This window comes from Arachis hypogaea, chromosome 14 (assembly GCF_003086295.3).
Source record: "Arachis hypogaea cultivar Tifrunner chromosome 14, arahy.Tifrunner.gnm2.J5K5, whole genome shotgun sequence".
NCBI lineage: Eukaryota > Viridiplantae > Streptophyta > Magnoliopsida > Fabales > Fabaceae > Arachis > Arachis hypogaea.
The window spans coordinates 101,407,519-101,479,607 of record NC_092049.1 but is presented as its reverse complement, the minus strand read 5'-3'; the positions used below and the strand labels follow the sequence as shown (position 1 = coordinate 101,479,607).

The 72,089-nt window shown below is 36.9% G+C and overlaps 2 protein-coding genes and 1 non-coding gene across 3 annotated transcripts; all 3 read right to left on the bottom strand.

Moving 5' to 3' along the window:
• Positions 1–28,178: 28,178 nt before the first annotated feature.
• Positions 28,179–29,887, bottom strand: LOC112743584 (uncharacterized). Its single transcript, XM_025792857.2, has 3 exons — positions 29,507–29,887; positions 29,221–29,409; positions 28,179–28,580 (listed from the first exon to the last, which is right to left on the bottom strand). Exons 1-3 carry the CDS (start codon positions 29,735–29,737, stop codon positions 28,497–28,499), a joined length of 504 nt encoding a protein of 167 aa, XP_025648642.1. The 5' UTR covers positions 29,738–29,887; the 3' UTR covers positions 28,179–28,496.
• A 1,126-nt stretch (positions 29,888–31,013) lies between these two features.
• LOC112743583 (mitochondrial uncoupling protein 1) lies at positions 31,014–34,994 on the bottom strand. The gene is made up of 9 exons (XM_025792856.3): positions 34,555–34,994; positions 33,301–33,519; positions 33,117–33,195; positions 32,738–32,871; positions 32,542–32,640; positions 32,331–32,435; positions 31,917–31,991; positions 31,747–31,833; positions 31,014–31,376 (listed from the first exon to the last, which is right to left on the bottom strand). The coding sequence occupies exons 1-9, from the start codon at positions 34,636–34,638 to the stop codon at positions 31,341–31,343; spliced, it is 918 nt and encodes a 305-aa protein (XP_025648641.1). The 5' UTR covers positions 34,639–34,994; the 3' UTR covers positions 31,014–31,340.
• Positions 34,995–44,309: 9,315 nt separating this feature from the next.
• Positions 44,310–44,413, bottom strand: LOC112746310 (small nucleolar RNA R71). The gene has a single exon (XR_003174201.1). It is a non-coding gene; the product is annotated as a small nucleolar RNA R71 (small nucleolar RNA).
• Positions 44,414–72,089: the final 27,676 nt, after the last annotated feature.

Sequence of the window (72,089 nt, the reverse complement as noted above, 5' to 3'; positions counted from 1 at the left end):
GAACAGAGGGCCGTGGAGGGGAAGAGAAAGAGGATTGCGCCGGCGTGCTGGGCTTACTGCCGTCGCAGTCACCGTCGCGCCTTGCTGCGGTCAGCTTCACCGTCGCGTCCTGCCATCCTTGCCACTATGGAGCTGTTCCGATCTGGACTGAGGGAGAGAGATTGAAGGGAGGCCACTGCCCAATCCGCGCTACCGTTTCCCTCACCACCGCCGCAGGAGGAGCTTCCATGGCCACTGTTGTCAAGCTCGCAGATGGAAGAAGCAGGGATGATGCGAGGAAGAAAGGGAGTCATCGCGCTCTGCCACCGTGAGCCATGTCACACCCTGCGCTACCGAGGGTTCCGTCCTTGTCAGATCCGTCACCGTCCAGCCATCGCCGTCCTTCTCGCGCTGCCGCTTCTGTCCTCACCGTCATCGTCACCATCGGTGGAAGAGAGAGAGCTCACGTCGAAGACTGGAGGGACGTGGTCTGAGTTGCTGCTGCCTCCGTCGTGACTGGTCCGCCGGTGCCACTACTAGGGGTTGTCGCCGGCCTACGCGTCGCCGCTGTGCTCCTTGTTGCAATGCCGCCGCTGTGTGCGGGGAGAGGGAAGCCGCCGGGTCGTACAGAAGAGAGGAGGCATAACCACGCCCAGCCACCGCCGTTTCTGCCGCCAAGAAACCCCGCTGTGCCTCTGGTTGCTGGGAAACGGTGTGGTTGCTGCGGGAGGTCGCCGCCGGAGCTGCTGCTCCACTCTGCCGGTAAGAGTTTTATTTGAAGTTTCTGCCCTTTTGCATTTCGAGAAGGTTTTAACGCTGCGCAGTCTTTATAGTTGATCTACCAAAGCTTTTGGCCGCCGCCGGAGCTGTTGCCGGGCCGGTTCGAAATTGCAGCTGCTTCGTGTTGTTATTCCGGTAAGAAATTATGTTTCGAAAGCCTTACGTTAGTGCTCCGTACGTGTATTAAAGCCTTTACGGTATCAATGTCCTTAGAGTTTAGTAACTGAGGTTGCTTGTGGTAATTTAGAGCTGTTTACGCTGCTACAAAGCGTGTGGGGCTGTGCTTTGAAGCTGCCTTTGATTTCGGGTTGAGACGGAAAGGACTCTGTGAGACGTTTGGATTATGGAATTACGTTTTGAGGTAGGGGCGCTTTCCGAAAACTATAGTTTATTATTGGAATTATTACATATGGGTACTGATGTGAGATATTGTGTATTCGGTGATTGTATCTGCCTTATGTATCAATTGATTGACTCGAATGACTATGGATGTTGGTTTGGCTGAATTGTTGTGTGGCTTGTGAAATGTAATGTTTGAAGTTGATTCTTTAAATATTTGAAATGAGTTTAATCCGTTGAGGATTGGTTTGAATTGAGTCAATTATTTTGATGATGTGAAAGATAGAATGCTCTTGAAATTCAGCCTGGGTTGCTTTAATTGCTCTGGTTTTGATAAATGATTTATTGCTGAACCGATTCTTTAAAGCTTTATAAATGAGTTAAATCGGTTGATATTGAGTTGATTTTTTGAAATCGTTTCCTTGGGGTATGCCATTGAGGCGACTGTTGGATTTAGCTTGCTTTTGAATTGATTTCTGGTTTTGAGCTGTTGAAAAGGAATGAGAAATAGTTTAGTTGGGACCCGAACCGGGTGGCAAAAGTCCAAGTTTTAGGGGAGGTGCTGCCAAAATTTTCTATAAAATCCGAGTCTTTATTGAATGTTGTCTGGAAAAATGATGAGTTAAAGACTTCTACTATTTTATTTGGATTATCAAGAAAAGGATGATTCATACTTTTGAAATGAATTATTAAAGAGGAAATTGTGATTTAGTCTTGCTTCTTAAGAAAGGCATTGTATCTCTTTCAGGAGAAAGCTATTTAGATGAAACTTGTGTTTTAAAGCTATTTGAATGTGAAATGGGTTTATGCCTTTGAATTTGGCTTGGGAGTTTCAATTAAAGAGTTTTAATGATTTTGAAAAGACCTGACTGTCTATTGACAAGTTTCATTTTGAAATGTTTTGAGAAAGGTTTTAAGTACTCCTTGAATTCTGAATTCTTGCAAGACTAAAACAAACCTTGACAGTTGAAACGTTCTAGAATTTATCATGGGGATTGAAGTTGGTTTTGCTTAAGTAAAGGAAACGGCTTTGAAAGAAGTAAATGATTACGTGACTCGGTTTGGCTTAGATCCTATTTTCTTACTCAAATCAGAAAGTCAATGTTTTAATGATTTAAATGAATTTGGCGAAATGAGTTATGTTATTCTCCCCTAAAGACTTGGAACTCTGCCGAGAAACTTTGTTATAAAATCCCATTGTGGAATGGGTGATTTTGATTGTTCCCAAAAAGAATCTTTAACTTTCCATGGTTTTGGAAGTTTTGGAAAGAGAATGCCGAGAGTGGCTTTGTTTTAAAAAGGGAACTCACTTTGAGTAAATTTGGCTTATGAGCCTGAGATGATTTGAGAAATGAGATCTTTAAAGCCAAGGCTAAAAAGAGTTAAAATTTGATTTCAAAGCAAAATGGCTTGAGAAAAGTGATTTATGGCTTAAATGCCGGTTTTATGAATTTGATGATGTTGAATGGTGGAAGTGTTGTTTTGTTGTGAGCCGGAATGGCTGTGTATGCTATTGAACTATGGCTGATTGCCGAATGAGTTGTGAGCCGTATGGCTGATTATGAATTATGAACTTAAGCCGAAGGGCTGTATTTATTGATAAATTGGCTGGTTCTGGATTGAACCGTGAGCCGGATGGCTGAGATGGACGGTGATCCATGGTTGAGTATAAATGCATGTATGCAATCGAATGAATTGTGAATTTAAGCCGGATGGCTGAGATGAATGTTGTATGCGAGTATGCTTGTATTTTCTCTCTGGTTGTAAGGGTGACAGGGCACCGATACCCTCTAATGGCGACAGGGCGCAGATACCCTCTAATTGCGACAGGGCGCAGATACCCTCTAATGATAATAAAGCGCAACAGAGAGACTGTGTCCGGGTTAGCTACCGGACATGTCGGGTTGGCTTGGTAACCGACAGATGATATCATCAGCCACTAGGGACAGGCATGCATCATATGCATTTGTGTGACATTGGTTGGGTGTGCATATTATACTTGGTTTGCCTATGTGATTAATTGCTAACTGTTCTACTTGTAATAAATGTTTGTTTGTGCTTGAACTTTCTATCCGTGTTTGCATCTGGGACTCTGTTGGATTGTGGTGATTGGTTGTTGGTTGGATTGTTCGGGCCTAGGGCCGTGGTTGGAAAGAGATGGACTGATGGTTGATTTCGGTTTTGTGTTTCTGGTTTGGAATAAAATTATGAAAGGCTATTTTGGTTCCGCATAGATAAACCGTTTTGAAAGGCTTTTGAGTTTTTGAGAATTGAACGGTTCTTCTTTCCGAAAAGATTTCCTACTTAACTTTCATTGTAAACCGTTATTTTTGAAAAGAGGCATAAGACGGTTATGAATCACTGGTACGGTTTATCTTCACGTATCCTATTACAGTAATTCCCAAAAACCCTCTACTGAGAACCCTTTCGAGGATGATGTTCTCACCCCCTACATTTTTCCCCTTTCAGGATATGGGCGCAGAAGTTACGAAGAGCTTATTTAATTGTTGTTGTGATGCTCTGTATTGTTTTAGTTATGGTTTATTGTACCCTCGCCTTTATCTTGATATAATCTGTAAGAGGGATAGGAATTGTATTGGTTAATTCTTGTAAAGTTATATATATATATATATATATATATATATATATATATATATATATATATATATAAGTATATATATGGATGTACTCTTTATGAGTCTATGTGAGTTGTATGGTATTTATGGATGTACGTTATCGAACGAAAGAATTTTTGGGAGCGGTATTGCAGTTTTAAAGTTTCAAACAGGCTCATATTTTAGTATTAAATATTATAAAAGTCGTCGTAATGTCCGAGCTATCAGAGTCGCGCAGCCGGAAGTGTGAGCTTTGGTAGTTAGGGTGTTACATTATGGTATCAGAGCAGTCCTTCCTGTAGAGCCTGAGGAATGGACCGACTATGCTTCAATTGCATACTTTGAGCATTTGTCATGTATTGGGTCTTGTCGAATGACGAGAATCAGAGTTTTATGCACATGACGATCTATTGATTAATGCCGTTAGTCTTGCGTTGCATAATTTCTGATATTAAGTTTGGCCGGCTTAATACTAGTGAATTATGTATATGAAAGCACTGATGGGTTATCATAGATGTTATACGAGTTTTGAGTAAAGCAAATCACGGGTTTTGGGAACGTTGAAAACTATTTCTCGAGACTATTCAGTTGTGTGTCTTGAATTCTGTTCGAGTCGACCTGTTCCTTCATGTCCTAATTTGAAGTTCTTGTTTGCTAATCCTTTTGAAAAGTAGTTTGATTTTTCAACTCTATTCCTCCATTCATATGCATTCTTGTTTGATCTTAATTGCATATGCTTGTTTGGAATCCTTGTTGCGTCTATCTTCCTCTGTTTGAGTTCTTCTTGATTCAAGTATTCTTTGATATAGTCTTGAACTTGTCTTAATGTGCTGTGACTTTTAACTCTGGGTTCCGTGTTCATTCTTAGAGAACTTGTTGATTCAGTTTTCCTCTTATTTGACAGTGATTACAGTTAATTTTGAGATTTTTATAAAAAAAAAATTGCTGTTGACTAGATATACACTTATCTATATGTGGAACTTTGAAGATTTCTTATATAGTTTAACAACTATTTACTCCTAATACCTCGACTGTATTTTTACTGATGTGCGGAATTGCACCTTACTTCAAAGGTAAATTGACTTTCTAGTAATTTAGTTATAGTTCCAATGCACATCTTCATTTGATTATGTATCTGGATATTTTTCAAAATTTTGAAAAGAAAGTATTTACCACTTTTATCCCGATTGAGTTTCGTTTAATAAGCTTTACTTGACTTATTTTGAATTGAGTTGATTTAGCATGCTATATGGTTTATGCCATTGTTGCTCTTTTGAAAGTGTTGGACTCATAGCTTTATTCTTATGAATGGACTCGTTCCTTCTTAAGCTTTGCACCTCTATGAATGTCATGCGTGATTCTGTTTTTAACTAATCTTTTACATCTTGTGAACATTACCATTAATCTTGGTTTGTCCTCTCCTGTGAATCTCATCCTTATGAGGGTCAGTTTAATTCGTTTCAAGTTAGTGCATTGTCTATTCTCCTATTATCTCTACAAGAGTTTTTAGTCAAAGATTTATCATTGAGAAATTACAAATGATTGAGTTGTCTTTTTCTATGACTTTTGTATTCTTTTGGATCAATTTAAAACTTGTTTGATATTTTATGTCTAGTGGCTCTTGTTTGAACTACTTTGATTTAAGATCCTTTCTTGCAAGGCTTGACTCCTTTTAGTGCATCTTAAACTTCTTGAATGTTCTTCTGAGATGGTGATTTCAAGAACACTTTTGGAGTCTTGTTTTGAATCTTTTAAAGAAGTTTTGAATTCTCTTGTAAGAAGTTTTAAACGGAATTTATTTTCTGTTGCTTGATTGAGATTGAAACCATTGTTCAATTTTGACGAAGTTAATTCAAAGTTGGCAAGCGCTATTTTAAATAAGGTTTTGAAAAGTTTCCTTGTTTAATGGAAATCGGTTCGTTTGTAACGCACCACTTGTTTCCTTTACCAATTTACACGCAAACTTTTACCTTGGATTTTCTCTTCCAAGTAGAGTTTAACTTTCTCTTTCGTCCTTGCTAAGACTTCCATACACGCTTGTTTGAATATGGACTTTGGGAGTTTCTGAACAAGCATTTGATTTCTCTCCTGAGTTTTGTGAATTACTTTTGGTTAAGATTGTGCACTTAACTAATTTTCTAAAATATTTGATGAAAATATTTTAGCTCTTAGCCAAGCCGGTGTGCATCTTGTTTTTAAAACTCTACATGATCTATTTCGACATGAAATTGTATTGAAGTGAAGCCACGTTTATGCTTTTGCTACTCTCTTGAAGAATGTTTGTTGCTCAACTTTTCTTCTAGACTGCAAAGTGGTTTTTTCGCAAGTTTTCGACTCTTTCATGAACAATGTATTCGAAAGTATTTTTAATCATGCTCTTGAGTTCTGTGAGCTTTGTCTTGGGTTTGAAATATTCTTTTCTGTAAACCTCATGCTTCCTCGACTCAGCTTGAGTTTGTTTCAAACTGATGCGTTGGTTTTCTTCTTATTGATCCTATTGAACTTCTTTGATCTAAGGGTTATCTTTGAAGTTGTCAATTGAATTGTGTCTAGCAAAATTCATTGCTTGAACATCCTTGTTTATCTGGAATTGGATACATTCTCTCCAATCTATGAGTACTACCCTTGACAATTGACTCTCCTTTCTAAATCTTGTATCCTTCTGAGTAGACTCGAGAACTGTTTTGATATCACGTGCGACTTGTAGACGTATACGTAACGCGATGCATTAGTTCTTTAAGACGTGATATGTATATATGGAAGATAAAGTGGTAGGTGTGTAACGTTATGATGAGTTGTGGGTGTTTTATCCCTTGCAAACGAGCTTGCGGGTGTTAGGCTTATGATTGGCTGAGGTTGAAAAGTGTTTGATGGGGTTGGAAAGTTGAAGCTTGGAGGTTGAGATGAGATTAGTGTGCGGAGGTTAAGCACGTCGTTTTAACCCCATCATATTTTATAACCTTCAATGCCTTGCCTTACTATCACATGTTTGAACCATGTCATCATTGCTTTGTGAACGCCCATCTTGATTTGCATCCTATTTGGTACCTCAAGTTTTTGTAAAGCTTTGAGATCATATGACCTTGTGCGTTGAGCCTACCTTGTAACGTTTGCTTTGCAATCACACTCCTACCTTTACATCATTATGCTTATGACAATCAAAGTATTTGAAAATCGTATATATGATTATATTGAGATATTTTTGCTTCTTCCTTAAATGTGTTCAAGGGTGAACTGTTATGGAATTTCTTTCATTTTGTATCAATTTTCGAGGGCAAAAATTTTTATAAGGTGGGTAGAATGTAAGACCCAGAATCTTTGAAAAGTCTTATTATGATCAAGTCTCAAATCCTACAGTTATTTATAGCCTTAATTTCAGAGATTATTTTATTAAAGATAATTAAGGCAAGTTTTGATTTATTGGATTTGAGATAAGTTATGATTATTATCCAATTTTATAATTATTGAATTATTTTCTATATTTAAAGTATAAGGTTGATAGTTATGAAATAATAAGGATTTTATATGATTTGGATTAGATAAGTAATATTTTAAATATTATTACTGCTATTTTGGAAAATGAAGAAATTAAGTATATTATTTCTAATTTTTAGATTTAGACATTTTATTGAAAATAATTTGTAGAATTGATGAGTAAATAGTATTTTTCTATATACAAATAGTATTGGATTTAAATTGGGTTTCAATTACTACATTATTCCCAATTTCATTTGAAATTACCAATTTGCCCCTAACCCTAACTTTCAAAATAATGAAACCCTAAAGCCTTCATCCCAGCAGCCGAAACCATGCCTTGTCCCCCTTTCACCCACGGTTTCCCCTTCCTCCATGAACAAAGAAACAGAAAACAAAAGAAAGAACGGAGGGCCGCAGAGGGGAAGAGAAAGAGGATTGCGCCGGCGTGCTGGGCTCACTGCCGTCGCAGTCGCCGTCGCGCCTTGCTGCGGTCAGCTTCACCGTCGCGTCCTGCCATCCTTGTCACTATGGAGCTGTTCCGATCTGGACTGAGGGAGAGAGATTGAAGGGAGGCCGCTGCCCAATCCGCGCTACCGTTGCCCTCACCACCGCCGCAGGAGGAGCTTCCATGGCCACTGCTGTCAAGCTCGCAGATGGAAGAAGCAGGGATGATGCGAGGAAGAAAGGGAGTCATCGCGCTCTGCCACCGTGAGCCCTGTCGCACCCTGCGCCGCCGAGGGTTCCGTCCTTGTCAAATCCGTCACCGTCCAGCCATCGCCGTCCTTCTCGCGCTGCCGCTTCTGTCCTCACCGTCATCGTCACCATCGGTGGAAGAGAGAGAGCTCACGTCGAAGACTGGAGGGACGTGGTCTGAGTTGCTGCTGCCTCCGTCGTGACTGGTCCGCCGGTGCCACTGCTAGGGGTTGTCGCCGGCCTACGCGCCGCCGCTGTGCTCCTTGTTGCAATGCCGCCGCTGTGTGCCGGGAGAGGGAAGCCACCGGGTCGTACAGAAGAGAGGAGGCATAACCACGCCCAGCCACCGCCGTTTCTGCCGCCAAGAAACCCCGCTGTGCCTCTGGTTGCTGGGAAACGGTGTGGTTGCTGCGGGAGGTCGCCGCCGGAGCTGCTGCTCCACTCTGCCGGTAAGAGTTTTATTTGAAGTTTCTGCCCTTTTGCATTTCGAGAAGGTTTTAACGATGTGCAGTCTTTATAGTTGATCTACCAAAGCTTCTGGCCGCCGCCGGAGCTGTTGCCGGGCCGGTTCTAAATTGCAGCTGCTTCGTGTTGTTATTCCGGTAAGAAATTATGTTTCGAAAGCCTTACATTAGTGCCCCGTACGTGTATTAAAGCCTTTACGGTATCAATGTCCTTAGAGTTTAGTAACTGAGGTTGCTTGTGGTAATTTAGAGCTGTTTACGCTGCTACGAAGCGTGTGGGGCTGTGCTTTGAAGCTGCCTTTGATTTCGGGTTGAGACGGAAAGGACTCTGTGAGACGTTTGGATTATGGAATTGCGTTTTGAGGTAGGGACGCTTTCCGAAAACTATAGTTTATTATTGGAATTATTACATATGGGTACTGATGTGAGATATTGTGTATTCGGTGATTGTATCTGCCTTATGTATCAATTGATTGACTCGAATGACTATGGATGTTGGTTTGGCTGAATTGTTGTGTGGCTTGTGAAATGTAATGTTTGAAGTTGATTCTTTAAATATTTGAAATGAGTTTAATCCGTTGAGGATTGGTTTGAATTGAGTCAATTATTTTGATGATGTGAAAGATAGAATGCTCTTGAAATTCAGCCTGGGTTGCTTTAATTGCTCTGGTTTTGATAAATGATTTATTGCTGAACCGATTATTTAAAGCTTTATAAATGAGTTAAATCGGTTGATATTGAGTTGATTTTTTGAAATGGTTTCCTTGGGGTATGCCATTGAGGTGACTGTTGGATTTAGCTTGCTTTTGAATTGATTTTTGGTTTTGAGCTGTTGAAAAGGAATGAGAAATGGTTTTGTTGGGATCCGAACCGGGTGGCAAAAGTCCAAGTTTTAGGGGAGGTGCTGCCAAAATTTTCTATAAAATCCGAGTCTTTATTGAATGTTGTCTGGAAAAATGATGAGTTAAAGACTTCTACTATTTTATTTGGATTATCAAGAAAAGGATGATTCATACTTTTGAAATGAATTATTAAAGAGGAAATTGTGATTTAGTCTTGCTTCTTAAGAAAGGCATTGTATCTCTTTCAGGAGAAAGCTATTTAGATGAAACTTGTGTTTTAAAGCTATTTGAATGTGAAATGGGTTTATGCCTTTGAATTTGGCTTGGGGGTTTCAATTAAAGAGTTTTAATGATTTTGAAAAGACCTGACTGTCTATTGACAAGTTTCATTTTGAAATGTTTTGAGAAAGGTTTTAAGTACTCCTTGAATTCTGAATTCTTGCAAGACTAAAACAAACCTTGACAGTTGAAACGTTCTAGAATTTATCATGAGGATTGAAGTTGGTTTTGCTTAAGTAAAAGAAACGGCTTTGAAAGAAGTAAATGATTACGTGACTCGGTTTGGCTTAGATCCTATTTTCTTACTCAAATCAGAAAGCCAATGTTTTAATGATTTTAAATGAATTTGGCGAAATGAGTTATGTTATTCTCCCCTAAAGACTTGGGACTCTGCCGAGAAACTTTGTTATAAAATCCCATTGTGGAATGGGTGATTTTGATTGTTCCCAAAAAGAATCTTTAACTTTCCATGGTTTTGGAAGTTTTGGAAAGAGAATGCCGAGAGTGGCTTTGTTTTAAAAAGGGAACTCACTTTGAGTAAATTTAGCTTATGAGCCTGAGATGATTTGAGAAATGAGATCTTTAAAGCCAAGGCTAAAAAGAGTTGAAATTTGATTTCAAAGCGAAATGGCTTGAGAAAAGTGATTTATGGCTTAAATGCCAGTTTTATGAATTTGATGATGTTGAATGGTGGAAGTGTTGTTTTGTTGTGAGCCGGAATGGCTGTGTATGCTATTGAACTATGGCTGATTGCCGAATGAGTTGTGAGCCGTATGGCTGATTATGAATTATGAACTTAAGCCGAAGGGCTGTATTTATTGATAAATTGGCTGGTTCTGGATTGAACCGTGAGCCGGATGGCTGAGATGGATGGTGATCCATGGTTGAGTATAAATGCATGTATGCAATCGAATGAATTGTGAATTTAAGCCGGATGGCTGAGATGAATGTTGTATGCGAGTATGCTTGTGTTTTCTCTCTGGTTGTAAGGGTGACAGGGCACCGATACCCTCTAATGGCGACAGGGTGCAGATACCCTCTAATGGCGACAGGGCGCAGATACCCTCTAATGATAATAAAGCGCAACAGAGAGACTGTGTCCGGGTTAGCTACTGGACACGTCGGGTTGGCTTGGTAACCGACAGATGATATCATCAGCCACTAGGGACAGGCATGCATCATATGCATTTGTGTGACATTGGTTGGGTGTGCATATTATACTTGGTTTGCCTATGTGATTAATTGCTAACTGTTCTACTTGTAATAACTGTTTGTTTGTGCTTGAACTTCCTATCCGTGTTTGCATCTGGGACTCTGTTGGATTGTGGTGATTGGTTGTTGGTTGGATTGTTCGGGCCTAGGGCCGTGGTTGGAAAGAGATGGACTGATGGTTGATTTCGGTTTTGTGTTTCTGGTTTAGAATAAAATTATGAAAGGCTATTTTGGTTCCGCATAGATAAACCGTTTTGAAAGGCTTTTGAGTTTTTGAGAATTGAACGGTTCTTCTTTCCGAAAAGATTTCCTACTTAACTTTAATTGTAAACCGTTGTTTTTGAAAAGAGGCATAAGACGGTTATGAATCACTGGTACGGTTTATCTTCACGTATCCTATTACAGTAATTCCCAAAAATCCTCTACTGAGAACCCTTTCGAGGATGATGTTCTCACCCCCCTACATTTTTCCCCTTTCAGGATATGGGCGCAGAAGTTACGAAGAGCTTATTTAATTGTTGTTGTGATGCTCTGTATTGTTTTAGTTATAGTTTATTGTACCCTCGCCTTTATCTTGATATAATCTGTAAGAGGGATAGGAATTGTATTGGTTAATTCTTGTAAAGTTATTTATATATATATAAGTATATATATGGATGTACTCTTTATGAGTCTATGTGAGTTGTATGGTATTTATGGATGTACGTTATCGAACGAAAGAATTTTTGGGAGCGGTATTGCGGTTTTAAAGTTTCAAACAGGCTCATATTTTAGTATTAAATATTATAAAAGTCGTCGTAATGTCCGAGCTATCAGAGTCGCGCAGCCGGAAGTGTGAGCTTTGGTAGTTAGGGTGTTACACTTTTTCTTACAAACCTCACGATATTTTCCTTTTGCAATGAGACTCAGACAGATCAAAATTAAGAAAAAGAAAATACTTAATGAACTACATGAAGGAGAAGAACTCTAACAGCTTGGGTAGCTATGAGAGTGAACTCTGTGCTTTTTACTTACTCTCTTTGCTTTCAACCCTTGGTCGTTCATCCTTAATATAGAAGAGTAAAGCTTCCAAGGTTGAAACAAGTTCAACCCTCATACTGTCTTATTCTCCAACATCAGAGACTAGTAGCGGCTTCATCAGAGAGGAGAGAGAGAACCGAGTCTGTTGCATGCAACTCACCTCTTCTCTCTCATCCTTTTTCTTCAAGCTTCTTCAATCTTGATCGTTGAGTTTGAATTTAGCCCCAAGTTTTGATTCTGATCATTGATGAGCTTCTGATCCAAGATAGCTTCATGTTTTCCGTTGTTGCTTCTTCCATGCTTGAGACCTTGTGGCTTTCTTCTTGGTTCCTTGTCATAGCACAAACGAGGAAATAAACTTTAGTTGTGTTTTGACCGAGAGAGACTAACTACTCAGTTGTAGTCCCTTTTCTTTGCTTTGATTTAGTAACTATCTTTTTGCCTTTCAAAGCTCCATAGCCTCTGTGCTTTCCCTTTTCTTTCTTTCGTTCTTGGAAGAGTGAGTGACGTGACTAAAGCAAGAGAGAGAAGAGAGAAGTGATGGCTTTCAGTGGAAATTTCAAGGAATTAATTAAAACGAATTTTAAGTTCTAGTTACCAAGAATGAGAGAACCGTATGATGCTTTGTGATTTCTTTGGGTTCCTTTCTTTAATTCATCATACTTGCCTTATAGGCTTGTGATTGGGCTTGGTTTTTCTTTTTCAAATTTCAGCCACTAATTTTGAATCAATTTTGTACAAGGCTGGATTTGCTTATTGATCAAGATGGGCTTGTTTAATTGGGCCAAAATTATTTTACTTATCTGCACACTAAACCAAATACATTAAACAAACAATTTGTAATAATTTTAATAAATATTTAATTAACATCTTAATAATGTTTGATCATCATTTTAATATTAGTTTTCCAAACTCAACAGGTACATACTCATGTATTAAATGATTAAACCATATGAATTGATACTCTTGTATATATTTTATTGTGAAAAGAAAAAAATATAGTAAAAAAAGAAAAAGAAAGCAATAAAAATGGGACAAAATGCCCAAAGTAAAGAAATAATAACAATATATATGTGTTGTGACGAAAAAGGGAATGCATGAGTGTGCAAAAAAGTGAAGAATGGGTAGTTAGGTTTGTATTTGAATTGTATAGGTTGTTATATAGGTTAGGTGGGAAGTTTAAGTTAATCAAAGATTCAAATTCTAGTCCACTTGACCAAATACAATCTTACCTTGACCCTAGCCCCATTACAACCTTTGGATAAACCCTCATGATATTTGTATGCATGCATTAAATAAATGTTGATTGTTAGATGAAAAACAAATCTTAGAAAGCATGATTAGAGGAGAATTGAGTGAATCAACCCTAAACACTTGAGCGATTAGAGTGTATACACATCCGGTGAGGGGTTCGATTGCTCAATTCTATGTTTTCACCGGCCATTATTTTTTATCTTACAAGTTTATAATTCTTTTCAATATCCAAATTCAATTGTGGATTTAATTTTATTATGATTTCCTTAGCCCTTATGTTCATATATGTATTCTTGGAAATTGATTTATTTTGAACAAGCAGTTGCATGCATTTAGATAGATTGCATACAGGTAGTTTATTTTGAATATATGTTAATACCCATTTCTTATATCTTTCTTGAGTTTAGCATGAGGACATGCTATTGTTTAAGTGTGGGGATGTGATGAATCCACATTTCATGGTATTCATTTGCTTTAATTTGGTGGATTTTATCACCTTTTTCTACATTTATTCACTAAAATAGCATGGTTTTGTGAATTCTCCCTAATTCATGCTTAAGAGTGAAAACATGCTTTTTAGGCCCTAAAATTGATAAATTTAATTCACTTTAATTCCATTCGATGCTTTGATATGTTTGTTGAGTGATTTCACGTTTATAAGGCAAGGATCGAATTGAAGAAGTGAAGAAAAAACATGCAAAGTGGAGAATTCATGAAGAAATGATGATTTGGTGAATGCAAGACCACACGTACGCGTGACGCGTGAGGAAGAAAATTCACCAGGCCACGCGTATGCGTGACAAGCAGCACGTGACCAACTTAAAGGCAACACACTGGGGGCGATTTCTGAGCTCAATAAGGCCCAAATCCAACTCATTTCTAAAGTATTTAAGGCCAAATTCAAGAAGAAATAAGGGGAAAGTAATTAGGAGTAGTTTAGTAACATGCTTTAGGTTATATTCTAAAGAAAGAAACTCTTTCTTCTCTCTATAATTAGGGTAGATTATGATAGATTTCTCTTAGGTTTAGAATTTAATTGTTGCTTTGATTTAGTTTCCTTGCAATTTCTTGTTGTTACATTTTGCTCTTTTAGTTTTACTTGTTATTTCCTTTATTTTGTTGCCTTTGTTTCATGACTCTTATTGATTTTAATTTCCATTAATGCAATTTATGTTTTATATTTCTTATTGTCTAATTGAGTTGTTATTATTATTTTCTTGCATTTGGTATTTTTTAGATTTTATTATTTCTTACAATTTTACCATGCTTTTCTTTTATGCCTTTCAAGTGTTTGATAAAATATTTGGTTGGATTTTAGAGTAGATTTTTATACTCTTGGCTTGTGATTAAGGACTTAGGTCCCTTGATATCATTGATGTCCAGTTTCATTGGTGATTTAGGGTTGTTAGTTGGTTTTAGGATTAACTATGTCCATTTGACTTCACCCTCCAACGTTAGAGGAAAACTAAGTGGAATTAACTCTTTGTAATTACCATGTTGTGGTCAGTGATACAAGATAGGAAACCTTGACTCTTGATCCTTTCTATGAGTAGCCTTTTAGCATTTGTATTTCTTCATTTGTTAGTTTAATTTTCTTCTCTATCAACCCAAAACCCCAAAAATACTTTCCCATAACCAATAATATGCACACTTTCCTACAATTCCTTTGAGACACGACCCGAGATTTAAATACTCTCAGTTTTTATTGGTTTGACTTAAGTGACAAACAAATTAAACTTTGATTGAGGGTTGTCTATTGGTTTGGATCTATACTTCGACAAGATTATTTTTGTGAAAGTTTCTAACTGACGATTTCCCTCCGTCAATGCTCGAAATATCTCAAGAAATTGTCAAAATCATCTCAAAAACTCAAGGAAATCTACTAGAAAAGTTCAAAATCTCCATAAAAAAACACAGAAACAAAAGGTGAAAGATTATTCAAGGTACTGTTTAACTAACCATCTTGTTTTTTCACTTTTCTCTTTCTCATTTCGATCGCGAAACACTAGATAGTCATATTTCTATCTATTAAGTAGCTTCATTATGTGTTCTTGGTTTAAAATACATGTTATTGTTCTCATCATACTGTTCAATCAGTGATAACTATTTTACGTACTATTTCGCGTATAGTTTAACGTGTATTTTCATGTGTTTTTTAGCATGGTTGCATGTTTGAACTGAGTTTGTCTCTAGGAACTGAGTTTGTATAAATAGAACTTTTCATTGCATTTCAAGTAAATTCGCGTGTAACTAGTGCTATTATTCTTAAATATTGTTCTTGTGCTTCTGGTGTCATTTTATGCATGTTTGGTTGACCTGACTATCATTTTGAACTGATATTATGTCATGTAATCAACAAAATAATAGAGGTGTATATGGCTGGTATTTCGGTGGATTTCAAGTGAATTCGAGTATAACTGGTCTGTTGTCCTATCTCTGGTGTAACTAGAAATAGAATATTGTTCTTATGCTTCTAGTGTCATTTTATGCATGTTTGGTTGACTTGAAATATCATTTTGTACTCATATTATGTCATGTAATCAACAAAATAATAGAGGTGTATATGGCTAGTATTTTAGTGTATATCAAGTGATTTCGAGTGTAACTGGTCTGTTGTCCTATCCTTGGTTTAACTAGAAACAGAATATTGTCCTTTAGCTTCTGGTGTCATTTTATGCATATTTGGTTGACCTAAATATCATTTTGAACTGATATTATGTCATGTAATAAACAAAGTAAAAGAGGTGTATATGGCTGGTATTTCGGTGGATTTCAAGTGAATTCGAGTGTAATTGGTGTTTTTGTCCTATTCCTGGTGTAACTAGAAACAGAATATTGTCCTTATACTTCTAGTGTCATTTTATGCATGTTTGGCTGACCAAAATATCATTTTGAACTCATATTATGTCATGTAATCAACAAAATAATAAAGGTGTATATGGCTGGTATTTCGGTGGATTTCAAGTGAATTCGAGTGTAACTGGTGTTATTATTATCTATTATTAATTTCTTACAGTAAAAATGGCAAGCAAGAACCCTGCAGCACCAAAATATAATATAATCCCATATATCTTAGACCAACTCAATTTTTCCCTATATAAATATAGTTTATTTATATGATTCTTGTTTGTTTCCAGAAAACTCATGATTTGAGATGCTTGACAAGACTCCTCCATGATAAGTTTCAAAACATGAGCGATGAAAAGAATGCCATCGTCCTGGAATTGGGATTTACTGGTTTGATGCACATCCCTCCCATGAATTTGCCGCATAAGCTCTTGAAGGGGTTGGCATATTCCTTTAATTTGATAGGAAACACATTGGACACCCGGTAGGTGTATTGAGAATCAACCCGGAAAATATAGGAGCTGCGTTTGGCTTGAATGCATCTGGTAACTGATTAAACAAACTGTTATATTTGCATTCTTTGTAAACTATTATTTGTAATCTTTCTTTTGAACTAAATTATGTCATGTAATCAACAAAATAATAGAGGTGTATATGGCTGGTATTTCGGTGTATATCAAGTGAATTCGAATATAATTGGTGATCTTGTTTTGCTGCTTTTGTAGGGGCGCTCTTTCCAAGCAAAGTTAATTTTAAAGAGTTTACTGAGGACGACAAGGAATTTTATAGAAGCTTCCAAGGAAAAACATTGAAATAGTTGACGGACTTGATGATGGAGATCGGTGTTGACGGTGATGAAGATTGGCTAAAGTTCAAGAGGGCGTTCATCTTCTACATTCAAATGTCGTTCTTATTGCCGACAACAATAAATAAGGTTTCTCCCATCCACATGCCACCGATTTTTCACGTGGACACAATACGTGAGTGGAATTGTGGTGGCCACATCCTCAACTTCTTCATCAAGGAAATAAGTGAGCGCATATTGAAAAGGAAAAAATCCGTTGATGGCTGCCTCTATGCTCTGATGATTGTATACATTCGCGAATCCAAACACAAAAACAAGGCGGCGGACGCAATCCCTAGACCACCCTGGTTGCAGCACTGGACTAAGGAGTTGCTGCTTGAGAGGATACAAGCTAAAATTAAGGATCATATGGTAACTCATCGGAATCCTTTCTTTAATTTCGTCGTATTTGTTTTATATATTTGATGTAAACTAACTAATATTTTACCTGTCTTAGGGCATCGTCAAGAGGGCACAGCTCAAAGAAAAATTGACGAAAATGAAAGAGGAAGAAAAGAAGGAGAAAAAGAAAAAGACACAAAAGAAGAAGGACATTTCGTTGCAAAGTGATAGTGGTACTTTCTGTGAGTCTGATTCTAAACAAGACTCAGCGGAGCCACCAAAAATAAGAAAACAACCAATAAGAATAGCAAAAAAATAAGTAATATTTTTCGGTGTATTTTATAATTTTTACTGTGTTTATTGCCTCATGATTGTTTGCTATCAGAATGGTATCCAAAAAGAGGAAGCAGATTGTTCAGGATTCATCTTCGGAAAGCGAAACTGAATTTGATGATGAGTAAGATTTTGAAATTATCATTGCATTGCTATGTTTTCTGTTTATGTATTAACAGAATGTTTCTAATTTTTTGTCAGAAGTAAGAATTGGAGCAAATAATAAAAGAAAAATCGAAGAAAAAAGTTTAGACTCCTGCAAAAAAGTATGCATTACTTTTGGGGTATTTTATCAATCTTTTTTTGTTTGTTTGATGCATAATTCTTTGATTTCCAGGATGCAATCCAAAAAAGAAAGCACAGTATTGAGGATTCATCTTCCGAAAAAAATCTGAATCCGATGACGAGTAAGATACATTGGTAAAGCTATATTTTCTTATTCATCAAAATTTTATTTGTTAACATAATCTTTTACATGTACTGTTAGAACTGAACAAACACAAGAATTTTTAAGAGAAGCGAAAAAGAAGAAAACAAATGACAAGCCTGTAGAAAGGTATGTTGATTTTCGGTGTATTTTGGCTCTTTTATTGTATTTTTGTTGGCTAATGATTGTTTGCTTTCCTAGGATGCAGAAAAAAAGAAGAGATATACCGAAAGGTGGGCTCCACTCTACGAAAGCTCAATATGATTCTTCCCAAATGTAACATCCTTTATTTGATAAATTTTCCTAAATCCTGATGTAATTAATTACTCTAGTTTTACTAAATGATGTTTATTTTGTCCTTAGAATGCCGGATGTGAACTTAGGAAGTGAAAATGATCCTGTCTTTCAAAGACAGACAAATCAGAGCAGTGTAAATAAGCCAAGTGATAACATGTAATTTCTGTTTCTATTGTCATTTTCTTAATTCTTGTATTACCATGTTCTGCTTCTGATTCTGCATATATTTTTTTAGAAAAAAAATCCCTTTAATGATTTATTCAAGAAAAAAAGGCAGGAAAAAAAAAGAAAAAAAAATTACAATTATGTAAGTTTACATAAAATAGAGGTTGTGTTTCTATTCAATGCTTGAGGTGTATTTTGAGATGATTTCGGTGGATTTCAGGTTTGGGGGACAAGAAGAATCATTCAATGTCCCAACTCAAGAAAGAATGATTGTTCTTCGGAAAGAGACCCATTCACAATCCGAACTGCTCAACCTATGAATTTTCCAACTTTTTTTCAACCTTCTAATCTTCTATTTTAAGATAGTTTATTAACTTTTTATTCTTGTCTTTGTTAGACTTCCACTTCAAATATGTGCACCTCCATTAGAGATAACAGCATCAAGCCCTCTACAGAATCAACCATAGTTATCAGAACCAAACTGGTAATCAACCCGATCAGACTATTGGGTCAACGGGTCATTGGTTCAACCGTCGAGTCACAGGTTGAACCGGTTGACTCGGTTATAATTAAATAATTATATAAAATTTAATTTTTTATAATAAAATTTTTTTATACAAAATTAAGTTATTTTAATATTTTAATAATTTATTAATTAATTATATTAATCAAATATACGTTGAAAAAGAGTTGATATTAATAAATATTATATAATTATCAATAACAAAAATATGATATGATTAATAAAAATATTTTTGTTTATATTTTTAATTTAAAGAATATTTAACAACATTTAATATTTTTAACAATTATGTAAAATTAAAAAATAATTAATTTAAGTGAGTAAATATAAAATAAAAAATCAATTAAATTAAATATAAAATTACTCATTAGAATAAAAAAACAAAAGTATAAGGAGATTTTAAATTTTACATGAGTAAAAGAGTTAATAAGATAAAGTTATTAATTAGGATATGTTTACCGGTCCAGTTCAGTCCGGTTTTTCAAGTTTGACCGATTCGTTTACTTGTGTGGTTTGATTATTAGCCCAGACCGGTTAAGGATCCGGTTCACCAATTTTTCGGTCCGAATTTGATAACTATAGAATCAACCAACCCCTGCAAAGTCTCCCAGCGAGGAATTTAAAGAAAAAACAATTAATGCGTAAGGAATAATACTTTTGATGTATCTGGTTTGTCTTTGGGTGTATTTGTGCATGGTTTAATGAGTTACATGTCTTTTATATAGAGTTGTATTTGGTTTTTATTTCGGTGTATTTCTTGTGAATTGAGGTGCAATTTGTATTTTTAATTTAATTCATTTTCTGTAATCCTGCAACACTCCACAACCCCATCAGCCTGCTGAAAACAAACCAATAGAGCCAGCAGCTCCTTCTAAAATGTATGTTCTACACAATATAACTCTCTTTCAATATCCTTTATCTATTCTTATACTATTTTATATGTCACCATACAGTCATCCACCCCCTCAAGCCACTGCTACATTAATGATGATTGCGAAGACAGCATCATTTATAAAGCACGAATTTCATGTGCCATCGTTCAACTTTGGCTTTTCTGAATCGAGTTAGGAAGATACATTGACTCATGAGGGTCGATCGGCGGTTGAAAAGGGAAAAAATCAAGAGAGCCCGATACTGATTGAAGAATTAGAGAAGTTGGTGGAGCAGGTTGTAAACACTGGAGTTGCAGTGGCGTTAAATTTTGCTGAGCATAGAAGTCCCCTACGCCAAAAGGTGCAGCTCGTTGAGCGCTTTGTTGACAAGTTCGAAACTCCTGCAAGGTGGAGCAAAGTATCGAGCAACCTTAAAGAAAAATGCTTTTTTTTGGGTCACAAATATCAAGACCAATGACGATGAAAACACTAATGAGTGGGACGTAATATGCATCCTTAACCATTAACAACCGCTAGAAATAACAAAAGGGCACTTTACATCTTTAAAAGCCAATACATATATTGAAAGTCAGGTACTTTTAGAATAACATTAATGATTTTATTATGAGTTTTTGTGCTATGTATGTAATAATTTTGGATTTTTTGTTTTTCTAGATTGTCTCTGCAATGTGTCTTCTTTTGAAAAAAAAAAGAATTAAAAGATTTGAAGAATAAATTTACTGTATCCCCCCTGATATTGTGGTAAGGTGTAGTAAGCTCAAATTTCGGTGTATTTATGTAATGTATTGTGTGTTATAACTTTTTCTTTCGGTGTTATATAAATTCTGCAGAATATGGCTTTGGAGAATCATAAGGGCGAGTTCAAACAGCCAAAAATAAATAAGGCCTTTGATATTCAAGACTACAAGATGTTCATCCTATATGTGGACATGAAAAAATTGGCATCCAATCCATTTGTAAGTTTTCGTTTATAAAGCTTCTTAACACAATTCTTTCGTTAGGTGTCAATTAAACTAAAAGTGTTATAACTCTTTCTTTCAGATATTTGCCCCTGTTTGCTATGCAGATCATTGGTGGATATGGATGGCCGATGTTAAAAACAAGAAATTTCATGTCCTTGACCCATATAACAAAAAGTGTCCCTCGAAAGAAAGAATGAAACTTAATACATTTGTCGTAAGTTGCTTCTATTTTCTCTATAAATTTCTTGGTTTCTGTCTGTTGTTAGCAATATAAAAATTCGGTGTAGTTCTGTTTGAAATTAGGTGTACTATTGGATCATTTTAGTGTAATCTGGTTTTAAATGTAGTCTTTCTTATATTTTGCTTTTTTGGGTTTTTAGGGCTACGTGATTTCGAGGATGAGGGTATTTGCCGGAAGACAACCTCTGAAAAAAAAGGATGATGAAATTGAACCACCATATGTTAACATTGCCGGCCAACATACCAGGTATAAATCTTTCTCTCTAAGAAATTGTGTTTTCTCTTACTATCTTATTTTATTTTGCTAATGTATTTTTGTTTTTAGCTACGATTGTGCCGTTTATGTGATGAAATGGCTCGAGATAATCTAACCACAAAACATCAAAAAGGGAAAATATGAATGGGACAATTGGACATAGGTAACTATGTTTAAAAATAGATAACTCTATATTACTTTACTAAACTAACGGAGTTTAATAAAAGAAATTTCTTTAAACTATAGGCAGAAGTGGATCATTTCAGAGTTGAATATGCTTCGCTGATTCTATTTGATGAAATGAATCAACTCAGAGATAGAGCCATTCAAGAAAGTGAAGCTATCAGATTGTCCAAGCCGTCTGCAGCATTATTGAGTCTTTATTGTCAATTGGATTCAGAAGATATTGACAGTGAATAGTATGAATATTGTATACTGCTAAACATTGTATACTAAATTGTATAGTTTAAACACATACTTTTTGTATAGTTTGTGAATATTGAATCCAATTTTTTTATAAATTTTCTTTTTAAAAATAAACTTTTATGAAGCTGTATGTGCTGTATTCAAATGCTGTTAATTATAGGTTCAAAAAAATCCAGGGAAACAAAATTAAATAGACTAATACGCCGAATTCCTTTTATAATACACTGAAAAATAATCGGAATACACTAGAAATGCGTGCATACATATTTTCCTGTAAAATTTAACCAGGAGTTATGGGAATTCAAAAATTTGAATTATTACTTTCCTGAACTATTGAATTGTATATGTATTGTATATTTAAAATAATCAAATCCCCTTGAAATAGTTCAAAATACTAATTTCCAAACAAACAGCAACATCTCAAAATATAAAAAAACAAAGAAAATACCAATAAGAAGAGCATGCAGAATACACCAAAAACTGTTCATTGGTACACCGAAATAGTGTCACGCTACACCCGAAAAATTATCCTATGCTACTGAATCTCTGAACTGATAATTCATAACATGTCCTTGATATTGGTTGGAATTTGATTGCACCACTGAACCACCATAAAAAAGATTCAATTGCAAAAATAAAATCACATATTACCAAAACTATTAACAAAAATAAACTCAGTTGCCCCCTGTTTAAAGAATGTCACTTTTACCTCGCTTAGAGCTTTCGTTTTCTTTTTCTTTAAAGCATTTGCAATCTATTTTTTCATCTTTGAACCTAGTCTATTTTTGGGACGTCCTCTTGTTCTCACGCGTGGAGGGCTTTGAAGCTCGTTAATATCTTCCAAAGAAGCATCTTCATGAGATAACGAACATTTCTCCTTGCTTTTTGGCTTTGTGTTCTTGCATCTCAACCATAGCATTATCGTAAGCGCGGTGCAGAATCGCAGTCAGCTCCTCAGATTTTGATGCAAATTCACAAATATTTTGTGACCGAAACGCAAAATTATCAAATCTCTTGCTTCTTGACTCCAACAGAGGCTCGTCGTGGCTGGTCTTGATATGTGTGTGCCTCCTCTTTACATTCTTGCTCCATCATTCCAATATATATCTCGGTGACACTTTGTTTACTCACTCAAAGCTTAACGTGCTCAGAGAGTGACGGCACAATATCCTTCTTAACTCGAATAATAAGAACTGGCATTTAACTTCAGCTGATACCCTGTCGTATGTAACCGCAAACTTGTTGAATGTCAAGTTAGAAACTAGTTCTACAACTTTATATACCATATAGCCTAGAGCATAGTGCGTTGATCTTCTGATGCAATTCACCTTCCCTCTGAATTGTGCTTGGACTTTCCTGAACTTCTCATGAGTATACACCTATTCAAACTGAGCTTCTATTGAGAATTTTGTTGCACACAGTATGACGGTATGAAAATGTGCAGCATCTGATTCTCTCTCTCTCTGCTCCTTACTTCCTAGGCAATTATCGTACTGTTTGACAAATTGGATAAGTGAGCTGTTCGGTGTTGCATGCTGTCACTCCTTTGTGTGCTTCTCATCCCGGCCTAGAAGTGGTGATCGAAATAAACTAGAATTCATAAATGACGATCATCAAAAAGCCCTGCAAAAACACCTAAATCAGAGCTAACATACATCGAAAAACATGCAATGTACACCTCTGCTGCACGGGTAAAAACACATACTGAAATTAACAACATCACTTAATCTTAATAAAAGACAACATTACCTGAAAGCCACTTGTTATTCCCAAGACTATACTTCATCAGAAAATCATTCCAATTCCTATCAAATGATTCTTTTGTAAGAAAGTTCCAAACAACATGACTCATTTCATGTTTGATTTCTTCGTGTCTCTTATAGCCATTTAATTTACTTGGAATCTTCTTCATAATGTGCCAAATACACCACCGTTGAATTGTTGTGGGCATACAAGCCTCAATAGCCCTTTGCGTTGATGCACATTGATCGGTAAGAATGCCTTTCGGAGCATTTCCTCCCATGCAACGAAGCTGACATTAAAATAACCATTTGAAATTATTGAACATCCTCGTTTTTCATCAAAGCACATCCTAGAAGTGTTGATTGACCGTGATGATTCACCCCAACAAAAGAACCAAAAACCAGATTATAGTTGAATACAACGAAACATAAATAAAATCATTAAATCCACTGAAATAATATCTCTCTACACTGAAAATGGGACCAAATACACATAAACCAGAACAACATATTACCTGTTTGTATTGTAAGTGGTATCGAATGAAATAACATTTCAAAATACTCACAGGCAGCCCTGCTTCTTGCATCCATCCAAAAAGTAATTTTAATTGACTGATCAATCTCAAGTTCAAGCTCAAAAAAGAAATTTTGATTCTTCTCTTTCATTCTTAATAAGTATTTTCCAAATTCTTTTACATCCTCTAGTTCCGAAACATTCTGCACTTCTCTCATGATGTAATTTCTCACATCTTTTTCAATAAAACTTAACTCAGATGACTCCTGGCTGCTGCAACAAATGATTAGTATGTTTTGCTTGGTCTGATTCCGACTTTCTCGTTATTCTCTATTGTACGTCGAACGGACATGCTTAGTTTCCTGTGCTGTTTAAGCATCTCTGCTTGATTTGCACAGCAGGGATGTGAATGATGCAACACAACCTTCGAAATGATCCAAATACTAATGTCCTTCAATATGTGTATATAAATTCTTGCAAGACAATTTAATCCGGCCAGCTGAGGGATTTGTCTTCTCAGTTGGAGATATTTTCGATATCCATTTCCCTCTCTGCTATATGTAATCAATTGGTTCTTAATTTCATTTTCCTTTTTATTGTGCTCCGAACTCTTATAGAAAAACCTGCAACTTTCGAATAATCTTTGTAGAATTTTGCAGCATCTTCAAGCGTGTTAAAAGTCATGCCAACCTCTGGAGCAAGCTGCTCATCAATATCTTAGGAAAATTGTAAAATACACCAAAAATAGTCCACAATACACCATGCTAAAAGCTAGCCTACACTGAAGCTCATCATCAAAAGTAATAAAATCAGATTCAGAACTCATCATCAAACAGAAACTAAAATGATTCAATTATAGAATCATAAACTACAAACAAACTACATTATCTAGATTCAAACCACACGTCACTAATTGAATCGATTCAAAACAATAATACAATTCACCCTCATTCAATTGAAAAAGTCTAAACTTGTAAATACACCGAAAAGTCCCCCACAATACACCAAAATATTTCTGATATACACCAAAAAGTCTGATATACAATGCAACAGATTTATCAGAACTCCTACATTATATTCAATTCAAACCATCAACAATGAACAACAATTTTCACAAGCAATTAACATTATTCACCTACATAATCATAAACTACTAACGAAAATATTAACTAGAATTGAACCACACCTCAGCCACTTCATTGGATTCAAAACAATAATCCACTTCACTCTGGTTCAATTGACAATCTAAACTTGAATCATTCATTATCTTCAAAACTGATTTCAGAGCTTGATTTCAAAAACGAACGTAGAGAACGAAAAAAATTGAAAAAAACGAAGAAAGAGAACGCAGAGAGAACGCACGAAAATGAAAAAAGAGAATGTAGGGAGAACGCACGAAAACAAATGAAGAAAAACGTAGAGAACGCAGAAAACGCTAACGAAATTCGAAAAAGGAAATGAAATCCTTTCGAAAAAGGTAATTATATATTCATGCGTTGATTGAAAAATTGGTCATATTAATGGTGCGTGAGGAATAATAACTTATATAGACTTGTATGATATAATGATTTGTATGTAAAAAATATTTATTTTTAAACATTACTTATTAGTAAAATAAATATGGATTTAATTTACAGTGAGTTAGCAATGTATTCATATTAGTGTATACATTTACAACATCTTTTATAAACTTAATGCTTGCATGGTTGTCATTAAGTTAATAAAAAAAAATTTTTTAATGAACAAATTTTTTTTTTATTTTTTAGCGTATTTAGTAAATTTTTAGTAGTAAAAATAAAAGTATTAAAAAAATCAATAAAGCATATTTTTTGATATAATTTACCTTTTTTAAAAGATATTTAAAAAAATATTTTTTATATAATAAATAAATAATTAATTATTTTCATATTGTTATACCTAAATATAATTGATAAATAAAAAAATTTTATATAAAATATATAAATATAAAATTATTTTTATTTTTTTATAAATTTTTTTTAAAAAAATAACTCAATATATATATATATATATATATATATATATATATATATATATATATATATATATATTAAAGTTCACTCAACGGGCCCTTTATATGAATGCAATAACGAGAGGATGTACAAATATATGATGAGTATATATGTGTCTTTTAAACTAATTTGGGTTGGTCGAGTAGTTAGTTCACTCGTCCACTTAAATAAGTATTGGGGGTTTGAATTTTACCTTGTACATATAGTAATTCATTGGCCAATGACAAATCCTTAAATGGAGCTCTAATGCTCGACGAATTAATTCTTAATCTGTCAAATTAGAAGATACCGTAGACAATATATATATATATATATATATGTCTTTCATCTTCGTTTGTGGAGTTTGTTTCCATCTAATGATGGGTGATAGAGGGAGGATGGCACATGTTTCCCTTATACTTCGTGAGATACAAGAATAAAAACATTAAAAATATAAATATAATGAGACACAAATTTTTTATTATGTTTGATAATTATACACTAAATAAAATAATAAATTACAAAAAAAACACTATTGAAAAAGAGAGAATAATGAATAAAGTGGGAATTAAAGAAAAAAAAAGGATAAAATTAAAAAAATTTGTGTATTATAAATTGTGTTACTAAAAAAGAAATATAAAAAATATGAATTTTATATATTTTTGTATATATTTTTATATATTATTATATTCATCAAAAATTTATATCTAATAAACCAAATGACAGACACATACCACCGCATTCATCAAGTAATAAACATGTCCAACAAAACAAAAGCTGCATTACATTCATGCTAATCAATTTAAGGATAACTGGGGACGGTTCATCTGAATTATTGGTCAATTATTATATGATTAATGAATGAAAGGCATAGCAAAATGCCAAAATCATTGACCGTCTGATACTTTGTTGATATATTAACTTAAGTTTAATTATTGAATATTTATTATGTATCATTTTTTTAACATTTTTATATTTATAAGCATTTAATGTTTAATTATCTAAAAAGAAAAGATAAAAGTATTTTTTTAACCACTAATGTTTTGACTAAGTTCAAATTTTACTTTAACGTTAACATATTTTATCTTAAACTGTCTTATTTATTTTATTTTAGACTTTTGTTCAAAATAATTTTTTTTTTAAAAAATCGTCTTTTTTTTCATTATAAATAAAATAAAATATTTACAAAAAATTAGATATTTTATTAGAATAAAATTAGAATTTAACTCATTATTAAAAATAAAATACTTATTTATTCTAATATAAATTAAGTTTATTATTATAAGATTTTTTTTCGAAATATTGACAAGTGACCTATGAATTTACGAAAATTTCCCCCTGCTTCACAATACAATGTGATATTTAGTAGTTTTTTTTTTTTTTAAATTTTACCTTTCTCACAATATTAAAAATAAACAAAATTCTTTTAGAATATTAAATAAATTAGTCTTTTGATAAAGTAAAATAATAAATGAATCTTTAATATTCTTACAAAATTGATAAATTAACTTTTCTCTAATGACATGAATTAGACTATTTTTAATCCTTGGTATTACAAAGTACAAATTTACTCACATCACACTCATACACACAATATTAAATGTTTTATTCACTATTTGGCATCAACCAAGTTTTGAACCCAAATGTACTCATTGCAAAGCCTAGAAAATAACCACTAGATGGGAGTGTATGCGTTTACTTTTCTCTTCTACAATTGACGGTAGAATCCTTGCCTTTTCTAATAATTGGGAAAATAGGAAATCCACAATTGACGGTTTTTTTTCCTCAAATCTAATGTCATGGTCCAACAAGAAGCCGCATGCAATAAGCAAATTCTCCATAAAGCAAAACATGGTTGCTTAGCAAATACCAACTCAAAAATCATGTGGATCCAGAAGTTGCTTTGTTAATTGCACCTCAAATCTTCGGTTGTCCCTACCATATTTTATGATAATCTGAGTGTTGTTCTACTGTCTGAAAATCCAGTACTATATTTCATAGCAGATCCAAACATTTCGAAATTGATTTTCATTTTGTGGGTCAGGGTGAATCATAAGCAACTATACATCATACACATTCCATCCTCTTCTCAAATTGCAAATGTGCTTATGAAACCTCTTATATAAGTAACTTTTGAGCGTTTTTGAGACAAGATTCAATTAGTGCCGTTATGTTAGTTGTTAATTATTTGAGTAAGAAAGTATCCTCTCTATCAGCTTATATATATATATATATAAGCATGTTCTCTCTGTAAACAATACAACAACAACACATTTTCTCTATTAATCATCAAGTGGAAAATTCTTTCTCAGTTACGTTTACAGTTATAACAACTTCAGGCCAATCTTATATTCCAGTAACCTAGCCACAACATAGTATGAGTAGTTGAGTACATACAAAGAAGTGGAACAATTATATCTTATTTATATGAAAACATAAATAATTACATAGAGACAAATTCCAATCGACAATTCATGTTTATCAAACAATTCTATGCAATTTCCTTGGGTAAAAAGGAAGGTAACCAAAGTAGTTATTATGAGTTGGGACAATTTTATGCCATCGCAACGAAACATAAACCATTCCTTATATCAAAAATGTGTTTGGCATAGGGGGATGAAATACAGTATAAAATTTCGAGCATCAACTCGGTGCAACACTAACGGAGATTGAACAAAAAGAAAGGGCAATTAGAGAAGACAAGCTTATAACCCAGGAGAAATTATAAAGAACCGCGTTTCCCACAATCTTCAGCTCTGGTAACACCATCCATGAAAACATCAATGGTCCAATCCTTCAAGTCCTCCTGTGCACACCATGTGAGAAAAAATCAGCCATAAACCGCTGATCAAAGAAACAAACAATCCAATGCAGAGTCATAACATTGAGTTAAAATTCAAAACAGTGACTAAATGCTTCCGATGAAAACAGGCAAAATTCGTTTAACACATAATCTATACCTAAGCTAGGGCAATAAGTGCTAAATCCCAAATGGGCAGCCTTGCTTTATCATGGGAACTATATATGACATAGCAATCTCTCATTGCACTTACTTGTTCTTAGAATAGGTTCCCTTGTATCATTGCAAGCATATACTTTACAGGTTGAATACGTAAGATATAATGGCACACCAGTAAACATGCATAGGAGATCCATTGGGAGGCTTAGAATTTATTTTGTCAATTTTGATGCTATTTGATTTGCAAGAGTCTCAAAATCAATTTTTGCATGCATTGCCTCTAGAATTGATTTGGGGATTTTTTTTATTTATTTTTTATTTTACCTCAATCACTTTAAAAATCAATTCTAAAAAAGCATACACAAGTTTCTCAAGGCCATTACTTCTTTGCAGAATGCACTATCCTTGCATCAAATTAAACTCATATGCACTTGAAAGATAACAGAATCAGAAGTAAAAAGTTTATATAAAAATGTAAGTTGCATACAAGACGCAAGGGTTCTCCGGTTCTGATTCTGGCATTAGGGCGGGCAAGCTTGGACTCAAACGGGGTCCTAGGCCGGAGTTCTCGAACCTTGTCCCACTCCTCGCGGCTCAGCATTCTCACACTTCCCTGACCAGCTGGAGCATGCTTTATCTTCCTCTCCAGCAACTCCTGGGCCCTTGATTCATCATACTACCAAGCCAAATTCACTCAGTAATTTTATCAAACAGGTAATCTGCAAAACCAAATTCGGCCATGATTAGTGCAATGGGATCATATATATGGTTACCATCATGAGGAGCTTGGCAAGGACTACGATGCCGACGGCGGCGACAACCATGGGCATGGTGGCGGTGTCGAGGTACGACAAGTTTTCGGGGACTTCGACGATGAACTGTTCCTTGCACTTGGGCTTCCTCGTCTTCCTCTTCTTCTCCAATTCCAATGCCTTCCTCTTCAGTGTTTCTGTTGGGCCATCGCGCCGAAGCGTGTGCATCAATCTCTGCCTAATCACGTTCATTCTTCATCTACTCAATCACAACAACGTACACCCAATTTCTTCTTCTTGCTCGTTTCTTTACATCTCCAAGTAAAAAGACAAAATCACCCTTGGTTCTCTCATTTAAATTACACTTTGCACCTTACAAACTTGCCTGTTTTTACTTGGATTGAGTTTATCATATTATGGGTATTTGAATAAATAGCCATTTTGAACTTTGAAATATTACTATTTTGACAAATGAATTTCAAAAGATGCAAAAGATAAAATCATTCAGTAAAAATATGTTCTGTTTGATAAACTGAACAAAATATTTAGTCAATTAATTTATATATTTTTATATACGTTTAATTTATTTTGTCATAAAATATATCGTTAGAAAAAATTGAAACAACATCATCAAATCCACTTGGGTTATTAACCCAAATACAACATATTTATCATCATCAATTTATTATTTATTTTTCTAAACTCAACACAAACAATACATAAAAAATTCACTTTTCTTTTATTTTTTTTTATTTTCTTTTCTTCTATTTTTTATCGTTTATCCAATCAAAGTGTGACAATGTGAAGGTGAGGTGATAAAATCGCACTTCTTTAATTTTTTTTTTCAAGTTTTTCAGATGTGTTTGTGTTTTTTCTTTTTTGGTATGAATGACTACTAGAAATGAGGCTTTATGGAGAGCACTAATAAGATTGAAACAATTTTTTTTTTTTTAGTGTGGATGAATAATTAAATATGTTTTTGTTTTATTTTTAAATTTAAAATTATAAAATTAAAGTTAGTTGAATTTTAAAATTTGATTAATTTAAAAGAATAGATTTTGTCCAACATTAAAAAGAGATATTCAGATTTTTTTAATTAAATAAAAAAATATTTTCTGTTTTTACTAAATTATAAGGGTGGTTTAAAAAAATATTGATATGATATATATTTTTCTAAAAAATAAATACTGACATAGATATCTACATGCTATTTTGTTATTTGTTCATATTTTTATCATATCGGTACGTATAAATTTATTATCGTACCGAAATAAACACCTATAAAAATTCGTAAATACATAACTCATGTCAAATACAAGCATCATTTATCTCTTATTAAAATAATGATATTTTTATTATTTTTGTCATATTTTTAAATCTTTCATAAATGTATTTGTTATTCATATATTTCATAATTGCTTTTGTCAATTACATCAACTTTCAAAAAATATTTAAATAGAATACCTAAGAAAAAATTGTCAAGACGAATTTAGGGTAATAATTGATTGAAGGAGAAAAGAAACTATGGTGATTGCAAATATCAAGCTTGATGCTTCGTGTTTCACTTCATGAAGGAAACCCATTATAGGCTTTGACTCTCTAAAATTCGAAAGAGGGCCATGCCCAAATAAAAATGAACTTTCCAAGAGAATTACAATCGACAAAAGGAAATAATATCGTGAAAAAATTAGAACCTTTAAAACTAGTACTAGTATACATGAATATGTTTATTCTCAATTTTTTTTCCCTCCAAAAAATATTTTGCTATACTCCAAGCTAGCAAAATTGAGAGAATTGGAGTTTTATTTTCTTGAGTGTTTCCACTGCATTTTCTACTCTACTCAACTGCTGGAGCTTAGGCTGATTCTAAACTTTTGACGAATTTTTTAGTCTGTCAAAGAAAGAAAGAAACAGTTGAAATAACAGAACAAAGAAATTAATGATGCATGGAGTTTGTGAAACTGTTTGTATGAACAGTTAATCAACATTCACTAATGTCATTGTGTTTCTGTATCTTCATAATTTCAATTTTGGATACGGAAACATACTATATGCAATCATTCATCATTGCATTTAGAATTCTTAATAATAAAACTTTCTCACCAAATTAAATTTTGTTTCTAAATAAACCATAACACATAATGAAAGTAAAACGTCTGAGGAACTTAAAGCGACTGTATGAAATCAATTTTGCCAAAGAACGGTTAAAATGTGGGATGGAGAAAGGTTAAAAGCCTATGACAAAAGTATTCAAGTTATACCTGTTCTAGAGTTAGAAACATTATCACATTCCAAGATCCTAGCCGTCCAAAATTTGGTATGAACCCTTTGTAAAAGGCTGCTGGTCCCTGCAAACATTACATTCCATAACCATATGCACATAAAGCAAAAGCTTATAAACAGAAAACTGGTTTGAGCAAAGAAACCATACATCATTCTTTAACGTTTTGATGAAGCAATCAAGGGTGCTTTTGTAACTAGAATCTCCCATCATTCTTGACTTAACCTGCATATACAATAGAAGAAGATAGAACAACTGAATTAGCGATGGTAAGATTGCACAATTAAGAAACTCACTATCTCTAGGCAACCAAATTTTAGAACGAAACAACAAAGTATTTCCCATGCACACGCCCACTGCTGACTCTAGTGGAGCTTAAAAAGATCAAGTCAACAAGAAATTTCTAAGAAGTGTTAGATGAATTTACTAAAATCTACTATTTTCTAATTTCCCCTGAATTTTTATTTTATTTTTAACTTATATCAAAGTTTAGAAACAATTCTTAGTACAATATAGAAATGGCAAGACAGTAAAATTATCCAAAATTAAATGCCAACACATTACCACGTCGACAGGGGAGCCAATACAGACTGCGAAAAATCCAGCCCCTAGACCAGCAAGAAGATGAGTCACAACATTATCGGTGAATCCCGGAATTTTCAAAATAGTCTGCAGTAAATTTAATTAAAAAAAAAAAGTAATTAGTCAATAGAAAATATAGAAGAAGCATATAAGGTTACTCCGAAATGCAAGTGCATAGAATCTTTAATATTACCTGTTTCACTTGATCATAGCTGGCTAGTTCAGCAGCGTTGATGATAGCATTTCTTGCTATATTGGGGCCAATCCCAGTCCAAAGAGCTCCAACTCCTTCCTGAGTGTGTTGGATGAAAGTTCAAACAAAACTGGTTATGAACTAAAAGTTGGACCATATCTTTATCTTTCAAAAATCATATACTTAATGAGCATACCTGTCTCACAATTGTAGAATAAGCATTCAGTGAGCCAGTGTAGCGCCTCGGCACACCAGCAGGCAATTTTCCTTCTGCTTGTAGTCTAACTTTCACAAGATCAGTTGGATTTGCAACTGCAATTGCCACAGCACCTGTTGATAACACAAAGTAAAAAATATTTGCATTACGTATCCAAACAGAATAACATTTATTCTTCATAGTAAAAAGACAAGAATCCACAGATTAGAAAACAAAAATACTTTAATACTCTCTCCAGTTACATTGATTTATTAATGTACTAAAAGAGTCAAAACAACAATTATCGTACACTGGCTTTAGTAACTTTTAGAACAAAAAACATCCCTAGTTTCATACAATGTTCATCACTGGGCTTTACCAGTTGTAAATGCAGCAAGGATTTTCTGCAACAAAGGAACATCTCCAACATGATCACGCCCAACATAGAAATTCTTAACCTGTTAAAAGTTATTTGGAAAATCAGTTTACATAAGCAAACAATAGAGATGAACTGAAATGAACAAAAAGTTGTGTCTTTTTATACAAGGTTGTTTAAAACTCACAGGCTCATATAACCCAATTCTTAAACCTCCATACAAACACTGACGATGAAGCCCTGGCACAATCCCCTTCCAAAGTGCCGAAAGACCTTCTTCCCTGGCAATGGTTGCAACTGTTCCCATCATACCCTTGTATTTAGGTAAGGTCACTGCATCACCCGCTACAGCTTGTTTCTGAAGCTGAAGCCTAACTTTGGCAGTGTCCAAGGGAATAGTGCACACCTATTTGGAATAAAACAATTTGATGATAAATTGATTTCCAAATAGTGGTATGCCAATTGACAAGTGAAAGATTGTACAAAACAGTATCATGAGAAGAAGAAACCAATCCAATCAATACATAACAAGTTGAATCAATCTCCAAATACAGCAACTCAGGAACAAAATCCAAACCAAATTCTAAATAAATCTCCATATTAGGTGCAAGATATTTAATTTGTTAAATAAATCTTCAATGCCCCCAAAGTATAAGGACATATACGGGTAACTCCACAAATCATATATATGACACATACATATCCAGAGTTCTCCTACCCAACCAGAAAACTATCATTTTCAAGTCATTCAATTAGTCCTGCCAATGACCCATATGGTTACAATAATGCATAATTCATCAACCATAAAATAACTCTTGACCATGATGTAACCCATAGGATTCACGTGAGTTGGTCAAAGTGGACAAGAGCTTCAAGTTACATATGCCCCAAAGAATTAACTTTAGTTAAGGGTAAACTTTTTCGAATTGCCATTAGACAGCTATGTTCTATGAACCAGACGGCCAGACAAGGATGCTTCGATGGATTAGTGGTGATCAACTTGTTAATGGCTGTGCATTAATTGATCCAACAAATTTGGAATATCTTAAATTTTTTTTCCTTTTCAGAAAATTCAACTGAGACCAAGCATAAGGGTCTCAAAGTCAAATGATCAATGATGGGCAGAGTTTAGACCGAGAAAATATATAAATAATCTCATCCTATTTTCTTCTATAAAATGGGTAATATTTATCAAGAAACAAAAGCACAAGCACCTTTACGATTTTATTTTCAAAGAAGAAAAACAATTTAACAAAAAATTTCAGGGAATTGAACAATGCATGCAAGATCCATTACTACTCAAAAGCAACGCATAACAGATAATGGGTCTAAATCCAAGGCCAGGGTCTTTCGCATGATCAACAAAATAAAAGACAATCCAGCAAAGAGAATCACAAGATAAAGGGAACCCAGATGATGAATTTGAAGAAAAGAGCGATACCTCAGCGAAACACGCTGAGAAAGCACTGCTGGCGAAAGTGCCAGCAAAGGAGATATCGGATTTGGAGTTGCCACCAGCCACCATGGTTTCAAGGAGAGGATAAGAAACAAAGAAAAATGCTAAGAAAAAGGGGGGTGAATTCACTGAATTGAGACTTATATATAAAGCGAAGAAGAGAATCTATAAGAGGAAAGAGAAGGAAGAGGATGGGTTTTGATGCAAAATGCGAGTGCGATAGTGATGCAGCCTTGGCAAATGAGCCGAAGGTGATTACTGATTTGGCTCCCTTTTTAAAATTGCTAAGATATTACTGTCTCTGATTTTCGGAAACCCAAAACTCAATGTGGTTTCTCTCTCGGGATATCATTGCACAAATAGATTCTCAGATTTGATGTGGTAGGTTTCCTGTTTGTAAGAATTAAGGAATAGGAATGGATTCCGTGAGATTATTTATCTAAGGCAATTATTTGGGATTTTTTTTAAAATAAATAAAATAAATATTTTATTTACTAAAATATAAAATTTGTAACATTTTTAAGAATATGTATAGTATCTTTTATCTCGTTTACAATGTAAATCAGAAAAGACACGAAACATTAAACATATTTATTTCGTTTGCAGTGTAAACGAGATACATGAAGAATAATGACGTTTACCGTGTAAACGAGATAAACGAGATACATTACGACAAATTTAATTTTCAGCCGCTATAAAAAGATGTACAATCATTTGTATTCTTCACAAACATCTCACTTCTTCTCTTCTGTTTTTCTTCCAAAAAATAAGCCAAAATATCTAATAGTGGTGGATATATGGTTGTAAGTGTGTATCCCAATTGTTATATGAGAAATAGTGACACCAAGGCCATATTTGAGTGTGATAATACCATTCTGTTGCGCATCCGGCAAATTAGTTCTTTATTTGAGTTGAAGACTCTGATATTGAGTAGCGTTGGTGGTAGCGGGAGAAAAGAGATAGGAAGGGTGGAGTATAGGTTGCTAGCACCGATAGGAAATGGAGTTCTCCGATTTCGTCCGTTTTGTCTCCATGGCAACGAGCATGTGCGGCTCATGTTTGACATTCATGGGAGATCATGGTGGAACAAGTTATGGAGCTTGCTGTAGAGGTCGGTGATGTTGGTGGCAGTGGATCTGGCCACTCGGATTTTGTGCAAGACAACCCATCTCTCGCACCACCACCAATACACGTTGCATGTCCTGTGGAAGACATGAACGTGGATGATGAGGAATCCGATAAGGAGTATGTTGCAGATAGCAATGATAGTGGTTCTTCTGAAGATGATGATAAGGAGGAGTTTGTACCCAAGACACAGGTGGAGGCATCAGTTCGATATCTTATTCCTACCCTGCTCCCAATTCCGGCCTTTCAACTGTACCAAGTCACTATCAGACATTGGATCTGGACGTGATGCATGAGAAAATTCCATTTTTCAACACAGGTGAAGACGATTACAACTTAGACAGTGGTGTGGAGTTTCAGGTTGGCCACATATTCAAGAGTAGAGATGCAGTGATGTAGGGTGTGAAAAATTATAGCATTCGCAGAAGTGCTAAGTATCGAGTAGTGGAGTCGGACCGATTAAAGTACCATATTCATTGCAGGTAATATGCAGCTGGATGCCTGTGGAATCTCAATGTTGCCCTCCATCAGAATCTCAGATATTGGTGAGGCCTTGTTTAACTGTGGTGTAATTAATATCATTTATCACTGTTATATTTTGTGTAAATGTTAACCATGTATGTGTTATTTCGTTAGGGAGGTGCGTAGGATTGGAGGAGTGCACATGTATTTAGCACTAACCATATTTCAGGACCATCGACAGTTGGACAGCAGCCTCATCTGTCGTGTCATCCTGCCATTGATATAGTCCAACTCATCTGTCAACATTCCTGTCCTACAAAGTGCAGTTAGGCAAAGCTATCACTTCAAACTCTCGTATAGAAAGGTCTAGATGGTAAAGCAAAAGGCAATTGCGCAGATATATGGCAATTGGGAGGAGTCATATAATAAGGTGCCTAGGTTGTTACAAGCATTGCAGAGTTGTTGCCCCGAAACAATATGTGAGTTCAAGGCCGTACCGTACTAGGATGGACACCTTATGGTGTGCGACGGTAGCATATTTGATAAGGTATTTTGGGCCTTCCTTGCCTATGTGGAGGCACTCAAGCATTGCAAGCCATTCGTCTCTGTCAATGGCACGAACCTATTTGGCAAATATGGTTGTGTTTTGCTTATTGTAGTGGCACAAGATGGTAACAATAGCATTCTTACTGTTGCTTTTGCAATTGTTGAGTCTGAGAGGACCGAGTCTTGGTCTTTCTTCCTTACTAATTTGAGACGACATGTGACCCCCACAAGACGTCCTGTTGATTATTTTTGACAGATCCTAGGCAATCAAGGTTGCACTAAGAGCCGACGATAGTGGCTGGCAGCCTCCTAGAGCATTTCATGCTTATTGCATCAGGCACATGGCTGTTGATGAGCGGATATTTTATACGCTTTTTGGGGTTAATTTCATATAGTTTTTAGTATGTTTTAGTTAGTTTTTAGTTTATTTTCACTAGTTTCTAGGCAAAATTCATATTTCTGGACTTTACTATGAGTTTGTGTGTTTTTCTGTAATTTCAGGTATTTTCTGGCTGAAATTGAGGGAGCTGAGCAAAAATCTGATTCAGGCTGAAAAATGACTGCTGATGCTGTTGGATTCTGACCTCCCTGCACTCAAAGTGGATTTTCTGGAGCTACAAAACTCCAAATGGCGCGCTTCTAATTTCGTTGGAAAGTAGACATCCAGGGCTTTCCAGAAATATATAATAGTCCATACTTTGCTCAAGGATAGACGATGTAAACTGGCGTTCAACACCAGTTCCATGCTGCAGTCTGGCGTCCAGCGCCAAAAACAAGTTACAAAGTGGAGTTCAACGCCAGAAAAGGATCCAAAGCTGGCGTTGAACGCCCAAAACAGCCCTATGCACGTGATTAGCTTAAGTCTCAGCCCCAGTACACACTAAGTGGGCCCCAGAAGTGGATTTTTACACCATCTATCATAGTTTGTTCATTTTCTGTAAACCTAGGTTACTAGTTTAGTATTTAAACAACTTTTAGAGGTTTATTTCGCACCTCATAACATTTCAGATCTGAACTTTGTATCTTTTGACGGCATGAGTCTCTAAACTCCATTGTTGGGGGTGAGGAGCTCTGCTGTGTCTCGATGAATTAATGCAAGTATTTCTGTTTTCCATTCAAACATGCGTGTTCCTATCTAAGATATCCATTCGCACTTCAATATGAATGTGATGAACGTGACAATCATCATCATTCCTCCACGAACGTGTGCCTGACAACCACTTACGTTCCATCGTAGAATGAATGAATATCTCTTAGATCTCTTAATCAGAATCTTCGTGGTATAAGCTAGATTGATGGCAGCATTCAAGAGAATCCGGAAAGTCTAAACCTTGTCTGTGGTATTCTGAGTAGGATTCAGGGATTGAATGACTGTGACGAGCTTCAAACTTGCGAGTGCTGGGCGTAGTGACAGATGTAAAAGGATAGTAAATCCTATTCCGGTACGATTGAGAACCTGCAGATGATTAGCCGTGCGGTGACAGCGCATTTGGACCCTTTTCACTGGAAGGATGGATGGTAGCCATTGACAACGGTGATTCACCTACACACAGCTTGCCATAGGAGGACGTGCGTGCGTGAATCAGAAAACAGAGGAAAGCAGAATTTCAGAAGACAAAGCATCTCCAAAACTCCAACATATTCTCCATCATTGCATACAAGTATAATTTGTGTTCTGCCCTTTTATTCCTTGCAATCAAATTTGATAAGTGAATTATTTTATTGTTTTCCTGACTAAGAGTTACAAGATAACCATAGATTGCTTCAAGCCAACAATCTCCGTGGGATCGACCCTTACTCACGTAAAGTATTACTTGGACGACCCAGTGCACTTGCTGGTTAGTTGTGCGGAATTACATTGTGAAGTAATTTTCGTGCACCAGCTATGAACTTCATGTCTCCTTTCAAGTCTGCTGAGGGCAAGTGATATCTAATAAATGATTCTTATTGTCCAAGCAAAGTTGGGTACCAGTGGTATATGGACGCCTTGAGATGTTTGTCACAAGAGATGGAGGATTGGCTAGTAGGTTCAATAAAGAGATCTGGCTACAACACTGCGACAGCGGTCGCCGGTTTGGGCACATGACAACAAATCTATCCGAGTGCATGAATGCAGTACTTATGGGTATCCATTATTTGCCCATTTTCGGCCATCGTGCGATGCACTTGGGAGAGACTGCAACAGTTGTTCGTCAGGAAGGGCAGGGAGGCATAAGCACAACTGGCAGCAGGGAATCAATTTTTCCAATGGCTGATAGTTGCTATTGAGAAAAATAAAGAGGGAATATCAAAGATGCGCGTTACTCACTGCGACAGACGGGCTTCAGTCTTTGTAGTTGAGGAGTTAGAGCCTTTCGAGGGTTGGTCTCAAGGATCGTTTCGTGTTCGGTTGACGGCGGATACATGTGATTATGGTCTTTTTCAGTCACTCCATTTCCTATGTCGTCGTGCGCTTGCCACTTGTGCCACTGCTAATGTCGAATGAGGTCCATACGTGCATCTGGTGTACTTGCAGTCCGCTGTGTTCAAGGTGTATGAGACAGACTTCACACCGATACCAGACGAGAAGCTTTGGCCGGAGTGGTACGGGACATGGTTGCGTCATAATTTAGCCATGCATAGGAAGGCTATTGGCAGACCTGACTCTACCAGGTTTTGTAATGAAATGGACGAGGGTGAGCGTCAAGAAAAGAGGTGTGGTCTTTGTAGGCAAATTGGGCATACCCGGAGAGGCTGTCCAAACCAAGTTACAGACGAGGCTTAGTTTAGTTTCGCGGTGTAGTTATTTGTTAGTTGTCAAAAGGCATTTAGTGTGTTCTTTGTTTACTTCGTTTATTTTGTACTTGAATGTTAGTTTCTTGTTTAGATCCTTACGATTTTTCCGTTATTAGGGTTCTATGTTGTTTGTTTACTTTGAATAAATTGAAATTTAATGCACTTTTTTCTTCGTTATTGAATTCTAAAATTTTAAATTTAGCACGGTAACACATTTACATACAACAATGACATAAATCACATAAAAGGTGGTTGACAATATTAATAATAGCGAGGACACAAGTTACAACAACGATGCTAACGAACTTAAATATTATGCCAAGCTACAATTTTAATGACAAATAATATAACGTAAAGTCTAAACATAACATTGTCATCGGTGCTGATCATCATGGTAACTCAAGTGGTGTCCAATGCCATAGGGCGGAGGTTGTGCCTATCGGTGAGGTCTGCTAGGGCGTGGGTCTAGAGGAAGCTGTAAGTGACCTACAGATAGATCCTATGATTGAGGTGGTTGCTGCAATGGAAGTGGATGACGAGGGTCATAGTAACTATCCAGGTAAGGCACATGTACATATGGATCGGGTTGATACTGCTACTAACAAGGTGGAGGACAATGTGGTGACAACATTGGGATGCTGTCATGAGGAGACTGATGAGCGGATAATTTATACGCTTTTTGGCATTGTTTTTAGTATGTTTTTAGTAGGATCTAGTTACTTTTAGGGATGTTTTCATAAGTTTTTATGTTAAATTAACATTTCTGGACTTTAATATGAGTTTGTGTGTTTTTCTGTGATTTCAGGTATTTTCTGGCTGAAATTGAGGGACTTGAGCAGAAATCAGATTCAGAGGTTGAAAAAGGACTGCTGATGCTGTTGGATTCTGACCTCCCTGCACTCAAAATGGATTTTCTGGAGCTAAAGAACTCGAAATGGCGCGCTTCCAATTGCGTTGGAAAGTAGACATCCAGGGCTTTCCAGCAATATATAATAGTCCATACTTTGGCCAAGAATTGACGACGTAAACTGGCGTTCAACGCCAGCCTTCTGCCCAAATCTGGCATCCAGCGCCAGAAAAGGATCCAAAACCAGAGTTGAACGCCCAAACTGGCACAGAAACTGGCGTTCAACTCCACAAATGGCCTCTGCACGTGCTACACTCAAGCTCAGCCCAAACACACACCAAGTGGGCCCCGGAAGTGGATTTATGCATCAATTACTTACTCATGTAAACCCTAGTGACTAGTTTATTATAAATAGGACCTCTTACTATTGTATTAGGCATCCTGGATTGTATTTTGATCCTGTGATCTCGTTTAGAGGGCTGGCCATCTCGGCCATGCCTGGACCTTCACTTATGTATTTTCAAACGGTAGAGTTTCTACACTCCATAGATTAAGGTGTGGAGCTCTGCTGTTCCTCAAAGATTAATGCAAAGTACTACTGTTTTCTATTCAATTCTTCTTATTTCTCTTCTAAGATATCCATTCGCACTCAAAAACGTGATGAAGGTGATGATTATGTGTGACGCTCATCATCCTTCTCCCTTATGAACGCGTGCCTGACAAACACTTCTGTTCTACATGAATTAAGCTAGAATGAGTATCTCTTAGATCTCCTAACCAGAATCTTCGTGGCGTAAGCTAGAATGATGGCGGCATTCAAGAGAATCCGGAAAGTCTAAACCTTGTCCGTGGTATTCTGAGTAGGATTCAATGATTGAATGACTGTGACGAGCTCCTAACTCGCGATTGCAGGGCGTTAGTGACAGACGCAAAAGGATAGTAAATCCTATTCCAGCATGATCGAGAACCGACAGATGAATAGCCGTGCCGTGACAGGGTGCGTGAGCATATTATTCACTGAGAGGATAAGATGAAGCCATTGGCAAGGGTGATGCCTCCAGACGATTAGCCGTGCCGTGACAGGGCATTGGATCATTTTCCCGTGAGATGACCGAAAGTAGCCATTGACAGTGGTGATGTATCACATAAGGCCAGCCATGGAAAGGAGTAAGACTGATTGGATGAAGATAGCAGGAAAGCAAAGGTTCAGAGGAACGAAAAGTATCTCCATTCGCTTATCTGAAATTCCTACCAATGATTTACATGAGTATCTCTATCCCTTTTATTGTTTATTTGAATCTAATAAAATATCATGTTTAAATCCGCCTGACTAAGATTTGCAAGGTGACCATAGCTTGCTTCATACCAACAATCTCCGTGGGATTCGACCCTTACTCACGTAAGGTATTACTTGGACGACCCAGTGCACTTGCTGGTTAGTTGTATCGAAGTTGTGTCCACACATAGAGCCACAATGAGGATTCAATACAATTATATATTGTTAATCTCACACAAGTACAAAGAACATGGAACACAATTTCGTGCACCAAGTTTTTGGCGCCGTTGCCGGGGATTGTTCGAGTTTGGACAACTAACGGCTCATCTTGTTGCTCAGATTAGGTAATTTTGTTTTTGTTTTCTTTTCAAAAATTTTTCAAAAATATTTTCAAAAATCTCTCATCTGTTTTCGAAAAAAAAAATAAAAATGTTTTCAAAAATTTGATTCAAAATTTTTAAGAATGAATTCTAGTGTTTCATGAAGCATGTGAAGCCTGGCTGGCTGTAAAGCCATGTCTAAATTCATTTGGACTGAGGCTTGTAATTTGTTATCAAGAGCAAATTAGTTGTTGCTCATCCACCTGCTGCTGATCCATGATCACCTGCTGAAGCTTGGCTGGCCATTGGCCATGTCTAGTGTTTTGGACTGGAGCTTTCTTTGAAAGCTTGGCTGGCTAGTGAGCCATGTCTAATTCCTGGACTGAAGCTTTAGACTAACACGGCAAGATTCCTGGAATTCATATTAAAAATTTTGGAATCCTTATTTTCCCTTTTCAATAAATTTTCGAAAAAATCCAAAAAAAAAAATTAGAAAATCATAAAAATCAAAAATAATTTTCTGTTTCTTGTTTGAGTCTTGAGTCATGTTATAAGTTTGGTGTCACTTGCATATGCATCTTGCATTTTTTCGAAAATATCATGCATTCATAGTGTTCTTCATGATCTTCAAGTTGTTCTTGGTAAGTCTTCTTGTTTGATCTTGATGATTTTTTGTTTTGTGTCTTTTCATGTTTATCATATGCATTCTTGAATTCTTAGTGCGTAAGCATTAAAGAATTCTAAGTTTGGTGTCTTGCATGTTTTCTTTGCATTAAAATTTTTCAAAATTGTGTCTTGATGTTCATCATGACATTCAAAGTGTTCTTGGTGTTCATCTTGACATTCATAGCATTCTTGCATGCATCACATGTTTTGATCTAAAAATTTCATGCATTGCATATTTTTCATGTTTTTCATAAAAATTTCAAAAATCAAAAAAATATCTTTCCCTTTTTCTCTCATCAAATTCGAAAATTTGGATTGACTTTTTCAAAAATTTTTAAAATCAAATTGTTTCTCATGAGTCAAATCAAATTTTCAATTTGAAAATCTTATCTTTTTCAAAATCTTTTTCAAAAATCAAATCTTTTTCAAAATTCTTAGTTATTTTCGAAAATTCCAAAAATATTTTTCAAAAATCTTTTTCTTATTTTTTTTTACCAAATTTTCGAAAATAATATAATCAATTAATGTTTTGATTCAAAAATTTGAAGTTTGTTACTTGCTTGTTAAGAAAGATTCAAACTTTAAATTCTAGAATCATATCTTGTGATTTCTTATGAATCAAGTCATTAATTGAGATTTTAAAAATCAAATCTTTTTCAAAACTAATTTCAATCATATCTTTTCAAAATATCTTCTTATCTTATCTTTTTCAAAAATATCTTTTCAAAATATCTTTTCTAACTTCCTAACTTCCTATCTTTTCAAAATTTGTTTCAACTAACTAACTAACTTTTTGTTTGTTTCTTAACTTTTTCAAAACCACCTAACTAACTCCCTCTCTCTAATTTTCGAAAATATCTCCCCCTTTTTCAAAAATTTCTTTTTAATTAACTAATTATTTTTAATTCAAAAAAAAAATACTAACATTTTCTCAAAAACCATTTTTCAAAAATCACTAACTCCTTTTTAAAATAATTTTCGAAAATTATACCTCCCCCATCCTATTCTATTTATTCATTCATATCCTAACATCTCATCTCACATCTCTTCCATCAGTACAGTTGCATTTCTTCCTTTATATTACATTCTTTGTCTCCCTCTTTTCTTCCACTCACAAAGGGATCCCTATACTGTGGTATAAAGGATATATATTATTATTATTATTTTTCTGTGCCTTCTTCTTTGTCATATGAGCAGGAGCAAGGATAAGAACATTCTTGAGGAAGCAGATCCAGAACCTGAAAGGACTCTGAAGAGAAAATTAAGAGAAGCTAAAATACAACAATCCAGAGAAAACCTTTCAGAAATTTTCGAACAGGCAGAGGAGATGGCAGCCGAAAATAATAATAATATAAGGAAGATGCTTGGTGACTTTACTGCACCTAATTCCAATTTACATGGAAGAAGCATCTCCATTCCTGCCATTGGATCAAACAACTTTGAGCTGAAACCTCAGTTAGTTTCTCTGATGCAGCAGAACTGCAAGTTTCATGGACTTCCATCTGAAGATCCTTTTCAGTTCTTAACTGAATTCTTGCAGATATGTGATACTGTTAAGACTAATGGAGTAGATCCTGAAGTCTACAGGCTCATGCTTTTCCCTTTTGCTGTAAGAGACAGAGCTAGATTATGGTTGGATTCTCAACCTAAAGACAGCCTGAACTCTTGGGATAAGCTGGTCACGGCTTTCTTAGCCAAGTACTTTCCTCCTCAAAAGCTGAGCAAGCTTAGAGCTGATGTTCAAACCTTCAGGCAGAAAGAAGGTGAATCCCTCTATGAAGCTTGGGAAAGATACAAACAGTTGACCAAAAAGTGTCCTTCTGACATGCTCTCAGAATGGACCATCCTGGATATATTCTATGATGGTTTATCTGAGCTATCAAAGATGTCACTGGACACTTCTGCAGGTGGATCCATTCACCTAAAGAAAACGCCTGCAGAAGCTCAAGAACTCATTGACATGGTTGCTAATAACCAGTTCATGTACACTTCTGAAAGGAATCCTGTAATCAATGGGACGCCTATAAAGAAGGGAGTTCTTGAGGTTGATACTCTGAATGCCATATTGGCTCAGAATAAAATATTGACTCAGCAAGTCAATATGATCTCTCAGAGTCTGCATGGAATGCAAGCTGCATCCAACAGTACTCAAGAGGCTTCTTCTGAAGAAGAAGCTTATGATCCTGAGAACCCTACAATAGCAGAGGTAAATTACTTAGGTGAACCTTATGGAAACACCTATAACTCAACATGGAGAAATCATCCAAATTTCTCATGGAAGGATCAAAAGCCCCAACAAGGCTTTAATAATGGTGGAAGAAATAGGTTTAGCAATAGCAAACCTTTTCCATCATCAACTCAGCAACAGACAGAGAACTCTGAACAAAATGCTTCTAATTTAGCAAATCTAGTCTCTGATCTATCTAAGGCCACTGTAAGTTTCATGAATGAAACAAGGTCTTCCATTAGAAATCTGGAAGCACAAGTGGGCCAACTGAGTAAAAGGATCACTGAAATCCCTCCCAGTACTCTCCCAAGCAATACAGAAGAGAACCCAAAAGGAGAGTGCAAGGCCATTGACATAAGCGCCATGGCCGAACCTGTGAGGAGAGGAGAGGACGTGAATCCCAAGGAGGAAGACCTCCAGGGACGTCCAGTGATCAATAAGGAGCTTCCCTCTGGGGAACCAAAGGACTCTGAGGCTCATCTAGAGACCTTAGAGATTCCATTGAACCTCCTTATACCCTTCATGAGCTCTGATGAGTATTCCTCTTCAGAAGAGAATGAGGATGTTACTGAAGAGCAAACTGCCAAGTTTCTTGGTGCAATCATGAAGCTGAATGCCAAATTATTTGGCATTGATACTTGGGAAGTTGAACCTCCCTTGTTCGTCAATGAACTAAGTGATCTGGATCAACTGACATTGCCTCAGAAGAGACAGGATCCTGGAAAGTTCATAATACCCTGTACCATAGGCACCATGATCTTTAAGGCTCTGTGTGACCTTGGTTCAGGAATAAACCTCATGCCCCTCTCTGTAATAGAGAAACTGGGAATCTATGGGGTGCAAGCTGCTAAAATCTCATTAGAGATGGCAGACAGCTCAAGAAGACAGGCTTATGGACAAGTAGAAGATGTATTAGTAAAGGTTGAGGGCCTTTACATACCTACTGATTTCATAATCCTGGATACTGGAAAGGAAGAGGATGAATCCATCATCCTAGGAAGACCTTTCCTGGCCACAGCAAGAGCTGTGATTGATGTTGACAGAGGTGAAATAGTCCTTCAATGGAATGAGAACTCCCTTGTATTCAAAACTCAAGGATCTCGCTCTGCAACCATGGAGAGGAAGCTTGAAAAGCTTCTCTCAAAGCAGAGTCAACCAGAGCCCCCACAGTCAAACTCTAAGTTTGGTGTTGGGAGGCCACAACCAAACTCTAAGTTTGGTGTTGGAGAGTCTCAACAAAGCTCTGCACATCTGTGAGGCTCCATGAGAGCCCACTGTCAAGCTATTGACATTAAAGAAGCGCTTGTTGGGAGGCAACCCAATGTTTATTTATCTAACTATATTTTTCTTAGTTATGTGTCTTTATAGGTTCATGATCATGAGGAGTCACAAAATAAATATAAAAATTGAAAACGGAATCAAAAACAGCAGAAGAAAAATCACACCCTGGAGGAGCATCTGCCTGGCGTTCAAACGCCAGAACAGAGCATGGTTCTGGCGCTGAACGCCCAAAATGGGCAGCTTCTGGGCGCTGAACGCCAGAACAGGCATGGTTCTGGCGTTCAACGCCAGAAATGGCACACAAATGGGCGTTGAACGCCCAAAATGGCCACCAACCTGGCGCTGAACGCCCAGAGTTGGATACAAAGGCATTTTTACATGCCTAATGGTGCAGGGATGTAAATGCCTTGACACCTCAGGATCTGTGGACCCCACAGGATCCACTCAGGATCTGTGGACCCCACAGGATCCCCACCTACCTCCACTCACTTCTTCTCACCACTCTCTTTCACACAACCCCATAAACACTCTTCCCTAAAAGCCCTTCACCAATCACCTCAAACTCTCTTCCCCATCACCTCTTCACCACTCACATCCATCCACTCTTCCCCATAAACCTACCTCATAAACTCCACCTACCTTCAAAATTCAAAACCAATTTCCCACCCAAACCCACCCATATGGCCGAACCAATATCCCCCCTCCCTTCCCTATATAAAACCCTCCATTCTTCATTAAATTCACACAACACACCCCTCTACACCCTTCTTGGCCGAAACACCTTCCCTTCTCCATCTCCTCTATTTCTTCTTCTTCTTCTACTCTTTTGTTTATTGCTCGAGGGCGAGCAATATTCTAAGTTTGGTGTGGTAAAAGCATAAGCTTTTTGTTTTTCCATTACCATTGATGGCACCTAAGACCGGAGAATCCTCTAAAAAAGGGAAAGGGAAGACAAGAGCTTCCACATCCGAGTCATGGGAGATGGAAAGATTCGTCTCCAAAGCCCATCAAGACCACTTCTATGATGTTGTGGCCAAGAAAAAGGTGATCCCTGAGGTCCCTTTTAAACTCAAAAGAAATGAGTATCCGGAGATCCGACATGAAAATCAAAGAAGAGGTTGGGAAGTTCTAACAAATCCCATCCAACAAGTCGGCATCCTAATGGTTCAAGAGTTCTATGCCAATGCATGGATCACCAAGAACCATGATCAAAGTAAGAACCCGGATCCAAAGAACTATGTTACAATGGTTCGGGGGAAATACTTAGATTTTAGTCCGGAGAATGTGAGGTTAGCGTTCAACTTGCCATACATGGAAGAGAACTTACACCCCTACACAAGGAGAGTCAACTTTGATCAAAGGTTGGACCAAGTCCTTATGGACATATGTGTAGAAGGAGCTCAATGGAAGATTGACTCCAAAGGCAAGCCGGTTCAACTAAGAAGATTGGACCTCAAGCCTATTGCTAGAGGATGGTTGGAGTTTATTCAATGCTCAATCATTCCCACTAGCAACCGGTCTGAAGTTACTATAGACCGGGCCATCATGATCCATAGCATCATGATTGGAGAAGAGGTGGAAGTTCATGAGATTATACCTCAAGAACTCTACAAGGTGGCTGACAAGTCCTCTACCATGGCAAGGTTAGCCTTTCCTCACCTCATTTGCCACCTATGCAATTCAGCTGGGATTGACATAGAGGGAGATATCCTCATTAAAGAGGAAAAGCCCATCACTAAGAAAAAGATGGAGCAAGCAAGAGAGCCCAGTCATGGAGCTCAAGAGGCGCAAGAAGCTCATCACCATGAGATTCCGGAAATGCCTCAAATGCACTTTCCTCCACAAAACTATTGGGAGCACATCAACACCTCCCTAGAAGAATTGAGTTCCAATATGGGACAACTAAGGGTGGAACATCAAGAGCACTCCATCATGCTCCATGAAATAAGAGAAGATCAAAAAGCAATGAGGGAGGAGCAACAAAGACAAGGAAGAGACATAGAAGAGCTCAAGGACATCATTGGTTCCTCAAGAAGGAAACGCCACCATCACTAAGGTGGATTCATTCCTTGTTCTTCTTTCTTCTGTTTTTCGTTTTCTATGTTATGTGCCTATCTATGTTTGTGTCTTCACTACATGATCATTAGTAGTTAGTAACTTTGTCTTAAAGATATGAATGTCCTATGAATCCATCACCTCTCTTAAATGAAAAATGTTTTAATTCAAAAGAACAAGAAGTACATGAGTTTCGAATTTATCCTTGAACTTAGTTTAATCATATTGATGTGGTGACAATGCTTCTTGTTTTCTGAATGTATGCTTGAACAGTGCATATGTCTTTTGAAGTTGTTGTTTAAGAATGTTAAATATGTTGGCTCTTGAAAGAATGATGACTAGGAGACATGTTATTTGATAATCTAAAAAATCATAAAAATGATTCTTGAAGCAAGAAAAAGCAGCAAAGAACAAAGCTTGCAGAAAAAAAAAAGAAAAAAAAAGGGGCGAAAAAAAGAATAGAAAAAAAATAGAAAGAAAAAGAAAAAGCTAGCAGAAAAAGCCAATAACCCTTAAAACCAAAAGGCAAGGGCAAATAAAAAGGATCCCAAGGCTTTGAGCATCAGTGGATAGGAGAGCCTAAAGGAATAAAATCCTGGTCTAAGCGGCTAAACCAAGCTGTCCCTATCCATGTGCTTGTGGCGTGTAGGTGTCAAGTGAAAACTTGAGACTGAGCGGTTAAAGTCAAGGTCCAAAGCAAAAGAAGAGTGTGCTTAAGAACCCTGGACACCTCTAATTGGGGACTTTAGCAAAGCTGAGTCACAATCTGAAAAGGTTCACCCAATTATGTGTCTGTGGCATTTATGTATCTGGTGGTAACACTGGAAAACAAAGTGCTTAGGGCCACGGCCAAGACTCATAAAGAAGCTGTGTTCAAGAATCATCATACTGAATTAGGAGAGTCAATAACACTATTCGAAATCTGAAGTTCCTATAGATGCCAATCATTCTAAACCTCAATGGATAAAGTGAGATGCCAAAACTATTCAAGAGGCAAAAAGCTATAAGTCCCGCTCATATGATTACAGCTATGTTTCATTGATAGTTTGAAATTTATAGTATATTCTCTTCTTTTTATCCTATTTGACTTTCAGTTGCTTGGGGACAAGCAACAATTTAAGTTTGGTGTTGTGATGAGCGGATAATTTATACGCTTTTTGGCATTGTTTTTAGTATGTTTTTAGTAGGATCTAGTTACTTTTAGGGATGTTTTCATAAGTTTTTATGTTAAATTAACATTTCTGGACTTTACTATGAGTTTGTGTGTTTTTCTGTGATTTCAGGTATTTTCTGGCTGAAATTGAGGGACTTGAGCAGAAATCAGATTCAGAGGTTGAAAAAGGACTGCTGATGCTGTTGGATTCTGACCTCCCTGCACTTAAAGTGGATTTTCTGGAGCTACAGAACTCGAAATGGCACGCTTCCAATTGCGTTGGAAAGTAGACATCCAGGGCTTTCCAGCAATATATAATAGTCCATACTTTGGCCAAGAATTGACGACGTAAACTGGCGTTCAACGCCAGCCTTCTGCCCAAATCTGGCGTCCAGCGCCAGAAAAGGATCCAAAACCAGAGTTGAACGCCCAAACTGGCACAGAAACTGGCGTTCAACTCCACAAATGGCCTCTGCACGTGCTACACTCAAGCTCAGCCCAAACACACACCAAGTGGGCCCTGGAAGTGGATTTATGCATCAATTACTTACTCATGTAAACCCTAGTGACTAGTTTATTATAAATAGGACCTCTTACTATTGTATTAGGCATCCTGGATTGTATTTTGATCCTGTGATCTCGTTTAGGGGGCTGGCCATCTCGGCCATGCCTGGACCTTCACTTATGTATTTTCAAACGGTAGAGTTTCTACACTCCATAGATTAAGGTGTGGAGCTCTGCTGTTCCTCAAAGATTAATGCAAAGTACTACTGTTTTCTATTCAATTCTTCTTATTTCTCTTCTAAGATATCCATTCGCACTCAAAAACGTGATGAAGGTGATGATTATGTGTGATGCTCATCATCCTTCTCCCTTATGAACGCGTGCCTGACAAACACTTCTGTTCTACATGAATTAAGCTAGAATGAGTATCTCTTAGATCTCCTAACCAGAATCTTCGTGGCGTAAGCTAGAATGATGGCGGCATTCAAGAGAATTCGGAAAGTCTAAACCTTGTCTGTGGTATTCCGAGTAGGATTCAATGATTGAATGACTGTGACGAGCTCCTAACTCGCGATTGCAGGGCGTTAGTGACAGACGCAAAAGGATAGTAAATCCTATTCCAGCATGATCGAGAACCGACAGATGAATAGCCGTGCCGTGACAGGGTGCGTGAGCATATTATTCACTGAGAGGATAAGATGAAGCCATTGGCAAGGGTGATGCCTCCAGACGATTAGCCGTGCCGTGACAGGGCATTGGATCATTTTCCCGTGAGATGACCGAAAGTAGCCATTGACAGTGGTGATGTATCACATAAGGCCAGCCATGGAAAGGAGTAAGACTGATTGGATGAAGATAGCAGGAAAGCAAAGGTTCAGAGGAACGAAAAGTATCTCCATTCGCTTATCTGAAATTCCTACCAATGATTTACATGAGTATCTCTATCCCTTTTATTGTTTATTTGAATCTAATAAAATATCATGTTTAAATCCGCCTGACTGAGATTTGCAAGGTGACCATAGCTTGCTTCATACCAACAATCTCCGTGGGATTCGACCCTTACTCACGTAAGGTATTACTTGGACGACCCAGTGCACTTGCTGGTTAGTTGTATCGAAGTTGTGTCCACACATAGAGCCACAATGAGGATTCAATACAATTATATATTGTTAATCTCACACAAGTACAAAGAACATGGAACACAATTTCGTGCACCAGAGACCATAGTCCATCGATGGCTGTGTCGGATACTGTGCACTTGGTCGGCCATATGTACCGTATGAGGAGCTAGGTCCATGTGAATGTACAGTGCCCATATTGAGGTAGACATAGGAGTAGATGACTGTTGATGGACATGCACCACGTGCAGAACTGCTCTGCAATGCGCTGCATCGTGCATTGATCGGTGGTGTGAATCTGGAATACCTCCTCAATTTAGATCTCATCCACGTATAAAGCCTCATGATGACTACTGGATGCCCCGACGTCATGTCATTCAAGAGGGGCAGTATCCCAATCGTCTCAAGGTTCCTGTGAACGTGAACCAGGTGGCTGATGTGGTGATGGTGGGGTGGCGGTGAGTCATCAAAGCCACCAGGCATATCCCCGAGCTCCTCCTATTGATGATACTCCGCCTCCTCCTTGGACTCCACGTCCAAGCACTCCCTGTGAGGCATAACCCTATCCCTCCGGGGTTCTGCAGCTCCTCCGCGCTCTCTGACACCCCTCTCTCTCTCGGTAGGCCCTCGGGTGTCTGGCTGAACCTTCCTTGCCCGTCGATGACGGTCAGACACGTCTTGGAGAAGGTGTAGGATGTTCTTCGACTAGCTAACAGTAGGCTACACGTCTCTCGATAAGTCCAACAGCCTAGGGTCATTGAGCGCATTCTACCCTGACAAGTTTCTAACACGGTAAGCATGCCGATACCAATCTTAGTTCTCTCGCGTCGGCCAATAGTCTGTGCACGCCTGAATGAATATCCGGTATCCCTCCTCAAACTGAGTCGTACAACGATCGTACCACTCGCTAAGCTTGGTAGGCCACCACACGTCCTCGCCCCGTCCTGTGGTAGTCAGGAACCTATCAACATTGATCAAGTCCCCTGGCACTGGCTGCTTGCCATTAAACTGGCGCTTCACCCGGTCGACATGGTAAAATTCAACTATGTTAAAGCAGACGAGGGAAACAACAGACATCCATGTCTCACACTCTGCTTCATCCTTCAGTCATAGCGGGAAGATGCCCTGCAGTGCAGGGTCATTGTAGGGCATCCATAGGAACTAGAATGTACGTTGTGAAATAATCATCTGTGACAGGTGCTAAAAAAGTATAAGTAATTTATGCAAGTGTAACCAACTAAAAGGGTAACTCGCTTACCTTATCCAACTGTAACTGATCCAACGCCCAACACCATCTCAGGACTCTCTGCTCATACTGATCTCTACTTTGCTGTGTCATACCTATCAACTTGTGGATATTTGCAAGAATAACCATGATTTAATTAATTGCACATCATATTGAATTTCATAAAACGAAGAATAATAAAACCGTTGTGAATAGTTACCTCGCAGCCATGGGGTACATGTAAACCTGCTGCTCAGATGGACACCACTAGAAAAATCTCTGGTATATCCAAGATACAAGCAGAGGAGTGCATCTTGCGATGTCTGTGGTGAAGCGATGTGTTGCAGAGAATAGGAAATGGTACGTCCATGCTAGCACTGCAGATCCCTAAGACATAGAACGACATCTCTAAAAGTCATCTAGAAGTAGGAGCCACCGTAGATGGACCTGATTATTTGACTTATCAGTCATCAAGTAACCCCCAATCATTAATAGTATGTAGCACCTCGCATACTGTCAAAGGGTGGCTAGATCATTAGTATCGGGCATCTGTCGGAGTCGCTCCCAAAGCCATGTCAGCTTGAGGGAGAAAGACTCCTTTCTATGCGCACCCTACTGCTGGACTGCAGGAGGCCTAGCACCAAATAGCCGCTCCACCAACTCCCGAATCTCGATCCCATACCATGTGTGAAAATCACGAAAGCACCCACCCACTGGCTCTCCATGCGCGCATAGCCTAATGTGGTATGCGACATCCTGCAGGGTGATGGTGCACTCACCCCATAGCAGGTGAAAAGTGTAGGTCTCAGGACGCCAGCGCTCTAGAAATGCCATAATCAGGGAGTTGTCAAACACAATTTCTGAATGGCACCGCGTCGCCGAAGCCAGCCCCCTTCAAGTAGGGGACAATAACGTCCGGTGGTGAGAGTATATGACTCATTCTCTTGGAAAGAAGTAGGCGAGGCCTCTGGTAAACAATAAAAAACCCAAATGAAAAATGTATAAACCTATAAACCTATAAAATTTTACAGTAAAAAATTCTCCCAATAAACGTTTACAGAACAAATTAATTTAAATTATAAATAAATTAGTTTGACATATAACTACAAATATTTACCTTATAAATTAACTTAAATAAAAATATTTACTTAAATAATTAATAACTAAATTAATAAACGTCTATATAATTTAATTTAAATAAAAATATTTAATTAAATAATTAATAAACCATCTTCTTCATAACTTACATTAAGTAAAAATATTTATTAAATAATTAACAAGTGAATTATCAACTAGATAACTTAATTTAAGTAACAACAAATTTAAATAAAACCATTTACTTAAATATTTAACAACTAAAAACATAAACATCTTGTTACTTAATTTTGTTAACTAAAAATATTTAGTTAAATAATTAATAACTAAATTAATAAATATATGCTTAATAACTTAGTTTAAAAAAAACAAACCTAAATAAACATTTAAATAACAAATCTATTTCACTAATACCTAAAATTATACCCTATCATTTAAACCATTGCTAATAATATATATTCATTCGCCTAACATATATTACATAATACTTCTATAAAAGTACCCTAAGTATAGCAACATATGTATGCTTTAACATAAAGATAAAATAAAAAAAAAACACCAACCTCAAAGTCTGCTGTCCCAACGATGTGCCATGTCGCATTCCTTCAGTTGATGTCTGCATCATGTGTATTGGCGCACATTATAATCTCTTAGTAATTTGATAAAATGATTAAAAAAGAGTAAAAGTGGGAGAAAAGCAGAAGAAATTGATGTAATAAGGGTTTAAATGGCGCAGTAGACGAAATACATATATAAGCCTCCTCCACTCTTATCTCGTTTACACTTAACGAAATAAGAGTGCATGTAAACTATACACCACGTGTACAAACGTGATACGACCACGTCGTTTCGTGTCTTATATCGTTTACAGTGTAAACGACGTACATTCTTATTTTGTTCACACTATAAACAAGACAAGAAATACGGTGCATTTTTGTAAAAATACTATAAATTATATATTTTGATAAATAATGTTAAATAAAAGATTAAATACTTTAGGGCTAAATTTTGGGACAGTATTGTACTGTCCTACAAGCTACTGCTAGGCATCCAGTTATTTTTTTAATCAATCTCAATTAAATCACATATTTATATATGTATTTTTTTATGTTGTCTTTTTCGTCACTTATTATTTTTTCTATATATACTATAAGAGCGTGTATCACAAATAAATGAAAGAAAAAATGTGACTTAAACTACTACGGATTTAAGAAATCGTGTCTTTAATTTCTTTGGATTGTTTAAAAAATGAAAAAAAATTCAACATTAAAATTAGAACACTCCATTTTTTTTTAAAAAATAAAAAATAAAAAAATTAAAATCGGACCTTCGATTTATAACTTATCCTTTCTCCTCAAATAAACTGGATAGTCCAATTTGATTAATATCAATTTAAAAAAAATGCCATATAAAAAAAATCTAAACTTCTAATAACGAAATATTACAGACATATTTGACTCATATAAAAAAAATAGCCTTTCTTCGTACGGATATACATTTTTTCTTTTTCTTCTCTCGTTTGATTTCTTCTCATCCTCTTTTTTTCTCCTCTTCCTCGTACATCACTTCATCCTCCTCTTCGTCATTATTTTTTTTCTTTCTCCTTCTATATATATTCAGCAAAACTACTTAGCATAGAAATTTTGGTACATAACAACAAATTTTGTAGTGATCAAGATAAAATTTTTTAAATGATCACAATCCCAAAATATTTACTCACCCAACCAACAAAATGTATTCAAAATATCAAGTATCATCAGAAATCAACATAAAATGATAAAATAAAAAACATAGAAAAGGACATAAAAATAGCACCAGTAGAAGTAATTTTTGAGTTGTGCAAGAAAACTATCGGGCACAAAAAATTTTAAATCCTTTTTCTCATCATGCTAATTACTTAGTATGAAGTATCGAAATTTAATTTTCTTTACTTATATTTCTGTGCTATGTGTATAAATTCAATACTATGTTGATAACTTTATGTGCTTTTTAACAAAAATTTATGTGCTTCTTCTTTTTCATCATCTTTTTCTTGTTTTACCTTCTCACAAAAGTCATAATTCTTTTTGTTTCACTGACTCAAGAATAATAAAAATACAAAAAGGAGAAAAATCAAAGAAAGAAGAAATAAAAATCTATAATAATGTCAAAAAGAGGAAGAGGAGAAAGAAATTTAAAAAAATATATCAACAACGATAATAATACAAGAAGGAGGAAGAAGAGCAGGATAAAACACACGAAGAAAAGAAACACGAAGAAACGAAAATGGATCCTTTCAATATTTTTTCTTTCAATTTTCTTAAAAATGTGATTTCTCACCATTCAACATCTTCTCTCACATATTTTCTCTTAGTCCCACTTAAAGAGTGTATGCCTGGTGCACGAATTTGTTACATGTCAATGTCAATATTACTATTTTTCACAAATTCGCATAACTAACCAGCAAGTGCACTGGGTCGTCCAAGTAATACCTTACGTGAGTAAGGGTCAAATCCCACGGAGATTGTTGGCTTGAAGCAATCTATGGTTACCTTGTAGCTCTTAGTCAGAAAAACAATTCACTTATCAAATTGAATTGCGAGGAATAAAAGAGCATGAAATAAATACTTGTTATGCAGTAATAGAGAATATGTTGGAGTTTTGGAGATGCTTTGTCTTTTGAATCTCTGCTTTCTCCCTGTCTTCCTCTTCACGCACGCACGTCCCTCCTATGGCAAGCTGTGTGTTGGTGGATCACCGTTGTCAATGGCTACCATCCTTCCTCTCAGTGAAAATGGTCCAAGTGCGCTGTCACCGCACGGCTAATCATCTGTAGGTTCTCGATCATACTGGAATAGGATTTACTATCCTTTTGCGTCTATCACTACGCCCAGCACTCGCGAGTTTGAAGTTCGTCACAGTCATCCAATCCCAAAATCCTACTCGGAATACCACAGACAAGGTTTAGACTTTCCGGATTCTCAAGGATGCCCCCAATAGATTCTAGCTTATACCACGGAGATTCTGATTGAGGAATCTAAGAGATACTCATTCAATCTAATGTAGAACGGAAGTGGTTGTCAAGCACACGTTCATAGGTTGAGAATGGTGATGAGTGTCACGGATCATCACATTCATCATAATGAAGCACGAATGAACATCTTAGATAGGAACAAGCGTGTTTGAATAAAAAATAGAAGTAATTGCATTAATTCATCGAAACACAGCAGAGCTCCTCACCCCCAACAATGGAGTTTAGAGACTCATGCCGTCAAAGAGTACAAAGTTCAGATCTAAAAATGTCATGAGATACAAAATAAATCTCTAAAAGTTGTTTAAATACTAAACTAGTAACCTAGGTTTACAGAAAATGAGTAAACTATGATAGATAGTGCAGAAATCCACTTCTGGGGCCCACTTGGTGTGTGCTGGGGTTGAGACTAAAGCTTCTCACGTGCCTGGGCTGTTTTGGGCATTCAACGCCAGGTTGTAACCTGTTTCTGGCGTTGAACTCCAACTTGTAACCTGTTTCTGGCGCTGGACGCCAGACTGCAACATAGAACTGGCGTTGAATGCCAGTTTAAGTCATTTATCCTTGAGCAAAGTATAAACTATTATATATTGCTAGAAAGCCCTGGATGTCTACTTTCCAACGCAATTGGAAGCGCGCCAATTGGACTTCTGTAGCTCCAGAAAATCCATTTCGAGTACAGAGAGGTCAGAATCCAACAACATCAGCAATCCTTTTTCAGCCCTAATCAGATTTTTGCTCAGCTCCCTCAATTTCAGCTAGAAAATACCTGAAATTATAGAAAAGCACACAAACTCATAGTAAAGTCCAGAAATATGATTTTTTCCTAGAAACTAATGAAAATATACTAAAAACTTAACTAAAACATCCTAAAAACTACATGAAATTAACCCCATAAAGTGTATAAAATATCCGCTCATCAATGCCGTAGGAATGTCAATGGGGTGGGGCGGGGGGCGGGGGATGCCTCCCTGCTCCCCGTCCCCGCCCCCAGAATTAATCACCATTCCCGCCCCGATCCCCGCCATGGAGGGGGTAATTGTCCCCATCCCCATTCCCCGCGTTCCCCATATTCCCCGCGGGACTAGTAGCTTTTTGCTTCCGAACAGTTTTGGCATCTCGCTTTATCCATTGAAGCTCAGAATGAATGTCATCTATAGGAACTTAGAATTCAGATAGTGTTATTGATTCTCCTAGTTCAGTATGTTGATTCTTGGCCGTGGCCCTAAGCACTTTGTTTTCCAGTATTACCACCGGATACATAAATGCCACAGACATATAATTGGGTGAACCTTTTCAGATTGTGACTCAGCTTTGCTAAAGTCCCCAATTAGAGGTGTCCAGGGTTTCTTAAGCACACTCTTCTTTTTGCTTTGGACCTTGACTTTAACCGCTCAGTCTCAAGTTTTCACTTGACACCTTCACGCCACAAGCACATGGTTAGGGACAACTTGGTTTAGCCGCTTAGACCAGGATTTGATTCCCTTAGGACCTCCTATCCACTGATGATCAAAGCCTTGGATCCTTTTTACTACCCTTGCCTTTTGGTTTTAAGGGCTATTGGCTTTTTCTGCTTGCTTTTTTTTTTTGCAAGCTTTGTATTCACTGCTTTTTCTTGTTTCAAGAATCATTTTTATGATTTTTCAGATTATCAATAACATGTCTCATGTTCATTATTCTTTCAAAAGCCAACATATTTAACATTCAAGAACATCAAATTCCAAAGACATATGCTCTGTTCAGGCATTCATTTAGAAGGCAGAAAGCATTGCCACCACATGTAAACAATTAGAATTTGTTTTATTAAAAATTCGAAAAATATTGCCTCGTTATTCTAAAGAAAATCTTCTATTTTATTCATGTTTAATGATGATGAGAAAAATAAATTATAGCTTAATTGGAGATAAAATAACTACTAATTACTACTATAACTTCTAAGGTAAAACTCAAATAAGAACAATTATCACAGAGTTAAGGTTAAGATTAGAGCTCAACAACCTTGAGTTTGGGATGTGGATGTTCCTCTAGTCTGTGGAGTGCTTGGTCCTTCAAGAGATAACTTCTGACGCTTCAGTTCCTTTAAGTCACGCCCTTGCTCTTCTTGTTCCCTGAGCAGTTTGCAGAGCATACTGTTTTGATTTTGCTGTTCTTCCTTTATTTGGTCCATAGATTCTTGCAACTTGGTGACAGATGCTTCAAGCTGTTCCCAATATTCAAATTGAGGGACTTCCGGGAGGAATTCTTGCGCCCTCCTCTTGATGGGGTCATCCTGCATTTATTGTTTTTCCATTGTGGTTTTAGTGATTGGTTGCTCCACTGAGATGTACTCCGTTATTCCCATCCTTACTTCAGCATCTTTGCAGAGCATAGAGATTAGGCTTGGATAAGCCAACCTGGCATCTTTGGAGTTCTTGTTTGCAAGTATGTAAAATTCAGATGGAATCAGTTGATGAACTTCCACTTCTTTTCCCAACATAATGCAATGGATCATCACTGCTCTTTTGACGGTGACTTCAGAACGGTTGCTAGTGGGCAATATAGAACGCCCAATGAAGTCCAGCCATCCTCTGGTGACTGGTTTGAGATCTTCTCTCTTGAGTTGATTCGGGACACCCTTGCTGCTAGTGGTCCACCTGGCTCCAGGGATGCATATATCCTCTAGAATCTTATCCAGGCCCTTGTTTGTTCTCATCATTCTCCTATTGAAGGAGTCTGGGTCATTTTTCAGCTGAGGTAGCTGAAAGATCTCCCTGATTTTGTCAGGGTGGATGTGAACAATCTTTCCTCTGACCATAGTCCGATAGTCATAGAGGGCAGTTCCAGATATTCTTTGCCTGTCTGTTTGCCACAGATTAGCGTAGAACTCCTGAACCATATTCCTTCCCACTTTTGTTTCAGGATTAGCTAGGACTTCCCAGTTCCTGTTTCGAATATGCTCTTGGATCTCCGGATATTCATCTTTCTTCATATCGAACTTGACTTCTGGGATCACTGATCTTAGACCCATTATTTTGTAGTAACGGTCTGAATGTTCTTTGGTTAAGAACTTCCCTTGACTCCAAAGTGGTTTTGGAATACTCTCTTTCTTGCCTCTTGGAGTGGTTTGTTTTCCTTTAGGAGCCATGATCTTAGTGGGTATAATTTAGTGATCACGGATAAACACACCAAACTTAGAGGTTTGCTTGTCCTCAAGCAAAAGAAAAGAAAGGAGAGGGATAGAAGGAGAGCTAGTGTCGAATGGTGGACGCGAGGAGGGAGGCCGAATGTGGATTTAAAAGGGAGGGGGTGGGTTTTCGAAAATTTTTTTTTAAAAAAGATAAGATAGAAGATATGAAAAGATGTGATTTAAAATTGAAAAGATATGAAAGATATTTGAAAAAGATAAATTTGGATTTTGAAAAAGATAATGTGGAGATTTGAAAAAGATATTGATGAGTTGAAAGGATTTTAGAAGGAAAAGAGATAGATTTGTTTTGGAAATTTTGAAAAAGAGTTGGATTGGATTGAAAAAGAATTTGTGTTTATGGATTAAGATACATTTAATATTTTTAAAGTAGGGTTTTTAGAAATTAGAGATTTTAGAAATCAGGGTTTGTAACATGTTTATGCAAGAAATCATGAATTGAAACATGAAAATTAAAATTAAAATGAAAAATATGAAGTAAAAACAAATTTACCTCCTCCCCACCATCCTGGCGTTAAACGCCCAAACGCTGCATATTTTGGGCGTTTAACGCCCAATTGTTGCTTCTCCTGGGCGTTCAACGCCCAGCTGTCGCTTCTTTCTGGCGTTGAACGCCAGGAACTTCTTTGTCACTGGGCGTTTTTCTGAACGCCCAGGACACTGTAAATCTGGCGTTAAACGCCCAGAAGGAGCTTCTTTCTGGCGTTCAACGCCCAGAAGATGCTTCTTTCTGGTGTTTAACGCCCAGATAACTATCCTTACTGGTGTTCAACGCCCAGTGGATGCTTCTTTTGGGCGTTGAACGCCTAAAACAGACTTTTACTAGCGTTTTCTTGCCAGTGAGCTCTCTTTCTCTGTTTTGTGTGCTGATCCTTCTGTAACCCTGTGAACTTTTACAATTGACTCTTTACCTTAGTAGCAATGAACTTTATATAAGCAAATAAAATCAAGAATAGGGCAAAATAACAGAAAAAGTCTTCCCAATGGGTGGGTTGCCTCTCAGCAAGTGCTTCTTTATTGTCTTTAGCTGGACCTTGCTAAGCTTTTAATCTAGCTTCAGCCTTGAGCACTCTTGCTCAACATTGCCTTCAAGATAGTGCTTGATTCTCTGTCCGTTAACAATAAACTTCTTATCAGAATCAATGTCTTGAAGCTCCACATAACCATATGGTGATACACTTGTAATCATATATGGTCCCCTCCACTGGGATTTCAGTTTCCCTGGGAATAGCCTGAGCCTAGAGTTAAACAACAGAACCTTTTGTCCTGGTTCAAAGATTCTAGATGACAGCTTTCTGTCATGCCACCTTTTAGATTTCTCTTTATAAAGCTTGGCATTTTCGAAAGTAGTGAATCTGAATTCCTCTAGCTCATTCAACTGGAGCAATCTTTTTTCTCCAGCTAATTTGGCATCAAAGTTTAGGAATCTGGTTGCCCAGTAGGCCTTATGTTCTAGTTCCACGGGCAGGTGACAAGCCTTACCATACACAAGTTGGTACGGAGAGGTCCCTATAGGAGTCTTGAATGCTGTTCTGTAAGCCCACAGAGCATCATCCAAGCTTCGTGCCCAATCCTTTCTATGGGTACTTACAGTCCATTCCAGGATTTTTTTCAGTTCTCTGTTAGAAACTTCAGCTTGCCTATTTGTCTGTGGATGATATGGAGTCGCCACCTTGTGGCGAATCCCATACCGGACCATAGCAGAGTAAAGCTATTTGTTGCAGAAGTGAGTGCCCCCATCACTGATTAGTACCCTAGGGACACCAAACCTGCTGAATATATGTTTCTGGAGGAACTTCAGCACTATTTTAGTATCATTGGTGGGTGTGGCAATGGCCTCTACCCATTTTGATACATAGTCAACTGCCACCAGAATATAAGTGTTTGAGTATGATGGTGGGAAAGGCCCCATGAAATCAATTCCCCATACATCAAACAACTCAATCTCCAAGATTCCTTGTTGAGGCATGGCGTAACTATGAGGCAAATTACCAGCTCTCTGGCAACTGTCACAGTTACGTACAAACTCTCGGGAATCTCTGTAGAGTGTAGGCCAGTAGAAACCACATTGGAGGACCTTGGTGGCTGTTCGCTCACCTCCGAAATGACCTCCATATTGTGACCCATGGCAATGCCATAAGATGCTTTGTGCTTTTTCTCTAGGCACACACCTACGGATTATTCCGTCTGCACATCTCTTAAAGAGATAGGGTTCATCCCACAAGTAGTACTTTGCATCAGAAATTAATTTTTTTCTTTTGTTGCCTGCTGTACGCCTTGGGTATGAACCTTGCAGCTTTATAGTTTGCAATGTCTGCAAACCATGGTATTTCCTGAATGGCGAACAAATGCTCATCCGGAAAGGTTTTAGAGATCTCAAAAGAGGGAGAGGGGGCCCCTTCTACTGGCTCTATTCCGGAAAGATGATCAGCCACTTGGTTTTCTGTCCCTTTTTTGTCTCTTATTTCTATATCAAACTCTTACAGAAGTAATACCCATCTTATAAGCCTGGGTTTTGAATCCTGCTTTGTAAGTAGATATTTAAGAGTAGCATGGTTAGTGTACACAATCACTTTTGATCCTACTAAGTATGATCTAAACTTATAAATGGCATAGACCACTGCAAGCAATTCCTTTTCTGTGGTTGTGTAATTTTTCTGGGCATCATTTAAAACACGGCTAGCATAATAAATGACATGCAGAAGTTTGTCATGCCTCTACCCCAGTACTGCACCAATGGCGTGATCACTGGCATCACACATTAATTCGAATGGTAATATCCAGTCTGGTGCAGAGATAACTGGTGCTGTGACCAGCTTAGCTTTCAGAGTTTCAAACGCCTGCAGGCACTCTGTGTCAAACAAAAATGGCGTGTCAGCAGCTAGCAGGTTGCTTAGAGGTTTTGCAATTTTTGAAAAATCCTTTATAAACCTCCTATAGAATCCTGCATGCCCCAGAAAGCTTCTGATTGCCTTAACATTGGCAGGTGGTGGTAATTTTTCAATTACCTCTATTTTAGCTTGATCCACCTCTATTCCCTTGTTTGAAATTTTATGCACAAGGACAATCCCTTCAGTCACCATAAAGTGACATTTTTCCCAGTTTAAAACCAGGTTGGTCTCTTGGCATCTTTTCAAAACCAGTGTCAGGTGATCAAGACAGGAGCTGAATGAGTCTCCATATACTGAGAAGTCATCCATGAAGACTTCCAGAAATTTTTCTACCATATCAGAGAAAATAGAGAGCATGCATCTCTGAAAGGTTGCAGGTGCATTACACAGCCCAAATGGCATCCTTCTGTAAGCAAATACTCCAGATGGACATGTGAATGCTATTTTCTCTTGATCCTGGGGATCTACTGCAATTTGGTTGTAGCCTGAATAGCCGTCCAAAAAGCAGTAATAATCATGACCTGCTAGTCTCTCTAGCATCTGGTCTATGAATGGTAAAGGAAAATGATCCTTCCTGGTAACTGTATTGAGCCTTCTGTAGTCAATACACATGCGCCACCCTGTAACTGTTCTTGTAGGAACCAGTTCATTTTTTTCATTATGAACCACTGTCATGCCTCCCTTTTTGGGGACAACTTGAACAGGGCTCACCCAGGGGCTATCAGAAATAGGATAAATAATCCCAGCCTCCAGTAATTTGGTGACCTCTTTCTGCACCACTTCCTTCATTGCAGGATTTAGCCGCCTCTGTGGTTGAACCACTGGCTTAGCATTGTCCTCCAATAAGATCTTGTGCATGCATCTAGCTGGGCTTATGCCCTTAAGGTCACTTATGGACCACCCAAGAGCTGTCTTGTGTGTCCTTAGCACTTGAATTAGTGCTTCCTCTTCCTGTGGATTTAAAGCAGAGCTTATGATCACTGAAAAAGTATCACCTTCTCCCAGAAATGCATATTTCAGGGATGGTGGTAATGGTTTGAGCTCGGGTTTAGGAGGTTTTTCCTCTTCCTGAGGAAATTTCAGAGACTCTTTCAATTCCTCTGAATCCTCTAGATCAGGCGGAACATCTTTAAAGATGTTTTCCAGCTCTGATTCGAGACTCTCAGCCATGTTGATCTCCTCCACCAAAGAGTCAATAAGATCAACTTTCATACAGTCTTTTGGTGTGTTTGGATGCTGCATGGCATTGACAGTATTCAACTTAAACTCATCCTCATTGACTCTCAGGGTGACTTCCCCCTTTTGAATATCAATGAGAGTTCGTCCAGTTGCTAGGAAAGGTCTTCCTAGAATGAGAGTAGCACTCTTGTGCTCTTCCATCTCTAGCACTACGAAGTCAGTGGGAAAGGCGAATGGCCCAACCCTGACAATCATGTCCTCAATCACGCCTGATGGGTATTTAATGGAGCCATCAGCAAGTTGGAGACATATCCGGGTTGGTTTAACTTCTTCAGTTAAACCAAGCTTTCTGATAGTGATGCAGGTATTAGGTTGATGCTTGCCTCAAGATCACATAAGGTTGTCTTGGTGCAATTACCCTCTAATATGCATGGTATCAGAAAGCTTCCGGGATCTTTAAGCTTTTCAGGGAAGCTTTTCAGAATGACTGCACTGCATTCTTCAGTGAGGAGAACTTTTTCAGTTTCTCTCCAATCCTTCTTATGACTTAAGATCTCTTTCATGAACATGGCATAGGAAGGTATTTGCTCAAGTGCTTCTGCAAACGGAATCTTTATTTCAAGAGTCCTGAGATAATCTGCAAAGCGAGCAAATTGCTTATCCTGCTCCTCTTGGCGGAGTTTTTGAGGATAAGGTATCTTGGCTTTATATTCCTCAACTTTGGTTGCTGTAGGTTTATTTCCTACAGAAGTGGTTGAAGAAGCCCTTTTAGAGGGGTTGTCACCAGCACTTGTGTGTGTTTGATCCCTCACTGGCAATTGAGTGCCAGGGTTGGAAGCTGGAGTGACGTTAGACGCCAACTCCTCATCTGTTCCTGGCGTCTGAACGCTAGAACTGTGCTTTCTTTGGGCGTTCAATGCCAGTTTCTTGCTTGTTTCTGGCATTGAACGCCAGTCCTGAGCATGGTTTGGGTGTTCAGCGCCAGCCTTCCACCCAATTTCTGGCGTTTTAGCGCCAGAATTATTTTTCCCCGGGCTCTTATTGTCCTCAGATGGAATTTGGGTAGTTTGCTCATTTCTTGGCTTCCTGCTGCCTTGAGGTGGGGTATTTAATGTTTTCCCACTTTTTAATTGAACTGCTTGGCATTCTTCTGCTATTTGTTTTGACAGCTGCTACTTTATTTGCTTTAATTATTCTTCCATATTTATATTAGCCATCCTTGTCTCTTGTAGTCTCTCCTTGAATTTGGATAACTGTTTTGTTAGAAAATCCAATTGCTGATTGAATTCAGTAGCTTGTTCAGCAGGACTGAGTTCAGTAGTCACTGTTTTAGCCTCTTCTTTCATGGAAGGTTCGTTGCTTAAGTACAGATGCTGATTTTTGGCAACTGTATCAATGAGCTCTTGAGCTTCTTCAATTGTCTTCCTCATGTGGATAGATCCACCAGCTGAGTAGTCTAGAGACATCTGAGCTCTTTCTGTAAGCCCATAATAGAAGATGTCTAGCTGAACCCACTCTGAAAATATCTCAGAGGGGCATTTTCTTAGCATCTCTCTGTATCTCTCCCAGGCATCATAAAGAGATTCATTATCTTCTTGTTTAAAGCCTTGGATGTCCAGCCTTAGCTGTGTCATCCGTTTTGGAGGAAAGTATTAATTCAGGAATTTTTCTGTCAGCTGTTTCCATGTCTTTATGCTAGCCTTAGGTTGGTTATTTAACCACCTCTTAGCTTGGTCTTTTATAGCAAATGGGAACAGTAATAATTTGTAGACATCCTGATCTACTTCCTTATCATGTACTATGTCAGCAATTTGTAAAAACTGTGCCAGAAACTCTGTAGGTTCTTCCTGTGAAAGACCGGAATACTGGCAACTTTGCTGCACCATGATAATGAGCTGAGGATTCAACTCAAAGCTACTGACTCCAATGGAGGGTATACTGATACTACTCCCATATGAAGCTGTGGTGGGGTTAGCATATGATCCCAGAGTTCTTCTGGACTGTTCATTTCCACTTAGATCCATGATGGAGAAAGGGAGATGATGTAAAATAGAGAAAAAATATTTTTATTTATTTATTTATTTCGAAAATAAAATAAATTAAAATAAAATAAATAAAAATGGGTGAAGATTTTCGAAAAATGGAGAGAGAGAAAGAAAAAAAATGGTTAGGAAGTTTTTAAAAAGATATGATTGAAAGGATTTGATTGGAAAAGATATGATTTGAAAAAGATATGATTTTTAAATTTGATGACTAATTTAATGCTAATTTTTTGAAAATTATGAGTAGAATAAAGAAAATATATTATTTTTTTTATTTTTGAATTTTATGATGAAAGAGAAAAACACACAAAAGACACACAACTTAAAATTTTTAGATCTAATGCTCCTTGTTTTCGAAAATTTTGGAGGGAAAATACCAAGGAATACCAAACTTAAAAATTTTAAGATCAAAACACAAGGAAGACTCAAGAACACTTTGAAGAATCACAAGAACAACAAGAACATGAAGGAGGAACACCAAACTTAAAATTTTTTAGAAAACCAAACTAAAATTTTCGAAAATTATAAGATTAACAAGAAAACACCAAACTTAAAGTTTGGCACAAGATTTAATCACAGAAAAATTATTTTTGAAAAGAAATATTTTAAAAAGAAGATACCCAATTACCAAGAACATAGACCAACGCTCTAGCCAATTGGGCAGTAAATGTAACACTTGTTTTGAAGAAGTATTTTTAATAACTAAGAATAAAACTTTTTTTTAAAAGAAAATAAAAACATGCAATTGACACCAAACTTAAAATATGAAACTAAACTCAAACAGAAGAACTCAATTATCAGTTTATAAACTTTTTGAAAAATTTAAAAAAAAAAAGAGAAAATAAGGATTTAAAAAAAAAGAAAATTTCAACCAAAAACAATAATAGAAGACTCTAAACCAAAAAGAAAAATTTTTCCTAATCTAAGCAACAAAGTAAATCGTTAGTTGTCCAAACTCGAACAATCCCCGGCAACGGCGCCAAAAACTTGGTGCACGAATTTGTTACATGTCAATGTCAATATTACTATTTTTCACAAATTCGCACAACTAACCAGCAAGTGTACTGGGTCGTCCAAGTAATACCTTACGTGAGTAAGGGTCGAATCCCACGGAGATTGTTGGCTTGAAGCAATCTATGGTTACCTTGTAGCTCTTAGTCAGGAAAACAATTCACTTATCAAATTGAATTGCGAGGAATAAAAGAGCATGAAATAAATCATAATTGCTTTAGATACATAGAAGGAGAGAAAATCAAGCAACTATTTCAAAATCAAACCCTAATTATTTCAAAATTATATACCCTATATGTCTAATTGTTTTAGATACATAAAAGGAGAGAAAATCAAAATTATACAACACAGTGAGTAGGGAAGACTGAATAATAGGGTTAGGGTTTTTTTAATTGGTAAAATTACTAAAAAACCCACCTATGTTAGAAATAAAGTAAGGTTATTTAAGAAATTTCAAACATTCGGGAAATTATCGGGGATGGGGCGGGGATCCCCGCTCGGGTCCCCACGCCTGTCTCGGGAGAATTTTGCTCTCCATCCCCATCCCCACGGAAAAAATTTTCCACCAATGGGCCCATTCGGGGCGATCCCGCGGGGATCTCTGCCTCCTGGAGATTTTTGGCACCCCTAATGCATGGTAAAAGATCACACTTTATAAAAAAGTTGAGAGGATCTAGTCCCCAAAGAAACATATGGTTTATTGATTTTTATTAAGTTTGAGCAACATAGTTAGACTTAATTGATGAAAAAAATTGTACATATAGTAGTATTAATTTTTTTTAATATTGGATACAATATTGAAAAATGTAAAGATACAAACTATTTAATATTTTTACCGAGATATGATGTTTGTTAAGTGAATTGGACCTTTTGAACTCTTTAAATTTTTTTTTTTGAAAAAAACAATAAAGCAAACTTTTGGAATGATTTCAAAAAAAATATATAAAAAAATATTTGAGTAATTTATGTTTTTAAAGGTTTAAAAATTATTTAAAAAAAATTACCTAGCAAGATTTATAATTTTATGAAATTTAAAATTTTTTTAAAAGAAAAACGATGAGAGCGATTTCATATTTTTTAAAATAAAAAATTCACTAAAACAAAATCATTGAGAATGATGTGAATAAACAATAAGAGTATTTTGATTAAACGGTAAGACTATTTGCATAAAAAAATAGTTTTAATCATGGTGAAATTAAATTTGGGTATTGATAAACTCATATTTTATGATATATTTTGTGCTCAATTTAAGTGATTTATTCAATCCTTCACTCACTTATTCATGATAATTGCATGGTTTTACTTTTCCTTCCTTATTATGTGATGTATGTGAAAAATATGTTTCCTATGCTTTAAAAATAATTATTTTAATTACCCTTTTATTACCATTCGATGCCGTGATTTGTGTGTTGAGTAGTTTCAGATCTTCTAAGGCAGGAATGACTTAAAGGATGGAAAGGAAACATACAAAAATGGAAGGAAAGCACAAAATGGAGTTTTTGAAGAAGCTGGCAGCGACGCGAATGCAGGGACGACGCGGCCGCATGCCTAGAGCGAAAAGGCAGCGACGTGAACGCGTGAATGACGCGATCGCGCGCCACGAGCAAAACGCAGATGACGCGGGCGCTTGACCGAAGCGAACGTGTGACAAGAAAAACTTCGAATGACGCGACCGCGTGACCCACGCGGACGCGTGACAGAGGCCACGCACCAGAAATTACAGAAAACGCTCCCAGCGATTTCTGAAGCCTTTTTTGGCCCAGATCCAAGTCCAAAAAACACAGATCAGAGGTTATGAAGTAGGAAAATACATCCATTCAGAAGAGAGTCTCCAATTATTCACTTTTCATGATTTAGATGTAGTTTTTAGAGAGAGGTTCTCTCCTCTCTCTCTTAGGATTAGGATTTAGGATTTTTCTTGCTTTCATGATTGTCCCTTTTTATCAGGTTCAACTTTCCTTTTTATTATCTTTTCGATTTAATTTATGAACTTTTCTATGTTACAGATAATTCTCTTAATTAATGTTATTTGAGGTATTTCAGTTTATTATTGCTCTCTTTAATTTATGTTACTGTTGCTTCCAATTTGAAGACATTTTTATTCCAGTAGATTTACTTTTCCCCTTTTGGTCTTGGTTAAGAAATCGGTAACTCAGGAGTTATCAAACTCAACGTGATTGATAATTGTCATCTTTGCTAATTGAATTGAACTTCAATAATTCCAGTCCTTTCTTAGGAATTGACTAGAACATGAAGATCAGACTAATTAATCCACTTGATCTTCCTTTGCTTTAGTAAAGGCTAACTAAGTGGGATTAAGACTCAATCATCATCACCATTGATCAGGATAACTAGGATAGGACTTCCAATTTCTCATACCTTGCCAAAAGTGTGTTTTACAGTTATTTATTTATTTTACTTGTCATTCAAATTATTTGCTCCTTACTTTCAAAACCCCAATTTACAATCTTCATAACCAATAATAAAAACATACTTCCCTGCAGTTCCTTGAGAAGACGACCCGAGGTTTAAATACTTCGGTTATCAATTTATTTAGGGGTTTGTTACTTGTGACAACCAAAACGTTTGTAAGAAAGGTTGATTGCTTGGTTTAGTAACTATACTTGCAACGAGAGTTTACTATAACTTCTAAACTATCAATCTTCAGTCCTCTTCAAAATGGCACCGTTGCCGGGGAACTGCAATCGTGTGCCTTATTATTGGTTATTGTAAATATTTCTCTTTTACTTATTTATTTGTTCTTATTTTCTTCTTTTATTTTTATTAGCTACTATGAATTCTCACCCATCTCGCTTTGAGTTTGGTTCTAATATTGTTGAAAGGAGTGAAAGCTATAACAGGAATATGCATCAAGGTCAGAGAAATCAAAGATGGATGGAGCCAAGAGGATTTGATCAACCCTTTAGGCAACAACACCCTCCAAGATATCATGGACAAAGACCATTCTACAATGCATACCAAGCTGATAGATATGGTGGACATTCTTGTAACTACCAACAAGCCCCACCCTGTACTTATAGACCATCCTCTCAACATAACTTCGAACCACCACACTCATAAGCTCCTTTTCACCATTCACCACCATATAATCCTTATTTACCCCGATTCCAATCCAATTACTCCCAAACACTACCACTTCCCTATGTACCACGTCCAAATCCATCACCTCCAGAATCACAGGTTCGCCTCAAGGAAACAGTAGATCAACTTCAAACAACCCTTCATCAACTGGAGCAAGCAATAAGCCAATTATCTTCTAGACGTTCGAACATTCAAGGACCTTCCACAACACCATGTGGACAATCTAATGAAGAGTGTAGCATGAAGGAGATACTAGAAACTCCAGGGGACAAGACAGAACATGACTTCGTACTTGAACAAGTAGAGGAAGCTGTCATTATAGAAGAAGAAGAGTTAGTTGAAGACTTAGGAGATGCTGAACTTCCATGGGAATCCAGAATTGTGGAGAATTCTGTCAAGGACGTTACAATTGATGCTAAGGAGGATAGTGCACAATCCCGAAGGCAAGTCTTTTATGAAGAACTAGACGGAATAATCCAAGAAGCAAGTTTCCTTGATGATGATAATCTCAAGTCAAGTTCTCCTAGTAATGAACTTGCATCCGCGAGTGAATTCTTTGAGATCGAAGAATCTTCCCCAAGTGAATACGAAGAAGATGCAGCGGTAGATTTCTCTCAACCTCCAGCTTATGACTTAAGTGATGAGGAAGACATTGAAGACTTTGATCAGGACACAGATGCATGCGAAGAAGTTTGCAAAGAAGTGGAGGAATTCACAGAAGATCACAAGGGAGTAGAGCTTACAGAACTATTGGAAACACCTATCCCAAGGCCATTACCACCCAATACAAGCTTCAAGTGGGTACAATCCTTAACCTTTAACATTATCTTTCCACTCGAATATGGGTTGCTTGAAACAGATGGCCAGCTTAGAGCTCTCTGCGGCTTTAAGAGTAAGAGGGAAATGGCTCGCACTCAGAGCTGGTACACAAGGTTCAATAAGGTTTCACGCTTCAACTCAAAGTGTACGGATTAGCATCATGATCAATCAAATGGATTTCAGAAAATGTTTGGTCATCTTGGTAAGAATCTAATTTTTAAACCGCCCGGATGGAAAACTATAAATCAAGACGACGGCGGATTTAAAAGCAAAGTTTGGGATCCTGGAATCTACTCTGACATTTGTCACCCCGGGAGCCTGAGAATCTGTTTGAAGCTGCTCAGAAGCTTTACATGTCTAATTTGGGACCCCGGAGGCTGTTGGCATTCCAAACATTGGTGGAGATTTTTGGATGAGTGACGAATGGATTTTTGATGGTTTAGAATTTCACAAATGAATTCTCGTTGCAAGTATAGTTTCTAAACCAAGCAATAATCCTTTCATACAAAAAAGTTGTTTGTCACTAGTACAAACCCCTAAAATTTATAAACCGAAGTATTGGACCTCGGGTCGTTCTCCCTAGGAATTACAATAAAGTGTCTTGTTATTGGTTATGGATTGTATTTTGGGGTTTTGGGATAAGAGACATGAAATGTAAATGACAATGAAAATAAACTAACAACTAAAAAGCACTTGGCAAGGTTGTGAGAATTAGAAGTCCTATCCTAGTTATCCTCCTCGATTGTGACCACAATTGTCCATTGCTACCACTTAGTTAACCTCTAATAATGGAGGAAAGTCAAGTGGATGAATCAACTTGATTCCACAAGTCCTAGCCAACTCCCAAGGGAAAGACTAGCTTTAGTGGTATCTAAATCAATTAGCAACTTCTAATTATCAATCAACAAAGACATTAGATAACTCAAGCGTCACTAATTACTCTACCATAGCCAAGAGGAACAAATCTATACTAGAATCCAACCAAGCATTTCATCAAACACTTGGGAGGCATAAAAGAAAAGCAAAGTAAATTGATAACAAAAATAGAATCTAACAACAATTATGGCAATGAATTAACAACAACAATCAAAAGGAACACAATTATTATGAATTACCTCTAATTGAATTGAAAGAAAATAGAAGGAGCAAAAGTAGATCTACAACAAAACATAAGAACAACATAAAGGAAATTACAACAAAGGAATAGAAGAAGATTGAATGTAGCAACAAAGAATTGAGAGATAGAAGTGGAAGAAAGCAAAGATTAAAACCTAGATCTAAAAACTAAACCTAATTCTAATCCTAATTCTAGAGAGAAGAGAGAGCTTCTCTCTCTAGAAACTAACTCTCACTACTAAACTAAGCTAATTGGTAACTAACATATGTTTCCCTCTTCACTCCTTGGGTTAAATAGCATCAGAAATGAGTTGGATTGGGCCCACAAGGCTTTAGAATTCGTTGGCCACGTTTTGCTTTAAGTGAACTAGGTGGCAGCAACGGTGCGTGCGCGTACTTTGCGCGTGTGCGCCACCATACGTGTGGCAACTATGGCAAATCTTATATCGTTTCGAAGCCCCGGATGTTAGCTTTCCAACCCAACTGGAACC

Coding starts and splice junctions, on each gene's coding strand:
- LOC112743583 (XM_025792856.3), bottom strand. CDS start 34,638: ATGGTGGCTGGTGGCAACTCCAAATCCGATATCTCCTTTGCTGGCACT. Junction 32,641..32,737: donor ATTCTACAATTGTGAGACAG/GTATGCTCATTA, acceptor CAACACACTCAG/GAAGGAGTTGGAGCTCTTTG. Junction 31,377..31,746: donor TGTTTCTAACTCTAGAACAG/GTATAACTTGAA, acceptor TTTCTTTGACAG/ACTAAAAAATTCGTCAAAAG.
- LOC112743584 (XM_025792857.2), bottom strand. CDS start 29,737: ATGAACGTGATTAGGCAGAGATTGATGCACACGCTTCGGCGCGATGGC. Junction 29,410..29,506: donor TTGCCAAGCTCCTCATGATG/GTAACCATATAT, acceptor TTGGCTTGGTAG/TATGATGAATCAAGGGCCCA. Junction 28,581..29,220: donor CCGGAGAACCCTTGCGTCTT/GTATGCAACTTA, acceptor TGGTGTGCACAG/GAGGACTTGAAGGATTGGAC.